The 60,948-nt window shown below is 41.4% G+C and overlaps 1 protein-coding gene across 4 annotated transcripts; it reads right to left on the bottom strand.

The window, feature by feature from the left end:
* Positions 1-1,951: 1,951 nt before the first annotated feature.
* LOC106573625 (kelch-like protein 25) lies at positions 1,952-57,638 on the bottom strand. 4 transcript variants are annotated; one of them, XR_001321389.3, is made up of 4 exons: positions 57,460-57,638; positions 51,567-53,418; positions 19,543-19,593; positions 18,791-19,220 (listed from the first exon to the last, which is right to left on the bottom strand). XR_001321389.3 is itself a non-coding variant. In XM_014148849.3 (3 exons), exon 2 carries the CDS (start codon positions 53,372-53,374, stop codon positions 51,605-51,607), a length of 1,770 nt encoding a protein of 589 aa, XP_014004324.1. In that variant the 5' UTR covers positions 53,375-53,418; positions 57,460-57,638; the 3' UTR covers positions 1,952-3,410; positions 51,567-51,604. The 4 variants fall into 4 exon arrangements, 1 of the variants encoding a protein (XP_014004324.1); XR_001321387.3 differs by lacking the exons at positions 18,791-19,220; positions 19,543-19,593 and adding exons at positions 26,588-27,301; positions 27,406-27,700 and having other exon boundaries at positions 57,460-57,637; XR_001321388.3 differs by lacking the exons at positions 18,791-19,220; positions 19,543-19,593 and adding exons at positions 26,588-27,301; positions 27,406-27,700 and having other exon boundaries at positions 57,464-57,637.
* Between the last annotated feature and the right edge of the window lie 3,310 nt (positions 57,639-60,948).

The following is a 60,948-nucleotide window of genomic DNA, read 5'->3' as shown; positions in this document are numbered from 1 at the left end:
AAATGCAATGCCAAAGCATGCGTATTCTGTTAGAAAACATGAAAGGACACTGAAACAAGGCATTTTGTGTTCCCTTCTCTGAACAGTAAGAAAGGTTGTTGATATTTAGTTATTCAAAACAGTAGGCATTCGTTGCACTTTGAAATCCTGTGAAGTTTAGCAAGACTTACGTGTTGCTTGAGGGTTTTCTGAACTGGGAAGAGAGGGGTGGATATGCTAAAATATACATAAGTGAAGATTCAGGATTGCTCAATTATGAAGCAGCTTATGAAAACACCTGTAACAACTCTGATGCTGCATTTCAATTAGAGAGCAACCTCCCTGTGAATGCTAACATGCTATTAGGGTCATACACAGACCATTTCATGTAACAGTTTGGAAGTACGCAGCCTGAAAGTAGTTAGGTAGAGTACTTTATTATATGGTAACACCTGTAGTCAGGAGTAAATTTGTGTGGGGGTTACAAGGGACGTTCTGGTGCAGAGTGCCACCATCTCAGGATGGAAAACAGCATATAGTGAGAATTGATTACATTCCTGTTTGCAATTAGTATGGAAAATCAACTAGTTTTATGAACAGTGCCATCCCAATCTAACATGCAGGACAAGCCCACATCATTGTACACATACCATCTTAAATGGTCATAATGAAAAAGGAACGTGATAATAGCAGTCTCTTGTAAAAACCTAAGGGCATTAAAGTATGTGTGTTGGAGGGAGGGTGATCTTGGATGATATTGGATATCAGCGATGATGAAGGGCAGCAGGTGGTCTGTCCAGACGGCTGAGAGGCAGGTGGGATCGTCTCCTGGCAGAAGACTCACCTTCCACCTGCCCAGAGGACTTGCTACGCTGCCTGGCGATGCCTGCCTGTGCCCTTCATTGGCTGCCTTTGGAACTCCTCCTAAAGCTTCTGGGCTGAGAGCCACACAGGCAGATTAGAGGTGAGGGTAAATGTGTCTGTAATGAGCTAAAAACAGAGTTGCAACAACCTTGTGGACATACTGTCACTCTGAGTGTCAGATTGAGAGATTGGTGAGTGGGTTGTATAAGGATGAGTGGACATCTAGATCGAATATTCCCATTTACACTACTTAAAAAGTGGCCGGGGACCATACTTCTGTTTTTAAACTATCCTTTCAGCTAAAAAAAAAAGGCTGTGAAATCTACAGTTTGCATTTATTTTCCCTGAGGGGCCAGGACTGAGCTGGAAATATCGCTGTTGTGGTCCGCTTCCACACCTGTCACTCCCAGCCTAATGGGTCATTCTAATAGCTTCTCGCTGTAGCAGAGCAAACGTTACAGGATAAGACCCTTGTATCCCGGGAAAGAGAGGATTGCAAGGCAAACAGTTATAAATAAAACTCTAAATAATTGATTTAGGCAGACAACATATTCAGCAGAGCGAGGTTTATTGTTACTGTTGCCTTCACTGGGCTAGCTTTAGGGTCTTTATATTGGTGCTCATGAAGGAGGGATTCTATATACAAGTGAAAATACAGAATGGGTCATTTGATGCAGCATACTGCAAGAGTAAGTGTTTTGAATCCTATAGCAAAATAAAAAATATTGACCGAACTGTGCTTCCAAAAAACCTTGCATTAAATAATGAATCTTAGCTTTCAAGAGAACATATTTCTTGCATTGTTGTTGCTACAGCCAGTGAAGTGGACACCTCCTTCGACTACTTCTACTACTTGGCTGGCTTAGCTGTGCCCATTACCTCTTCTATTAACGTTCTCATCAGACTAACCACATCAGAAAAAGGATGAAATTCCGGAATAAATCCCCACTGGTCTTAATCTAACTGTAATTACGATCATAAGATGATTTTGTCTACTTCAAAGCCCTCTGGAATGTCTGCATTAGAGGTGTGACAAATCAGGACAGCAGGCTGAGGCACTCATTTAAGCCCCCGTCCCTGTACTTATGGAACCAACCAGTAGTAAATGTGAATTAAAAAGTCATTTATTCAAACACTTTAACAGAGTGAATTTATGACAAACCTTTCTACCAGTATTAGGCACAAGGAATTCAGTTCACAAGGAGGCCTTATTACAGTCCTTGAAGGCACCCCCCACATGGAAAAGTAACTGTAGTTTAAAAGTGAGTCTTTATCATAAAAAAAAAAAATCCCCCCTTCTCCTACTCGAAAAAGGTTGTAGCTTCTGGGCGGCTATCATTCCACAAATAAACTCCAGAAATAAACCAAATTCACCCCCCAAAAATCCCAGTATCAAAGCTTATTCACATATTCACATATACATTCACATATTATCAAATGTATAGTGCCAAGTGCAAATGTTGTATAACTCAACCACAATGTACACACTGGGTACAGATTCAATTTCAACATCTAGTGTTGATTTTACATTTGGTTGAGTTGTCAACAAATGTGAATTCAACGTGAAATCAACAAGAAATGTCACCATGTCCATTGGATTTAGGTTAAAAGGTGGGTGAAAAAAAGACAATTCCCTTACGTTGATTACTTTTTGCTAATCCAATCACTTTTCCATGTTTTCAATGTAATCACATTTAATTTTGGGGTTGAAATGACATGGAAACAATCTTGATTAAACCAGTTTTTGACCAGTGAGTAATGGGTATTGTTTCATGCCTTCAAGAAATGCTTCAATGATAAGAGGTCTACAATAGCAAATTGTGCTGTGGTGTTGACAGGAGTCCCAGGCTGAATTGTTTCATAGATACGAAGTAAATACAGTACAACTGCTTATACTTTAACATTGTGTTTCTTTGATATACAGTATCTCATTGTTTTAAAGAGTTGACTTGCAATGTAGTGTAGGGCTGCTTGTTGGATCTGAGTGTCTGCTGAGGCTCATTAACCGTGTGTGCTGAGAGCCTACAGCAAAGAGCCAACAAACAGCACCACATTTTATGATGGAAGGGATAGTGTTCCTGCTTACTGTAGTTTATTAATTGTCATTTACAAAAACCAATCACCCCTTAAGACTACATCGCCTGGGTTCAAAGCTGGAATGATCAAATAGGGGATCCCTCAAATAATAAGACATTTAAAATGGCCTCAGTTAGAAATACTGAGAAATAATACCCAAATCGGTTGTCTGTCTATAAAGGGTCTGTTTCTCTCCATGGTCATGAATAAGACTGTTAGGAAGCATAGTGTAGATGTCTCCTTGTGCTGTGAGGGAGAAGATCCAGCGAATGGCATCCCTTTTGGAGGACCTTGTGTTCTGCCATTGGACCACGCACCCCTCAGATAATCTGGAACAGTCTTTACCTCCGAGGGGGTGTTTGGTGGAACAGCTATAGCTGGTCGACCCTGGCAGAACCAAACCCTTCACTCGCTGGACACATCTCGTTGGTCTACAGCAGGGAAGCCCCAGCAAGCCTCTGCTAGTCACTATGGCCGGAAACATGTGACATCTGTGAACAGAGAGGCAGATGGATACACAGTGAAACCAAAGTCTCATGTCTCAGAAGCAAAACACTGAAACAGACAAAACAGCGCCAATGAAGAATACAGACTCAAGACATCAACACAAGTTATTGGTTTATTCGGATCCCAATTAGATTTTGCCGAAGCAGCAGCTATTCTTCCACATATACACTGATGGACAAGAATGGTCACACAAATGTAAAATACAACGATATACAAACAATACAACTAAAGAATGTGTAGACTGTTAGTGTGTGCATCATTTCAGTCCCTATTGTGCCATGAGATGTTTTATACATTTTTAATTGTAATTTTGCTTGAGTAATTGGAGATGGAAGGGAGTTCCATGCGATCATGGCTCTGTATAATAAATACTGTGTGTTGGCATGAATTCGTTTTGGACTTGGACTGTGAAGAGATTCCTGGTGGCATGTATTGTGGGGTCTACATGGGTGTCTGAGCTGTATGTTATTTGATTTTGTAATCTGGAATTTTCATCACAGTAATATTTATCATAAAAACTAGGAGAAGCAGTTAATCTCTTGTCAACCCTCGGGGCTCCCGAGTGGCACAGCGGTCTAAGGCACTGCATCTCAGTTTAGAGGTGTCATTAGTCCCTGGTTTGAATCCAGGCTGAATCACATCTGGCCGTGATAGGGAGTCACATAGGACGGTGCACAATTGGCCCAGGTTTGGCCAGGGTACGCCATCATTGTAAATAAGAATTTGTTCTTAACTGACTTGCCTAGTTAAATAAAGGTAAAATAAACCAGGAATGACTGGCATGCATGTTGTTGATGTTAGTTCTGTATGTGCAATTAAAACCCCTGTAGGTTTAAGTCCTTAGATCCCAATATCTACTAAGCTAACGTATGGAATTGTTATAAGTTGGTCATAAACTGTATCATTTAGCCATTTGATTTAGAATTTTTTAGGACCTATGTAGGTATCAAAAACATTTTTTTTACATTGAATATAGCCTTTACGGCTAGAGCCCATAGAAACGCATTGAATAATTAATTCATAAATGGCAAAACACAGTAAAAAAAATGTATAATAAGGAACAAGGTTTTGAAGTGTCTGTCCTATATCCGAGAGATATAATAAAACTTTGGTCACGTTATTTTTGGCTCATTTTACCCCATATGCACTTTTCGCAATTTTTACAGCCAGGCCCTGGGTTACTTTCAGATGGCTCCCCTGAAGCTTGTGTGCATCGTAGAGCAGATCAACCGACATCTTCATGCTCATGAGAGTATCACTTGTTGATATTTGTAGCTCACACGGTTTGGGTTTTACATGATGTTACCATTTGAAGCTGTGGAGCTTCAATTGACTTTAGGGGGTTAAATGAAAGGCGTGCAGCTCTGTTTTAGTTCTGAATTGTGTAAGTGCGAGATTATTACTGTACATTCATGTTGTGCAAAGCATTTTTTACAAGCAGATCCGCGTCATGTGAATCCCCCCCCCCCCCCCCCCCCCAATGATGTATGCCGTATTGAAAGAGGCACATTACTTTTCCTGTCAAACGGGCTCACACAGTTTGTATATCTGCTGTTGCATTCTTCTGGTTTTGGCTTTGAGGCAACCTCTTTCGCTCACTCCTCCACCCACCAACCAAGCCCCTTTGTCAGCATTCCACATATTGTGCAAATGATCCTGCACATGGAGCATGATCAGCGCTGGAATCAGAATTAACTGCAGCCCAGAGAACAATGGGCCAGTGAGCTCCACAGAAACACAGCCACACAATGTGAGAATGGCTGCTCACATTAAACAGGTACAGTGCCTTCAGAGAGTATTCATACCTCTTGACTTATTCTACATTTTGTTGTAACAATCTGAATTCAAAATGGATTAAATATATATTTTTTATAACCCATCTACAAACAATACTCCACAATGACAAAGTGAAAACATGCTAGTTGACATTTTTTTGGCAAATTTATTGAAAATGAAATACAGAAATATCTAATTTACATGAGCATTCAATACCCCTGACTCTATTCATGTTACAATTACCTTTGGCAACGATTACAGCTGTGGGTCTTTCTGGGTAAGTCTCTAAGAGCTTTGCATACCAGGATTGTACAATATTATTTTTAACATTCTTCAAGTTCTGTCAAGTTGGTTGTTTATAAATTGTTAGACAGCCATTTAAGTCTTGCCGTAGATTTTCAAGCCGATTTAAGTCAAAACTGTAATTAGGCCAGTCAGTAACATTCAACTTCATCTTGGTAAGCAACTCCAGTGTATATTTGGCCTTGTGTTTAAGGTTATTGTCCTGATGAAAAGTGAATGTCTCCCAGTGTCTGTTGGAAAGCACACAACCAGGTTTTCCTCTAGGATTTTGCCTGCTTACCTCTATTATTTATTTTTAATAAACCAAAAAAAACAACCTTGCCGATGACAAGAATACCCATAACATGATGAAGCCACCACCATGCTTGGACATATGAAAAGTTGTACTCAGTGATTTTACCCAAACAAAAGGTTTTGTACTCAGAAAATAAAATGACTTTCTTTGCCACATTTTTTGAATTTTTACTTTAGTGCCTATTGGCAAACAAGATGCATGTTTTGGAATAGTTTTACTCTGTACAGGCTTCCTTTTCACACTGTAATTTTGGTTAGTATAGTATGTTGTTGATCCATCCTCCATTTTGTTATATCACAGCCATAATACTCTAACTGTTTTAAAGTCATCATTGGCCCCATGATGAAATCCCAGAGCGGTTTCTTTCCTCTTCGGCAACTGAGTTAGGAAGGGCACCTGTATCTTTGTAGTGACTGGGTGTATTGATCCACCATCCAAGGTGTAATTAATAACTTCAACATTCTCAAAAGGGATATTCAATGTCTGCATAATTATTTTTAGGTGCCCTTTGTGAGGCATTGGAAGACCTCCCTGGTCTTTGTGGTTGAATCTGTGTTTGAAATTTACTGCTCGACTGAGGAACCCTACAGATAATTGTATGTGTGGGGTACATACAGTTGAAGTCGGAAGTTTACATACACTTAGGTTGGGGTCATTAAAACTCGTTTTTCAACCACTCTACAAATTTCTTGTTAAACTATAGTTTTGGCAAGTCGGTTAGGACATCTACTTTGCGCATGACACAAGTAATTTTTCCAACAATTGTTAACAGATTATTTCACTTATAATTCACTGTATCACAATTCCAGTGGGTCAAACATTTACATACACTAAGTTGACTGTGCCTTTAAACAGCTTGGAAAATTTCAGGAAATTATGTCATGGCTTTAGAAGCTGCTGATAGACTAATTGACATCATTTGAGTCAATAGGAGGTGTACCTGTGGATGTATTTCAAGGCCTACCTTCAAACACAGTGCCTCTTTGCTTGACATCATGGGAAAATCAAAAGAAATCAGCCAAGACCTCAGAAAAAAAATTGTAGACCTCTAAGTCTGGTTCATCCTTGGGAGCAATTTCGAAATGCCTGAAGGTACCACGTTCATCTGTACAAACAATAGTACGCAAGCATAAACACTATGGAAGCACGCAGCAGTCATACCGCTCAGGAAGGAGACGCGTTCTGTCTCCTAGAGATGAATGTACTTTGGTGCGAAAAGTGTAGATCAACAGCAAAGGACATTGTGAAGATGCTGGAGGAAACAGGTACAAAAGTATCTATATCCACAGTAAAACGAGTCCTATATCAACATAACCTGAAAGGTCGCTCAGCAAGGAAGAAGCCACTGCTTCAAAACTGCCATAAAAAAGCCAGACTACGGTTTGCAACTACACATGGGGACAAAGTTCGTACTTTCTGAAGAAATGTCCTCTGGTCTGATGAAACAAAAATAGAACTGTTTGGCCATAATGACCATTGTTATGTTTGGAGGAAAAAGGGAGAGGCTTGCAAGCCGAAGAACACCATCCCAACCATGAAGCACGGGGGTGGCCGCATCATCATGTGGGAGTGCTTTGCTGCAGGAGGGACTGGTGCACTTCACAAAATAGATGGCGTCATGAGGAAAGACAATTATGTGGATATACTGAAGCAACATCTCAAGACATCAGTCAGGAAGTTAAAGCTTGGTCGCAAATGGGTCTTCCAAATGGACAATGACCCCCAAGCATACTTCCAAAGTTGTGGCAAAATGGCTTAAGGACAACAAAGTCAAGGTATCGGAGTGGCCATCACAAAGCCCTGACCTCAATCCTATAGAAAATTAGTGGGCAGAACTGAAAAAGCGTGTGCAAGCAAGGAGGCCTACAAACCTGACTCAGTTACACCAGCTCTGTCAGGAGGAATGGGCCAACATTCTCCCAATGTATTGTGGGAAGCTTGTGGAAGGCTACCCGAAACATTTGACCCAAGTTAAACTGTTGGGGATAGGGGGCAGTATTTGCACGGCCGGATGAAAAACGTACCCGATTTAATCTGGTTACTACTCCTGCCCAGTAACTTGAATATGCATATAATTGTTTGATTTGGGTAGAAAACACCCTAAAGTTTCTAAAACTGTTTGAATGGTGTCTGTGAGTATAACAGAACTCATATGGCAGGCCAAAACCTGAGAAGATTCCAAACAGGAAGCGCCCTCTCTGACCATTTCTTGGCCTTCTTTGTCATCTCTATCCAAAACAAAGGATCTCTGCTGTAACGTGACACTTTCAAAGGCTCCCATAGGCTCTCAGAAGGCGCCAGAACGTTGAATGATGACTCTGCAGTTACTGGCTGAAAAACAGTAGCGCATTTGGTAAGTGGTCGATCTGAGAACAATGAGACAGGCGCACGCGTGCACGTGAAGTCCATTTTCTTCTTTGAGTCTTTGAACGAAAACAACTTCTCCCGGTCGGAATATTATCGCTATTTTATGAGAAAAATCGCATAAAAATGTATTTTAAACAGCGTTTGACATGCTTCGAAGTACGGTAATGGAATATTTTGAATTTGTTTGTCACGAAACGCGCCGGGCGCGTCACCCTTCAGATAGTGTCTTGAACGCACGAACAAAACGCCGCTATTTGGATATAACTATAGATTATTTGGGACCAAACCAACATTTGTTATTGAAGTAGAAGTCCTGGGAGTGCTTTCTGACGAAGAACAGCAAAGGTAATCAAATTTTTCTTATAGTAAATCTGAGTTTGGTGAGTACCAAACTTGGTGGGTGTCAAAATAGCTAGCCAGTGATGGCCGGGCTATCTACTCAGAATATTGCAAAATGTGCTTTCACCGAAAAGCTATTTTAAAATCGGACACCGCGATTGCATAAAGGAGTTCTGTATCTATAATTCTTAAAATAATTGTTATGTTTTTTGTGAACGTTTATCGTGAGTAATTTAGTAAATTCACCGGAAGTGTTCGGTGGGAATGCTAGTCACATGCTAGTTACATGCTAATGTAAAAAGCTGTTTTTTTTATATAAATATGAACTTGATTGAACAAAACATGCATGTATTGTATAACATAATGTCCTAGGAGTGTCATCTGATGAAGATCATCAAAGGTTAGTGCTGCATTTAGCTGTGGTTTTGGTTTTTGTGACATTATATGCTAGCTTGAAAAATGGGTGTCTGCTGACATAATCTAATGTTTTGCTTTCGTTGTAAAGCCTTTTTGAAATTGGACAGTGTGGTTAGATTAACGAGAGTCTTGTCTTTAAAATGGTGTAAAATAGTCATATGTTTGAGAAATTGAAGTAATAGCATTTCTAAGGTATTTGAATATCGTGCCACGGGATTCCACTGGCTGTTGACTAGGGTGGGACGCAAACGTCCCACCTAGCCCAGAGAGGTTAAACAATTTAAAGGCAATGCTACCAAATACTAATTGAGTGTATGTAAACGTCTGACCCACTGGGAATGTGATGAAAGAAATAAAAGCTGAAATAAATCATTCTCTCTACTATTATTCTGACATTTCACATTCTTAAAATACATTGGTGATCCAAACTGACCTAAAACAGGGAATTGTTACTTGGATTAAATGTCAGGAATTGTGAAAAACTGAATTTAAATGTATTTGGCTAAGGTGTATGTAACCTTCCGACTTCAAGTGTGGATGAGGTAATCATTCAAATATCATGTTAAACACTATTACTGTACACAGAGTGAGTACATGCAACTTATTATGTGACTTGTTAACTTTTTTGGGATAGGGGGCAGTATTCGGAAGTTTGGATGAATGAGGTGCCCAAAGTAAAGCTAGGATATGCATATAATTGGTAGCATTGGATAGACAACACTCTGAAGTTTCTAAAACTGTTAACATATTGTCTGTGGGTATAACAGAACTGATTTGGCAGGCGAAACCCCGAAGATAATCAACAAATTCAGCTCACCTCTGATTACAATGGCTGGGAATGGGAATATAAAAGGAAGTCCTCCCAGATTGCAGTTCCTAGGGCTTCCACTTCCACTTCAACAGTCTTTAGAACGAGTTTCAGGCTTGTTTTTTGAAAAATGAGCTAGAATTTGTAGTTTTTCTAAGTGGCTCCCATTTTGGCTGTAGTGTTTGTAGAGCGTTCCGGTGAGTGCGCTCATTATTTAACTTTGTTATTTATCTTCGGTAATGGTCTCCGGTATTCTCCGTCTTAAATTTTATCGTTTATTTCCATAATAGGGTACCTATGAGGATTGATTAGGAACGTTGTTTGACTTGTTTAGAAGAAGTTTATTGGTAACTTATGGGATTCATTTTGTATGTATTTTGAACGAAGGAAACTGGTGGATTACTGAGTCAAGCGCACCATTAAAACTTACTATTTTGGGATGTAAAGAAGGACTTTATCAAACAAAAGGACAATTTGTTATGTAGCTGGGACCCTTGGGATTGCAAAAAGATGAAGATCTTCAACGGTAAGTGATTTATTTTATCGCTATTTCTGACTTTCGTGATGCATCTGCTTGGTTGGAAAATGTTTGTGGCACGCTTTGGTGAGGGCACGCATTTGGTTATTTATCTCCGGTATTGAATATACTATTCTCCGTCTTAAATTTGATCGTTTATTTACATATTAGGGTACCTATGAGGATTGATTAGGAACGTTGTTTGACATGTTTGGACCAAGTTTATTGGTAATGTTTGGGATTCATTTTGTATGCATTTTGAAGGAGGGGAAACAAGTGGATTATTGAATGAAGCGCGCCAAATAAACTTACTTTTTTGGGATATAAATAAGGACTTTATCGAACAAAAGGACCATTTGTTATGTAACTGGGACCCTTGTGATTGCAACCAGATGAAGATCTTCAAAGGTAAGGGATTTATTTTATCGCTATTTCTGACTTTCGCGATGCATCTGCTTGGTTGGAAAATGTTTTTAATGCTTTTGTATGCGGGGCGCTGTCCTCAAATAATCGCATGGTGTGCTATCACCATAAAGCCTTTTTGAAATCTGACAACGCGGCTGGATAAACAAGAAGATAAGATTTTAAATTATGTATTTTCATGAATGTTTAATATTACGATTTCTGTAATTTGAATTTGGAGCTCTGCAATTTCACCGGATGTTGTAGAGGTGTGCCGCTAGTGGCACGACTAGCCCAAAGAAGTTTAAGCAAAGATTTACTCCTGAACTTTTTTAGGCTTGCCATAACAAGCCACATTCCACTTTGATATTATGGGGTATTGTGTGTAGGCCAGTGACACAAAATCTCAATTTAAACAATTTGGTTGCTTACCAAGATGACATAGAATTTTCCTGGGTGGCCTGGCTACAGTTTTGACTTACACTGAACAAAAATACAAAAAGCATTCGTACAAAAATACATTCGTACAAAAAGCTTATTTCTATCAAATGTTGTGCACAAATGTGTTTACATCCCCGTTAGTGAGCATTCCTCCTTTGCCAAGATAATTTATCCACTTGACAGGTGTGGCATATGAAGAAGCTGATTAAACAGCACAGGTGCACCTTGTGCTGTGCTGGGACAATAAAAGGCCACTCTAAAATGTGCAGTTGTGTCACACAACACAATGCCACAGATGTCTCAAGTTTTGAGGGGCGTGCAGTTAGCATGCTGACTGCAGGAATGTCTACCAGAGCTGTTGCCAAATAATTGAATGTTCATTTCTCTACCATAGGCCGCCTCCAACGTCATTTTAGAGAATTTGGCAGTACGTCCAACCGGCAGGCATAAGCTGCGGACAACAAACACAATTGCATTTTATCAATGGCAATTTGAACGCAGAGATACCGTGACGCGATGCGGAGGCCCATTGTCATGCCATTCATCTGCCGCCATCACCTCATGTTTCAGCATAATTCATGAATCCATGCTGCAAGGATTTGTACACAATTCCTGGAAGCTGAAAATGTCCCAGTTCTTCAAAGGCCTGAATAGTTACCAGACATGTCACCCATTGAGCATGTTTGGGATGCTCTCGATCAATATGTATGACAGCGTGATTCAGTTCCCGACAATATCCAGCAACTTCACCTAGCCATTGCAGAGGAGTGGGACAACATTCCACAGGCCACAATCAACAGCCTGATCAACTCTGTGTCAAGATGTGTCGCGCTGTACGAGGCAAATGGTAGTCACACCAGATCGCGCTGTACGAGGCAAATGGTAGTCACACCAGATACTGACTGGTTTTCTTATCCACGTCCCTACCTTTTTTTAAGGTATCTGTGAACAACAGTTGCTTAACTGTGTCCCCAATCATGTGAAATCCATAGATTAGGGCCTAATGAATTTATTTCAATTGACACGGCTTTCCGAGCTAAACATCGTTAATTCTCTCCACATAACCTTGACATGTTTTCACTGCACTCCAGCTGAATGCTAATCATTTCCCTTTGAGATTGCAAAGGCATTAAAAGAAAGATTCAACCATTTGGAATGCTATATCGTTTTCTGAGCATATCTGAGCGATGTTCTATCGATTCCCAGGATAATTTCATGTTTTCATGTGTTTCACAGGCTCTTCCCGTTCACGCAGGCAGAAACAAACCTGGTATGAGGTAGCATTGTGATGAAACCACTCCCACTACTCTGCAAGTTAATAGTATGATTACTTTAAGATCGCAAAAATATCCATTATACATGTCAGATTTCAATATCTTCTCTGTAATGAGACATTGATCCTATTTTTGTGATATTCCTACCTCGAGAAATCAGTGACATGGATGCCAAAGAAAGCCAGGTTCCCCCAAGAAATTGACCAAGAAAAAATAAATAAATATTTTTGTCACGAATCCCACCGAAGGTGGCTCCCCTGCCTGCTCGGGCGGCGCTCGGCGGTCGTCGTCACCGACCTACTAGCCGCCGCTGATCCTTTTCGTTTGGTTTGTCTTATTGTTTGCACCTGTTCCTCATTTGTCTTTTGATTTTGGTTATTTAAGCCTGGTTAGCCCGCCCAGTGTTGTGCGGGATTATCTTAGCGTCAGGTTGTGTTTTTGTCGTTGGATGTGCTGGCGATTTACGACTGTGATATTGTATGCTGGCTGTGCACCTGTTTTGGGCACTTGGCATTTTTTCCACGCCGTTTGTGTTGGCGAGGTTCGTGTTGTGTTTTTTTATTTAAATAAACACAAAGTTCCGTACCTCTGCTCTCTGCGCCTGACTCCTACCACCACTCCTAGCAATCGTCTGACAATTTTGTCTGTTTCATAATTTTCTTTCAGCTGAACGTCTCATCGGCGAAAGCATCCAAGCAAGCGAAACAGTGCCCCTCTGTCTCAGTATGTGTAGGCCACCTATCTGATGCTGTCCGGTCAAAAAGAGTGGATTTTTTTGCGCACTTAGCACTGAATGCAAGTCACGCCAGCAAGCATTTCTCTCCCTTGATAAAAAAAAGTATAAAATAATAGCCAATCAGCATTGAGCTAAACCGAGAGAGCTCAACTATGAATGGTCCTGGCGCACCAAAAAAAAGTCTAATGGGAAACCAGTTTGGATTTGTCTTCACACCAATCGCATCACGTCAAAATACCAAACGTGCCCATGAAAGGAAGTTAGGATAGCAAGCAAGCATTTTAGCCAGGTAGCCTAGGCCAAAAAAACAAAAAGCGTATACTATATGACAGTCATAGACCATTTCGTCAACATGTTTTTTTCTACTTGTGTTCATGCACACACACATCAGAACCATGGACAGACACATATTTATCTTATGTTGATTGGACTAAATTGTTTTTGGTATCTTTTAGTTGTCACTGAATAAGACATAGCATAGGTGATTTGATGTTGAAATGTTGCTGGAATAGTGGAGGCAGCTCCTGCTTTTGCTACAGTAATTCCGTGGTTCTAAATCAATAATTGTTTAGTAGTCCGAAAATGTCGGAAAAATGTACTTGCTTGACCATGCTGTAGGTCATGTAACTGTTTGTTACATGCAATATGCTTTGAAGACTGGTTTTGTGATGAAACAAAATCTGTGGTTAAATTTATTCTGCCAATGTGTGGTCAAAGGTTTGGACACACCTACTCATTCAAGGGTTTTCTTTATTTTTACTATTTTCTACATTGTAGAATAATAGTGAAGACATCGAAACTATGAAATAACACATGGAATCATGTAGTAACCAAAAAAGTGTACAACAAATCAAAATATTTTATTTGAGATTCTTCAAAAGTAGCCACCCTTTGCCTTGATGACCGCTTTGCACCGTCTTGGCATTCTCTCAACCAGCTTCATGAGGAAGTCACCTGGAATGCATTTCAATTAACAGGTGTGCCTTGTTAAAAGTTCATTTGTGGAATTTCTTTCCTTCTGAATGCGTTTGAGCCAATCAGTTGTGTTGTGTCAAGGTAGGGATCATGTACAGAAGATGGCCCTATTTGGTAAAATACCAAGTCCATATTATGGCAAGAACAGCTCAAATAAGCAAAGAGAAACAACAGTCCATCATTACTTTAAGACATGAAGGTCAGTCAATGCGGAAGGTTTCTTCAAGTGCAGTCGCAAAAACCAACATGTGCTATGAAAAACTGTCTCTCATGAGGACCGCCACAGGAAAGGAAGACCCAGAGTAAGTTAGAGTTACCAGCCTCAGAAATTGCAGCCCAAATACAAGCTTCAAAGTTCAAGTAACAGACATCTCAACATAAACTGTTTAGAGGAGACTGCGGGCATCAGGCCTTCATGGTAGAATTGCTGCAAAGAAACCACTACTAAAGGACACCAACAATAAGAAGAGACTTGCTTGGGTCAAGAAACACAAGCAATGGACACTAGACTGGTGGAAATCTGTCCTTGGTCTGATGAGTCCAAATTTGAGATTATTTTTTATTTTATTTTTATTTCACCTTTATTAACCAGGTAGGCCAGTTGAGAACAAGTTCTCATCTACAACTGCGACCTGGCCAAGATAAAGCAAAGCAGTGCGACACAAACAACACAGAGTTACACATGGGATAAAAAAACGTACTGTCAATAACACAATAGAAAAATATATATACAGTAGAGGTCGACCGATTATGATTTTTCAATGCCGATACCAATACCGATTATTGGAGGGCCACGAAAGTGCTGTTTCAATCAATGCTTACGAGCCTGCTGGTGCCTACCATCGCTCAGTCAGACTGCTCTATCAAATCATAGACTTAATTATAGCATAATAACACACACAAATACGAGCCTTAGGTCATTAATATGGTCGAATCCGGAAACTATCATCTCGAAAACAAAACGTTCTTCCTGTCCGTATTTTATGTAACGGGTGGCATCCCTAAGTCTAAATATTCCTGTTACATTGCACAACCTTCAATGTTATGTCATAATTACGTAAAATTCTGGCAAATTAGTTCGCAATGAGCCAGGCGGCCCAAACTGTTGCATATACCCTGACTCTGCGTGCAATGAACGCAAAATGACACAATTTCACCTGGTTAATACTGCCTGCTAACCTGGATTTCTTTTAGCTAAATATGCAGGTTTAAAAATATATACTTCTGTGTATTGATTTTAAGAAAGGCATTGATGTTTATGGTTTAGGTATAGTCGTGCAACGATTGTGCTTTTTTCGCAAATGCGCTTTTGTTAAATCATTCCCCGTTTGGCGAAGTCGGCTGTCTTTGTTAGGAAGAAATAGTCTTCACAGTTCGCAACGAGCCAGGCGGCCCAAACTGCTGCATATACCCTGACTCTGTTTGCAAAAGAAGTGACACATTTGCCCTAGTTAAAAGAAATTCATGTTAGCAGGCAATATTAACTAAATATGCAGGTTTAAAAATATATACTTGTGTATTGATTTTAAGAAAGGCATTGATGTTTATGGTTGGAGCAACGTGTACCTAAGCGATTATATGCAACGCAGGACAGGCTAGATAAACTAGTAATATCATCAACCATGTGTAGTTAACTAGTGATTATGATTGATTGATTGTTTTTTATAAGATAAGTTTAATGCTAGCTAGCAACTTACCTTGGATTCTTACTGCATTCGCGTAACAGGCAGGCTCCGCGTGGAGTGCAATGTAAAGCAGGTGGTTAGAGCGTTGGACTAGTTAACCGTAAGGTTGCAAGATTGAATCCCCAATCTGACAAGGTAAAAATCTGCCGTTCTGCCCCTGAACAAGGCAGTTAACCCACAGTTCCTAGGCCGTCATTGAAAATAAGAATGTGTTCTTAACTGACTTGCCTAGTTAACCTGTCTGGGCTAGGGGGCAGTATTTTCACGGTCGGATGAAAAACGTACCCAATTTGAACAGGTTACTACTCTGGCCCAGAAACTAGAATATGCATATTATTAGTAGATTTGGATAGAAAACACTCTAAAGTTTCTAAAACTGTTTGAATGGTGTCTGTAAGTATAACAGAACTCATATGGCAGGCAAAAACCTGAGGAAAAATACAAGCAAGAAATGAAAATCTTGTGGCTGTACTATTTTCAAGTCATTGCCAATGGAACACACAGTGACTAAGGATTCATTTTGCACTTCCTAAGGCTTCCACTAGATGTCAACAGTCTTTAGAAAGTCGTTTGAGGTGTCTACGATGAACAGAGACCGAATGAGAAGGCTGGGAAGTTGGTGAAGGATATCAGTTCATTGGTGCGCGTTCATGAGGGAGTATCCTCTGTTCCAAAACGTTTTTCAAGACACAGGAACTGTCCGGTTGAAATATTACTGAATCTTCACGTTCTAAAGGCCCTAAAGATTGATGCTATACAACGTTTGACATGTTTGAACGAACGTAAATAGATTTTTTAAAACTTTTCGTTGTGACATTGTCCGTGCGGCTTCCTACATTCGGAGTAGCTGAACTGAATGCGCGAACAACAAGGAGTTATTTGGACATCAATTATGAACTTTATCGAACAAAACAACATTTGTTGTGGACCTGGGATTCCTGGAAGTGCCTTCTGATGAAGATTATTAAAGGTAAGTAAATATTTCTAATGCTATTTATGCATTTAGATGACTCCAAAATGGCAGCTATCTGTATTGCATAGTGTATTTTTCTGAGCACAGTACTCAGATTATTGCAAAGTGTGCTTTCCCAGTAAAGTTATTTTGAAATCTGTCAATGCGGTTGCATTCAGATGTTAATCTATAATTCTTTGAATAACAGTTTAATATTTTATCAACGTTTATAATGAGTATTTTTGTAAATTGTAGTACTGATTCACCGGTAGTTTTGGGGGAAATACATTTTCTGAACGTCACGCGCCGATGTAAAATGCTGTTTTTGGATATAAATATGAACTTGATAGAACGAAAAATGCAGGAATTGTCTAACATAATGTCCTAGGAGTGTCATCTGATGAAGATTGTCAAAGGTTAGTGCATCATTTTAGCTGGTTTTCTGCTTTTGGTGACGCCTGTCCTTGCATTGAAAATGGCTGTGGGTCATTTTTTGTCTATGTACAGTCCTAACATAATCTAACTTTATGCTTTCGCCGTAAAGCCTTTTTGAAATCGGACAACGTGGTTGGATTAAGGAGATGTTTATCGATAAAATGGTGTAAAATAGTTGTATGTTTGAGAAATCTGAATTATGACATTTTGTTGTTTTCGAATTTGGCGCTCTGATTTTTCACTGGCTGTTGAATAGTGTAAACCGTGGGTGGGACGCTTGCGTCCCACATAGCCCATAGAAGTTAAATAAAGGTAAAAAATAAATTAAAAAAATACAAATAAATCGGCCAAATCGGCGTCCAAAAATACAGATTTCCGATTGTTATGAAAACTTGAAATCGGCCCTAATTAATTGGCCATTCCGACTAATCGGTCAACCTCTAATATACAGTGTGTGCAAATGTAGTAATTAAAAAATAATAATAAAACATTTGACCTTTATTTAACCAGGTAGGCTAGATGAGAACAAGTTCATAGCATTGTTGGCTAAGGGCTTGTACGTAAGCATTTCACTGTAAGGTCTACACCTGTTGTATTCAGCACGTGACAAATACATTTTGATTTGAAAACATCCCCTCAGCATGATGCTGCCACCACCATGCTTCACCGTAGGGATGGTGCCATGTTTCTTCCAGATGTGACGCTTGGCATTCAGGCCAAAGAGTCCAATCTTGGTTTCATCAGAGCAGAGAATCAAGTTTCTCATGGTCTGAGAGTCTTTAGGTGCCTATTGGCAAACTCCTAGCGGGCTGTCGTGCATTTTACTGAGGAGTGGCTTCCGTCTGGCCACTCTACCATAAAGGTCTGATTTGGTGGAGTGCTGCAGAGATGGTTGTCCTTCTGGAAGGTTCTCCCATCTCCACAGAGGAACTCTGGCGCTCTGTCAGAGTGACCATCAGGTTCTTGGTCACATCCCTGACCAAGACCCTTCTCCCCCAACTGCTCAGTTTGGCCAGGCGGACAGCTCTAGGAAGAGTCTTGGTGGTTCCAAACTTCTTCCATTTAAGAATGATGGAGGCCACTGTGTTGTTGGGGACCTTCAATGCTGCAGGCATTTTTTGGTACCCTTCCCCAGATCTGTGCCTCGACACAATCCTGTATCGGAGCTGTAAGGACAATTCCTTCAACCTCGTGGCTTGGTTTTTGCACTGACAACTGTGGGACCTTACATACAGGTGTGTGCCTTTCCAAATCATGTCCAATCAATTTAATTTACCATAGGTGGACTCCAAGTTGTAGAAAAATCAAGGACGATCAATAGAAACAGGATGCACCTGAGCTCAACTTCGAGTGTCATAGCAACGGGTCTGAATACTTAAGTAAATAAGGTTTGTTTTTTAATACATTTGCAAAAATGTACACTTAACAAAAATATAAAACGCAACATGTAAAGTGTTGGTCCCATGTTTCATGAGTTGCAATAAAAGACCCCAGAGATTTTCCATACGCACAAAAAGCTTATTTCTCTCACATTTTGAGCACAGTATAAGTCATTCCCCAGTAAGGGACATCACTGAGATTAACCTCCAACATTCATAAACTTGTTCAGTAGACGAGGGCAAAATTTGTCTTGACAGCCACAGGTTTTTAAAATGTTTTTTATACATAGGAGTTTACAGGTTTTAGTTCCAGCCCTTTACCAACACCTCATTCAACTAATTGTGGTCTAAATGTAAGACTTGCACACAGTGCAATCCCCCAGAAGTCACATCTGTATTTTAGAATGAGCGTCATAAATTACAACGACCTGAACAATCTGCATGATAAACAATAATCTGGGTGAATCTATTTCTATATCAAATAAAAGTATTGGTCACGTCACAGATTAGCAGATGTTATAGCTGGTTCAGCGAAATGCTTATGCTTCTAGCTCCAACAGTGCAGTAAGTATCTAACATTGTGAAGTTGCACACCTCTGAAAATAATCCTGGGACATGGTGATTGTCCTGGTGGCTGGGGGGTTCCCAAGTTCTTCACATCTGCCCAGGTGTCAGGGTGGGATGTCCTTCAACCTGGAACAAGCACAGATAAGAGGGGAGAAATTAACCTCACTGCTCAAATTTCAGTGCTGGTTCAAGTTGCTGAAGCCACAACAACCTCTTAATGTGCAATTGTTAAGTTTACATTTAGAGTAGTAAAATAACTTATCCTCTAATTTTAACTAGTAAAGCCAAACCCAATGGCACAACACAATATCGTAAGAGAAAGTCAGCCAACATTAGGTAAACACACTCAACAGAATGCACAGATAACTTGGCTGGCAAGCAAGCCTAGATTGAACAGAACACAACTGGCTGCATTTACATTTTTCCATCAGATGTTGAAATGTCTTACCTCCTGCTAAGCCAATTGCGTGAAATGCCAATCAGGTGCCCTCTTTAGTCCCTGAAAACAAATGGGAAAACTAATTTGCCACATGTCTTTAGGTGGCTAGTAAATTAGCCAATTCATGATTAAAAAAATAATGTCTGGGTCTTCACAATTAACACTACTGAATCTACGATTAGTGTTAATTTCCGGTCACAACTAGCAGACTTGTTTACGTGCTGCTGTGCAGTTTGTTGCTCACCTTACTTTGCTACCTGCTAACTTCACGGTTTTTATTTTTAAATTACCGTTTATATTTTTATTTTTTCCCCTTGCTCAACTTTTTTCATTCCATTTTTTTCACCCCGGATGCTTTATCTGGACGTGTTTCGTCAGGACCTCCATCAGCCGAAGCTAAGTAGTAACGTTAACATGATGCTTTCTAATTGCAGTTGCTGTACTCATAATGTGGTCCCGTGTGGCTCAGTTGGTAGAGCATGGTGTTTGCAACGCCAGGGTTGTGGCGGGGGACCAGTACGGGGGAAAAAGTATGATATGTATGCATTCACTACTGTAAGTCGCTCTGGATAACAGCGTCTGCTAAATGACTAAAATGTAAAAAAAAAGTTACAAAATTATATACAGGAAAACAATTACCTTATGGCGAGGATAGCTGTGCTGCAAGCCCAGCTTCAGACGCAATTGTTAGGCAAGGGTAATTTAAGTGTAGGAAAGGATGAAACAGCATCTGTACAGATAGTAGTATAAATCCCCTCGCACAGTCCCTGCAGCCAGACAATGTTCTCATGGCTTCTGGAAGGAAATGCTGTAGGAATGCTCAACCGGTGTCGCTCATTCAGCCGACAGAAACGTTCAACCGATTCTCCCCATTCAGCAGCGGGTCGGAATCAGAGGCCAAGCCTTCTCTGGTCTCTACTCCTCCCATTACGGGGTCTGAGATGCCGAAACCTCCCACCATTAGCTCTGACAAATTGAAAACCCTAGTCATTGGCAACTACATTACCCGCAGTATTAGACTTAAAACGAATCATCCAGCGATCATACACTGTTTACCAGGGGGCAGGGCTACCGACGTTAAGGCTAATCTGAAGATGGTGCTGTATAGGGATATTGTTATCCAAGTCGGCACCAACGATGTTAGGATGAAACAGTCAGAGGTCACCAAGCGCAACATAGCTTCAGCGTGTAAATTAGCTAGAACGATGTGTCGGCATTGAGTAATTGTCTCTTGCCCCCTCCCAGTTAGGGAGAGTGATGAGCTCTACATCAGAGTTTCACAACTCATTCGCTGGTTGAGAACTGCTATCCCAAAAGATAGCATTTGTAGATAATTGGCCCTCTTTCTGGGACTCACCCACAAACAGGACCAAGCCTGGCTTGTTGAGGAGTGATGGACTCCATCCTAGCTAGAGGTGTGCTCTCATCTTATCTACGAACATAGACAGGGCTCTAACTCCCCTAGCTCTTCAATGAGATAGGGTGCAGGCCAGGCAGCAGGCTGTTAGCCAGCCTGCCAGCTTAGTGGAGTCTGCCACTAGCACAGTCAGTGTAGTCAGCTCAGCTATCCCCATTGAGAGTGTCTGTGCCTCGACTTAGGTTGGGCAAAATTAAACATGGCGGTGTTCGCCTTAGCAATCTCACTGGAATAAAGACCTTCTCCATTCCGGCCATTATTGAAAGAGCTTGTGATACCTCACATCTCAAAATAGGGCTACTTAATGTTAGATCCCTCACTTCCAAGGCAGTTATAGTCAATGAACTAATGGCTGATCATAATCTTGATGTGATTGGACTGACTGAAACATGGCTTAAGCCTGATGAATATACTGTGTTAAATGAGGCCTCACCTCCTGGTTACACTAGTGACCATATCCCCCGCGCATGCCGCAAAGGCAGAGGTGTTACTAACATTTACGATAGCAAATTTCAATTTACAAAAAAACCCCGACGTTTTCGTCTTTTGAGCTTCTAGTCATGAAATCTATGCAGCCTACTCAATCACTTTTTATAGCTACTGTTTACAGTCCTCCTGGGCCAAATACAGCGTTCCTCACTGAGTTTCCTGAATTCCTATCGGAACTTGTAGTCATAGCAGATAATATTCAAATTTTTGGTGACTTTAATATTCACATGGAAAAGTCCACAGACCCACTCCAAGGCTTTCAGAGCCATCATCGACTTAAACTTTTGTCCAACATGTCTCCGGACCTACTCACTGTCACAGTCATACTTTGGACCTAGTTTTGTCCCATGGAATAAATGTTATGGATCTTAATGTTTTTCCTCATAATCCGGGACGATCGGACCACCATTTTATTACGTTTGCAATCGCAACAAATAATCTGCTCAGACCCCAACCAAGGACCATCAAAAGTCGTACTATAAATTCTCGGACAACCCAAAGATTCCTAGATGCCCTTCCAGACTCCCTCCACCTACCCAAGGACGTCAAAGTACAAACATCAGTTAACCATCTAACTGAGGAACTCAATTTAACCTTGTGCAATACCCTAGATGCAGTCGCACCCCTAAAAACATTTGACATAAGAAACTAGCTTCCTGATATACAGAAAATACCCGAGCTCTGAAGCAAGCTTCCAGAAAATTGGAACAGAAATGGCTCTACACCAAATTGGAAGTCTTCCAACTAGCTTGGAAAGACAGTACCGTGCAGTACCAACTTAATTGAGGAAAATAAGAACAATCCAAAATGTATTTTTGATACTGTCGCAATGCTAACTAAAAAGCAGCATTCCCCAAGAGAGGGTGGCTTTCACTTCAAGAGTGATACATTCATGAACTTTGAGGAAAAGATCATGATCATTAGAAAGCAAATTACGGACTCCTCTTTAAATCTGCGTATACCTCCAAAGCTCCGTTGTCCTGAGTCTGCACAACTCTGCCAGGATCTAGGATCCAGGGAGACACTCAAGTTTTTTAGTACTATATATCTTGACACATTGATGAAAAGAATCCTGACCTCTAAACCTTCAAGCTGCATACTGGACCCTATTCCAACTAAACTACTGAAAGAGCTGCTTCCTGTGCTTGGCCCTCCTATGTTGAACATAATAAATGGCTCTCTATCCACCGGATGTGTACCAAACTCACTAAAAGTGGCAGTAATAAAGCCTCTCTTGAAAAAGCCAAACCTTGACCCAGAAAATATAAAAAACTATCGGCCTATATCGAATCTCCCATTCCTCTCAAAACATTTTGAAAAAGCTGTTGCGCAGCAACTCACTGCCTTCCTGAAGACTAACAATGTATACGAAACGTTTCAGTCTGGTTTTAGACCCCGTCATAGCACTGAGACTGCACTTGTGAAGGTGGTAAATTACCTTTTAATGGCGTCAGACCGAGGCTCTGCATCTGTCCTCCTGCTCCTAGACCTTAGTGCTGCTTTTGAAACCATCGATCACCACATTCTTTTGGAAAGATTGGAAACCCAAATTGGTCGACACAGACAAGTTCTAGCCTGGTTTAGATCTTATCTGTTGGAAAGGTATCAGTTTGTCACTGTGGATGGTTTGTCCTCTGACAAATCAACTGTACATTTCGGTGTTCCTCAAGGCTCCGTTTTAGGACCACTATTGTTATCACTATATATTTTACCTCTTGGTGATGTCATTTGGAACCATAATGTTAACTTTCACTGCTATGCGGATAACACACAGCTGTACATTTTGATGAAACATGGTGAAGCCCCAAAATTGCCCTCCCTGGAAGACTGTGTTTGAGACATAAGGAAGTGGATGGCGGCAAATGTTCTACTTTTAAACTCAGACAAAACAGAGATGCTTGTTCTAGGTCCCAAGAAACAAAGAGATCTTCTGTTGAATCTGACAATTAATCTTGATGGTTGTACAGCTGTCTCCAAAAAAAATGTGAAGGACCTCGGCATTTCTCTGAACCCTGATCTCTCTTTTGATGAACATATCAAGACTGTTTCAAGAACAGCTTTTTTTCCCATCTACGTAACATTGCAAAAATCTGAAAATTTCTGTCCAAAAATGACGCAGAAAAACTTATCCATGCTTTTGTCACTTCTAGGTTAGACTAATGCACTGCTCTACTTTCCGGCTACCCGGATAAAGCACTAAATAAACTTCAGTTAGTGCTAAACACGGCTGCTAGAATCTTGACTAGAACCAAAAAGGTTGATCATATTACTCCAGCGCAAGGCTCTCTACACTGGCTTCCTGTTAAGACAAGGGCTGATTTCAAGGTTTTACTGCTAACCTACAAAGCATTACATGGGCTTGCTCCTACCTATCTTTCCGATTTGGTCCTGCCGTACATACCTACACGTATGCTACGGTCACAAGAAGCAGGCCTCCTTACTGTCCCTCAAATGTCTAAGCGAACAGCTGGAGGCAGGGCTTTCTCCTATAGAGCTCCATTTTTATGAAATGGTCTGCCTACTCATGTGAGAGACGCAGACTCGGCCTCAAGTCTTTATTGAAGACTCATCCCGTCAGTAGGTCCTGTGATTGAGGCCCAGAAGTGTGAAGGTGAACGGAAAGGCACTGGAGCAAGGAACCGCCCTTGCTGTCTCTGCCTTGCCGGTCCCCCTCTCTCCACCCCTATTACAGGGCCTAGTCACTGGCTTACTGGTGATCTTCCTGTCCGGGTTGGCGTCCCCCCTTGGGTTGTGCCGTGGTGGAGATCTTTGTGGGCTATACTCGGCCTTGTCTCAGGATGGTAAGTTGGTGGTTGAAGATATCTCTCTAGTGGTGTGGGGGCTGTGCTTTAGCAAAGTGGGTGGGGTTATATCCTGCCCGTTTGGCCCTGGCCGGGGGTATCGTCGGACGGGGCCACAGTGTCTCCCGACCCGTCCTGTCTCAGCCTCCAGTATTTATCCTGCAGTAGTTTGTGTCGGGGGGCTAGGGTCAGTCTGTTATATCTGGAGTATTTATCCTGTCTTATCCCATGTCCTGTGTGAATTTAAGTATGCTCTCCCTCTTTCTCTCGTAGAAACTGAGCCCTAGGTCCATGCCTCAGGATTACCTGGCCTGATGACTCCTTGCTGTCCCCAGTCCACCTTGCCGTGCTGCTGCTCCAGTTTCAACTGTTCTGCCTGCGGCTATGGAACCCTGACCTGTTCACCGGACGTCCTACCTGTCCCAGACCTGCTGTTTTCAACTCTCTAGAGACAGCAGGAGTGGTAGAGATACTCTGAATGATCGGCTATGAAAAGCCAACTGACATTTACTCCTGAGGTGCTGACCTGTTGCACCCTCGACAGCTACTGTGATTATTATTATTTGACCCTGCTGGTCATCTATGAACATTTGAACATCTTGGCCATGTTCTGTTATAATCTCCACCAGGCACAGCCAGAAGAGGACTGGCCACCCCTCATAGCCTGGTTCCTCTCTAGGTTTCTTCCTAGGTTCTGGCCTTTCTAGGGAGTTTTTCCTAGCCACCGTGCTTCTACACCGGCATTGCTTCTACATTGCTTGCAGTTTGGGGTTTTAGGCTGGGTTTCTGTACAGCACTTTGTGACATCAGCTGATGTAAGAAGGGCTTTATAAATACATTTGATTAAATTTGATTAGTTAGTTTTGTTGTTCATCATAGCTTTCACGTCTGACATGTCCGAGATTCTTTTTAATGCGTAAATTCAGATGGCCACATTTGCTTCGCTCCCTCATGTTGGTGCTAGCAAGCAGGCTAGGTATAATCCAATCCAGTAGGGTCTGGAAACTAAATCGTTCAATAGCAAAAGGATGTTGGAGTATTTGCATAAATTTCCCCCTACTATGGTCCCGCCCTGTTTATGTCCCTCTCCCATTTTCGCCGCTCGCGTCGCCCAACAGTGCCATCGCCCACTTCACTTCAGTCATTAAAAATGGGCTACCGTTATTTCATCGTCCCCAACGTGGATCTTGCGTTAGCTAGCTTGGCAACAGGCTGATAAACACCAGTCACTCAACATTGGAATTATGAAATAATTTGAAGATTAACATAATTTGGTGAATCAATGTTTTACAGTTCGAAGTGTTATTACTTATCCTTTTGGATTTCTCTCTACCACGAGGGGACTTATGTTCGGCAGCAAGCAGGAGGATGAATACAAACTCGACAACCCAACCTACATCAAATATACACGTCCTTATTAAGATAGAAGGGGTGAGGGTAGTCACTAGTTACCACAGCCACAAAGTAATAGTTTCAGCTAAACCCCACCTAGTTCTACAATATCTTTACCTTTTCAATGCACTCACTGTTCCAAAATGTGACTGACCAGTTCAAATCGGTCTTATGTAGCAAAATTTGAAATTGAATAAAAGTAGAGACTCAGAGCTAGAAAACTGTATATCATACACTGCACTTAGGAACAATGGGAAAGTAATTCTGCTTTGAAAGTTGATCAACTTGTAAACTCACTTTTGAGAATTGGACCAACTGGGAGCTCTCGCTTGTCTACACCCATTCAGCATTATTCACACCCTCTTAAACCAGCCCCACCCATCTCTTTAAGGATTCACATGAGGTCATGTGCTAAACAGTGAGTAGTGTAGTAAAGACGAAGACTAAAAAGGTAAAAGTTGTAGCCTACAATAAGGAACAAATCCAGGTAAACAGTGTCCAGATAAATATTATAGACACTTACCCAGACACACTTGTATAAATTGATGGGTTATGTGAAATAAATGCTATAACCCCCAGCCACATTCAGTGGTGGAAAAAAATACTAAACTGTCAGAGTAATATCATAAATCACTTCAAATTCCTTATATTATATTGTAGTGTGCCCCTGGCTCTCGTTAACACAGACATAATTTACAAATGAAGCATTTGTGTTTAGTGAGCAGGCCAGATCAGAGGCAGTAGGGATGTTCTCTTGATAAGTGTGTGAATTGGACAATTTCTGTCAAAATGTAACAAGTACTTTTGGGTGTCAAGGAAAATGTATTAAGTAAAAAAATAAAAAAAATCTTAACAAGTGAAGTAAAAGTAGCCAAAACAATATAGAAAAAATTAAAGTAGTGTTCAGATACCACAACAAAAATACTTTAGTAAAAATACTTCACACCACTGCCCAAATGCTTTCACACTTTATAAACTGTTACACATGCACTTATCACAGTATTCCATACATAAGTTAAGGCCATGCAACCTGAGTGAGGTACACATGTACAGTACATGAACAGATGCATGCGCTATATATTTCTGTAATGGACACTTAATACGGTCACACTATTGTTGTGGTATGTTACGACCACACATACCAATATTTTGCTAAGTGGGTGTAAGAAGGTGTAAACTGTACAGCCAAATGGTTACTTGCATAGTAGCAATATCAGAAAGACATTTATATTAACACTAACTATCAGTGATTGATGAGGTAGTTATATGTATACAATCAGGGGTAAAGTGGGTGAGCAGCAGGATAAAAACATTTAATTGTAGCAGCAACGTATGCCTTGTGTGTTAGGAGAGAGTCATGTGAATAGAAGCACTGCAGTTAGTGCTGATGACTGGTCCGTTTAAACCACGCATGAACAAGGGAATCTATATTTTGGAGAACCTGTTTCTGTCTTGCCCTCGACTTTGGTGCAGGGCATGTGATGTCCATAGCTTCTTCGTCGCAAAACTCCCAGATCTTGTCAAAAATATACATTTGTCTAGCTGTGTCCAGTCCAGGTGGTGATTTTACAGGCAGACTATCTATGGGAGGAAGGATGCGCAGAAGCTGAAACATGGTCCAGACACCGAAAGCTCCTTGGCGACAACACCAGGCACCAGAGCATCAAAGCTGTAAAACAGGGAATAACAAAAATCAGAAGACATTACAACTCTGTACAACATCAATTCACCTCCCAAGTTTAGACAAGAATAGCAATGAAAATAATTGTTTACCTGAAGCGCTGGAACTGCTTGACCTGTGGCAGCAGCCTGAAGTACAGAGTCAGGTGTTGTTGCCAGCCATAGCTTTCCACCAGCACCGTACCATCCTCCAGTCCAACCAGCTATGGGATGTTGACCCGTCACAGTGCTGTCCTTCACAACACCAGCAATCTCAGACAAAGTGTTCACTCTGGTCTTTCTGAAGCTCCGCTTGATGAGGCTGAAGCACCAGTCGCAGGCAAACTTGGTGTGTTTTGATGACTGTATGACTGGTGGATTAGAGTCAGGCGTATTCTACTGATTGATGCTGAAAGACAAATTCCAGATAAATATTTTAGCCTTATAATAGATGCAAAATGGCATTCTGAGATACCACTACACAGTTCATACAGGGAATGTTAGCTACTGTAGCTAGCCAGCCATCTAACATCAGCTGGCTAGGTAACAGCAAGCTTTAACTAGCAATACAAACCGATTGTCATAGCTAGCTAAAGTTAACCAATAGGTTCAATGTAGCTAGCTAACATTAGGCTATAACTAGCAATGCGGAATGGCATTCTGAGAACTACACTAACGTTACACAAGTTAATGTTAGCTAGCCACTTAACCTCAGCTGACGTTAGCTAGCTAACAGCAAGCTTTAAGTTGGGGTCTTTTGTTTAGACGTCACATTAACTAGCTAAAATGTGAACTATAATCCCAATCCATAGAGTAACATTACTAGCAATAAAAAAACAATTGTCATAGCAAGCTAAAGTTAACAATGAACCTAACGTTATTTGGTTAGCAAGCCAGCCATCGAACTCCAGCTGTCTAGCTAACAGCAAGCTTTAGCTTGCAATGAAAATGTTAACAAAATTAGAAACGTATAAATGTCTGAATCCGTAGCTAGATTCTTACCTGTATACATGGATGAAAGCTTCATGGCAGACTACAACCCCTGTGTTTCTGTTTAGTTTAGCTTGTTTAGCCGGTTGTGTTTCCCGGTTTCAAAACGTGTTATTTTCAGAGAGTTAGCATTGCATGGCACGATCGTCATCCAGAAATGTGTCCATCACAACTTTTTCCCACTGACCTTTGTCGATAGCATATGATAAATTCAGGGCAGCAATGTTATTGAGAGCAGTAGCAACATATTTGCAGTTCTCCATGGTTAAAGTTATATATTTCGAAAACTGCATTACGAGCTGCTCATTTTATAGACAGATGCAACACTGCAGACCAATCCACATTCATCTCTCGGCATGTCCAGCCCACTCCTTATCTCAGCCAATCATGGCTAGCGGGAAGGTTGCTGTCTTTCTGTGGCTAAACCAACTAGGTTCGTAATTTAACAATTTTATTCGTATTTAGAGATGACATAAAAGTTTGATATTAAAAAAGGCACATGAAAGTTCACATGTTCCAGAAGGCATTTTATGGCTGGCGCTCGCATTGCCTTTGTTTTCCTTAGAAATAATAACTTTGGACATGTCTATTCCTATCAAAGTGCATGCCTTATTTTCTGTATATCGTGTTGTTTCTACTGTAGCATAACCAAATATATGCATGTATGGAGCATAATATATTTCGTTTTAAGTACTGGTGAAAAAAAAATCATGCGTTCCAATTCTTGCATAGTGGACGTGTATAAAATACTTTGACAGTTGAACTAACCCTAAGCTGTTCGCCAGCTACACGTGGAACCATGTTTGTTGACATTATACCATGCATTCTGGGTGTCACATAAACATCTCAGACCAAAGATGTTATAACAAATTCAGGTGAAGGGATGGTTCACTCATCTTTGAATGAAGGGAAGTGAATGATTGTAGACACACCCCCTTCAACATGCATACTGCAAACAGACGAAACTCATCATGTCTCATCTTTAGTTGACACGAAAAAAAGAGGAAAAAAAACACATGGCTGCGTGCAAACACCTCCGTGAAATTTTAGATTTTTACATTATTTTGATCAATGGTGAGCTCACCCGTGATTGTAAATAGTAATTGCTATTAGCCAATTCATATTATGGTTTGTCAGCCGAAAGTTAACACAAGCGGTCATATTTGGCTAAGTCAATCTTTCCTCAGATAACGCTAAGAATAATGTAGCATACATTTTCCGGTTTGGATGATTGCGTTATGCGGACACGGCTTCTGTGGATGTTTCAACATTGCATCCAAAAATAATAACTGGTCACATTTAGGACATTACGTTTTAAAAATCAGTGTGGCCAGCTCAAACGCTGACTGTTGCGTCAATCGAAACAATGTTCTAAATATGCGCTCTAATCACACCGGTTTGAGCGTACGCTGCAGGGACCACTGTATAATGAACACACCAGTGTTGGTACATTAACGACATTGCTAACCTTAAATTAAGCCCAAAAAGCAAATTGTTTTATGAATGTTTACAATATTAGATGTCGACCGATTAAATCGGCATGGCCGATTTAGGGCCGATTTCAAGTTCTCTTAATCGGAAATCAGCATTTTTGGACGCCGATTACATTGCACTCCACGAGGAGACTGCGTGGCAGGCTGACCACTGGTTACGCAAGTGCAGCAATGAGCAAAGGTAAGTAGCTAGCTAGCATTAAACTTTACTTATAAAAAAAACAATCTTAACATAATCACTAGTTACTACACATGGTTGATGATATTACTAGTTTAACTAGCTTGTCCTGCGTTGCAAATAATCAATGTGGTGCCAGTTAATTTAATCATCGAATCACAGCCTACTTGAACTTCACCAAACAGGTGATGATAAAAGCGCAATCTCGAAAAAAGCGCAATCATTGCACCAATGTACTTAACCATAAACATCAATGCCTTTCTTAAAATCAATACACAAGTATATATTTTTAAACCTGCATATTTAGTAAAAGAAATTCATGTTAGCAGGCAATATTAACTAGGGAAATTGAGTCACTTCTCTTGCGTTCTGTGTACGCAGAGTCAGGATATATGCAGCAGTTTGGGCCGCCAGGCTCATTGAACTGTCCGAAAACTATTTCTTCCTAACATAGACCATAATCAATAGTAATTAATTATGACATAACATTGAAGGTTGTGCAATGTAATAGCAATATTTAGAGTTATGGATGCCACCTGTTCGATAAAATACAGAACGTTTCCGTATTTCACTGAAAGAATAAACGTTTTGTTTTCTAAATGAGTTTCCGGATTTGACCATATTAATGACCTAATGCTCGTATTTCTGTGTGTTTATTGTATTATAATTAAGTCTATGATTCGATAGAGCAGTCTGACTGAGCAGTGGTAGGCAGCAGCAGGCTCGTAAGCATTCATTCAAACAGCACTTTCCTGCGTTTCCCAGCATCTACTCGCAATGCTTGAAGCACAGCGCTGTTTATGACTTCAAGCCTATCAACTCCCGAGATTAGGCTGGCAATACTATAGCGCCTATTAGAACATCCAATATTCAAAGGTATATGAAATACAAATGGTATAGAGAAATAGTCCTATAATAACTACAACCTAAAACTTCTTAACTGGGAATATTGAAGACTCATGTTAAAAAGGAACCATCAGCTTCCATATGTTCTCATGTACTGAGCAAGGAACTTAAACGTTAGATTTTGTACATGGCACATATTGCACTTTTACTTTCTTCTCCAACACTGTTTTTGCATTATTTAAACCAAATTGAACATGATTCATTATTTATTTGAGACTAAATTGATTTTATTCATGTATTAAAATAAGTGTTCATTCAGTATTGTTGTAATTGACATTATAAAAAAATAATAATAAATAATTAAATCGGTAACGGCGTTGAAAAATCATAATCTGTCAACATCTAGCGACAATAACAAGCTATTTAGAAATGCATAGTCTATCCTTGTATGTAGCAATGTCAGAGAATTTAATACAATTTTAGACAAAGCCTTTTAATTAAAAATAGGCATTTATGTTCTCAAATTAGTCTCGCAAGTAAATCGAATACTAACGTCCGTTTGGATATGCGAATAACTGTGCCCATCCCTACTTCAACAGCGTCGAACAAGAAAGTCTACGATGAGTTATGCTTTTTCTGTTGATGAAATGGGTTAAAGCACTTTAGATGATAATATTTATGAATAATCCTGCAGATTTAACCTTCAAAGTTAGTAGACTGTCAGAAGCTGGACTGCATTCCTTTACTATCAAAATGAGTAAAGGCGGAAGACAGTCAATTACGCCAAATTATCTTTTAACTCGTTTTGCATCAGCCTACTATTGTATATGGCTCTCAGACAATATGGAACATGCTGGAAGTTGAGACCTATAAGGTTTCATTAACTTCTTATGGATGGTGGCAGTATTGAGTAGCTTGGATGACTGACCCAGAGTAAACTGCCTGCTACTCATGCCCAGAAACTAAGATATGCATATTATTAGTAGATTTGGATAGAAAACACTCAGAAGTTTCTAAACTGTTTGAATGATGTCTGTGAGTATAACAGAACTCATATGGCAGGCAAAAACCTGAGAAAAAATCCAAACAGGAAGTGGTTTGTAGTTTTCAAGCGATTGCCTATCCAAACTACAGTGTCTGTGGGGTCATTTTGCACTTCCTAAGGCTTCCACTAGATGTTAAGTCTTTAGAACCTTGTTTGAGGCTTCTACTGTGAAGTGGGGATGAATAAGAGCTCCTGGAGTCAGATGACTGCCTGCAGGGCATGAGCCTCAGCCATGCGCGCTCACGTGAGAGGTAGCTTTGCATTTCTGAAGACAAAGGATTACCGGTTCATGGTAAATGTATGATGAAGGATCTCAGCCTCCTATTACAGTGTGCTGTATAACGGCTCCTGATATTCTTATCTGGACACCGGTCTAGACTGGAGCAGAATGAATATATCGCATTATGCAGCAGAGCTAAGGTTTGACATTTCAGGGCGGATAGGGATAGCAACGAGCCAGTGGATTCCAGGAAAGGGAAGTTCAGTGCAATGCCATGTCAGCCTGTTCAGATTACTGGCTAAATCCACTGCCAATATACATAGGGCAGGCTGAACAAGCAATGCCTAGCCCCACTATTCTGGGGAGAGAAAGCCGTCTTTAATGTATGTAGACAGGGTTTGTGAGGCAGAGTCTAGTATGCTCTCTATTCCCTGTGTCTAGCTACCAGCTCCATGGAGTTGGAGCACCAGTACATTGGGCCAAAACACCATGTTTCCTGCGACAGTAACGTGCCACAGAGATCAGATTAATATCCACACAATCTGATGTAGTGCCTCTGGAACAGCCACTCAATGATTAATATTCACAATCTGGATGTAGTGCCTCTGCAACAGCCACACAATTAGCTGGTTTAGTCTTTCTGGAAGCAGGGGGTACTGGTTGGCATGGTGTCACGACTGCTTGTTCTGGCAAATGAACTGGATTACTGATCTAGGCAGTCACAATGCAGCTACCCAATACAATCCCTCTGGACTGGAGGTAAGAGAAGCAGTAACGCAAGTGTACCATGCTTTCAAACACAATGTCACGTGGTGGGACTGGGACAGATGGAGCTGCAATTTTGCTTTAAAAGCTGCAATATGCAACTTTTTGGGCATCCTGACCAAATTCACATAGAAGTGTGTGTTATAGATCTTTAATTATCATTGAAAGCAACTATAAGAAGCACAAAATCTATTGCCATTTCTATGCTTCCCGTTAAGTCTAGTTTGAGTCTTACTTTCAGTTTTGTAAACCAAATTAAAAAAACAGCTGGAAAATATATTTCACAGGGGTTTATATGGTGCAATGACTCCACACCAGGGGTGTCCAACCCTGTTCCTGGAGAACTACCTTCCTGTTGGTTTTTGATCCAACCACAGTTGTAACTAACCCGGTTCAGCTTATCAACCAGCTAATTATTAAAAATCAGGTGTGCAAGACTAGGGTTGGAGTGAAAACCTACAGGAATGTAGATCTCCAGGAACCGGGCTCTACACTACACTTGCTTTTTTAGTCAAACTGAAATTAGGTGAACTATTAGAATTTTAGCAACCAGGAAATGGCAGAGCAATTTCTGCATAGAGCATCTAACTAGCAAAGCTCCGCCAGTGCCATGTAAAGTGCAACAAGTGTTGGTCCCATGTCTCATGAACTGAAATAAACAATCCCAGAAATGTTCCATATGCCCAAAAATAGTATTCCTCTCAAATTTTGTGCAAAAATTTGTCAAGATAATCCATCCCCCTGACAGGTGTGACATATCAAGAAGCTGATTAAAACAGCATGATCATTATACAGGTGCCCCTTGTGCTGGGGACAAGAGGCCACTAAAAAATGTGCAGTTGTAACACAATGCCACAGATGTCAAGATTTGATGGAGCGTGCAATTGGCATGCTGACAGCAGCAATGTCCACCAGAGCTGTTGCCAGATCATTTCTCTACCGTAAGCCTCCTCCAATGTCATTTTTTTAAATTAGGCAGTACGTCTAACCGGCCTCACAACCACGTGTAACCACACCAGCCCAGGACCTCCACATCCAGCTTCTTGATCTGCGGGATCTTCTGAGACCAGCCACCTGGCCAGCTGATGAAACTGAAGAATGTTTGTCTGTAATAAAGCCCTTGTGTGGGCAACGAAAAATAATTGATTGGCTGGACCTTGCTCCCCAGTGCGTAAGCCAGTCTCCCAATTTCAATTGACTGATTTCCTTGTGATCAGCCATAACACACAGCAAAGCTGAATGTAATACCTTTACTGACCAAATGACTGATACTTGCAAAACAGAGATTGTACAGCTTTTAAAAAAAGGAGTACTCGCCCCAGTCATCATTCACTTTGGAAAGGTTTTGACAAACTGACTACTTGGAAAGGTAGCATGCTATAATGGTGCCACATTGAAAGTCACTGAGCTCTTCAGTACGGGCCATTCTACTTCCAATGTTGGTCTACGGAGAGTGCATGGGCGTGTGCTCGATTTTATACACAGATCAGCAACAGCTGGGGCTGAAATAGCCAAATCCATTAATTTGAAGGGGTGTTCACATACTTTTGGCCATGCATCTCAGTGCTAGAGGCGTCACAATAGACCGGATGTGATGCAGCCTGCATTCAAACCAGGGACTGCACCATATTTGCCAGTTCTTGGTGTGAGACATTACCCCACTCTTCCACCAAGGTACCTGCAAGTGCCCGGACATTTCGGGGGGGAATGGCCCTAGGTCTCACCCTACAAGCCAACAGGTCCCAGACGTGCTCAATGGAATTGAGATCCGGGCTAGTCGCTGGCCATGGCAGAACACTGACATTCCTGTCTTGCAGGAAATCACGCACAGAACGAGCAGTATGGCTGGTGGCATTGTCATGCTGGAGGGTCATGTCAGGATGAGCCTGCAGGAAGGGTACCACATGAGGAAGGATGTCTTCCCTGTAACGCACAGCATTGAGATTGCCTGCAATGACAACAATCTCAGTCTGATGATGCGGTGATACACCATGACGGATCCTCCATCTCCAAATCGATCCCGCTCCAGAGTACAGGTCTCGGTGTAACACTCATTCCTTCGACGATAAACGCAAATCCGACCATCACCCCTGGTGAGACAAAACCTCGACTCGTCAGTGAAGAGCACTTTTTGCCAGTCCTGTCTGGTCCAGCGATGGTGGGTTTGTGCCCATAGGTGACGTTGCTTCCGGTGAGGACCTGCCTTAAAACAGGCCTACAAGCCCCCAGTCCAGCCTCTCTTAGCCTATTGCGAACAGTCTGAGCACTGATAGAGGGCTTGTGCGTTCCTGTACCGCAGGTGTGATGTTCAGATGTACCGATCCTGTGCAGGTGTTGTTACACATGGTCTGCCACTGCGAGGACGATCAGCTGTCCATCCTGTCTCCCTGTCTTAGGCGTCTCACAGTACGGACATTGCAATTTATTGCCCTGGCCACATCTGCAGTTCTTATGCCTCCTTGCAGCATGCCTAAGGCACATTCACAGATGAGCAGGGACCCTGGGCATCTTTCTGTTGGTGTTTTTCAGAGTCAGTAGAAAGGCCTCTTTAGTGGCCTAAGTTTTCAGAACTGTGACCTTAATTGCCTATAAGGTGTCTTAGCGACCGTTCCATAGGTGCATGTTCATTAATTGTTTGTTTATGGTTCATTGAACAAGCATGGGAAACAGTGTCTAAACCCCTTACAATGAAGATCTGTGAATTTATTTGGATTTTTACAAATTATCTTTGAAAGACAGGGTCCTGAAAAATACAAAAAATAAAGCGAATTGGATAGAAAATGTGCATTTTACCAATCTCTTGAATCTTCAACATAGAAATGCTACAAAAAAATAATTTACAGAATCGTTACAAATAAGTCATCCATGATTCAACAAATTATATTTTGAAAGAGGAAGCAAAATATTTGAAGCATGTTTTCTTTGTCTCGTTCGCCACTTAACAAAGCTAACTAAGGATTTCTTTCAAAATAATAAACAACGTCAAATTAACACCATTTACAGAAAGACCTGTGTGAAGGCCAACTTACAGGAGGAACTTGAGGCAATTAAATATTTTCAGTCTGAAAAAAAAAGGGCTTGATGGTATACCAGTAGCAGTATAGCAGACCTTTGATGTACTCAAAGATCTATTATTACCATGTTTAATTACTCCTATGAAAATGGTAGACCTTTCAGGTATTCAACAAGGTCTGATTTCATTACTACTGAAACAGGATGCAGGTGGTAAGTAAAAATCAAGTCCACTTTTTATTTATTTATTTATTTATTTATTTATTTATTTATATATATATATATATAATTATTTTTAAAGAAACACTTCAATGTTGTGATGCGAAAATCCTGCAAAATGCATAGCACAGAATAAAAAAAGATTGATCAGGATGAACAATATCTGATAGACAGGTTTGTTTTACATGGATGATATATTGGAGATAATATACGACAATTACTTCAAATAATGGAACATTATGAAACAAAGATACCATACTTCATTGCAGATTTCGAAAAGGCGTTTGATAAAGTACGACTAGAATTTATTAAAAAAATGCCTGGATTACTTTAATTTCAGTGAATCTCATAACTTTAACCAATTGTATGTACAGCAAGTGTAAAATAGTAAATAAATTGTTACTTAAAGTATTTTAAGAGGAGTAAAACAAGGCTGTCAGTTGTCTCCATATCTATTATGGCCATCAAAATGCTAGTTATTAAAATTAAGTGCAACAAGAACATCAAGGTGTTAGAAATCTAAGGTTAAAAACAAAAGTTCTTAAGTCTGCAATCTGGGTCTCTGCACAGTCTCATTGAATATCTTGATCACTTTTCTAACCTCTCTGGACTAAAACCTAATTATGACAAGTGTCACATATTACAGTGCCTTCGGAATGTATTCAGACCCCTTTAATTTTTCCACATTTGTGACCTGTATGGTGGCTAATTTCTCCACATTACCAAATGAGGAGTTACAAACACACCAGTCTGAGTTAAAACAACATCTTTAATACTTAATTAAGATACTTTTGCAAAAGTACTTGACCTTCAATAATGCACTCTCTCGAATGAACAAGGTGATTACCCAATGGCTACATGGATCTTTTATAGCAACGATACACCCCCTTCAACGTACATTGACAAACCACAGATACTTAGTAACAGTTCAAAGGTTAAGTTTTGTATGACAGATATCCATAAAACACAGACAGTAAATGCTATGTCAACAGGATTAATGGTATAGCCCAGTATCTGGTCTCCTTAGAACTGTCCCTCCCTGGTACGGTATTGAACAGAACTATTTCATCCAATGGCATATATCAATTGTCAACTCTAGATACTCCCATCTCAAGCAAACCCCCTCTTGACCCTACTCCTGGACAGGCTCACTGGAGGGAGTGAGCCTCTAGGCCATATAATATCCCAGGATAAGTGTGAGATCTAAGAGAGGACATACAAGGGTCCATTTACTGCCATAATCCTCCCCACAATAAAGAAAAGGAGAGAGTGACTTGCTCACAGACATTGTGGAGAGAAGTCATTGGTTCCCCATTAATCACGCATCCCTTCACATGGTTTAAGAAATAGTTAAAGACACATTCCCATGACGACAAGTCTGACCTCTCCCCTCTCTGGGCCCCAAGTGTCTGAGCCCCAGCTAAGGTAGACGTGCAACTGAAAAGACACCAGAGTCCAATGGACACTTTCTAATGACAAGTACCTCAAATAAGCATATTATACTAATAAAAAACATCTTAATTATCTATGTTACCCAATTAATTCCACGACACCTGTTTCAGGAAACTAGGCGTATGTTGCCGGTCACTACTTCACAGGAGAGCCGTTTGAATGTAAATGTTTTTATTATTTTTTTTTTATCAAAATGCGTTTTTTGGCAGAAATGACCTCTGGAACATCTGAACTTTCATGTGACTTAATAACAAACTTGTATGCCATCTGTAAATATGAATAAAATAATGAGCCTAGTTGGTTAAGCCACAGAAAAAGCAAGGAACCTTCCCGCTAGCCATGATTGGCTGAGATAATGAGTTGGCTTGACACGGCAAGAGATGATTTTGGATTGTTCTGCCATATAGCACGCTTCTGTCTAGTTGAGCTGGTCAGTATGTGTAGGTAATCCAGTCTAACACGGCATTTTTAATGTATCACATAGTAATAGTAAAACTTAAAAAAAAGACTCCACTTATGCTAGTATCCATTTCAATATGTCACTGCAACAAGTGTTTCAGAGCACTCTCATCCAAGCGTGCCAGAGCGCAGAATAACTGAATTTACGAACGCTCAACACCCGTGCAATATGGCCAGGGACAGTAAATGTTGGCAAAAAAATATAAAAAAATAAATAAAACGCAATTGTTGCCAGGAGCAGTTACAGTCACCAACGCTCTGGAAAACATGAAAACAGCCTAACCAGCACTGCTAGGGTGAGTAAAGATGGTCAGAGTTAGGGTGGGGGCTAAAGCTTAAGATGATTATGGCATTGCACACGGGTGACTTGACACGAGCCAAGCAAGCTGTACAAACAAAACAGAAACAACCCAGGACGTCTTATTTAATGAAGGGGTTGCAGTCTGCCGTGAAACGTTCATCCATGTATACGGGTAAGAGTGTAGCTACAGTTGCAAACATACGTTTCTAATTTTGTCAAAAGTTGTTTTCATTGAAAGATAAAGCTTACTATTAGCTAACTGATGTTAGATGGCTGGCTTGCTAGCTAACATTACGTGTATGATCTGTGTGTAGTGATCTCAAAATGCAATTTCGCAGTGGTAGTTATAGCCTAATCTTAGCTAGCTAACAACTTTAGCTAGCTATGACAGTTTGTAGTGCTAGTACTCAATGGATTTGGATTATAGTGCATTGTTTAGCTAGCTACATGTCTAAACAAAAGACCAATTTAAAGCTTACTGTTAGCTAGCTGACGACACATCAAGTTAGCCGTAGTCAGTCACACACACACACACACACACACACCTGGTTATATATCCTACCAACGGGACATCAAAAACTGTAATATCCTATGTTTCACGGAATCGTGGCTGAACGACGACATGGATATTCAGCTAGCGGGATATACGCTACACCGGCAAGATAGAACAGCACACTCCAGTAAGACGATGGGGGGCGGTCTGTGCATATTTGTAAACAACAGCTGGTGCACGAAATCTAAGGAAGTCTCGAGATTTTGCTCGCCTGAAGTAGAGTATATTGCGATAAATTGCAGGCCACACTACTTGTCTAGAGAGTTCTCAGCTATACTTTGTGGCTGTTTATTTACCACCACAGACAGATGCTGGCACTAAGACCGCACTCAGTCAGCTGTATAAGGAAATAAGCAAACAGGAAACCACTCACCCAGAGGCGGCCCTCCTAGTGTCCGGAGACTTTAATGCAGGGAAACTTCAATCAGTTCTAACAAATTTCCATCAACATGTTAAATGTGCAACCAGAGGGGAAAAAAAAAAAAATTCTAGATCACCTGTACTCCACACAGACGTGTACAAAGCCTCCCTTGCCCTCCATTTGGTAAATCCGATCACAACTCTTACTTACAAGCAAAAATTTAAGCAGGAAGCACCAGCGACTCGGTCTATAAAAAAAATGGTCAGATGAAGCAGATGCTAAACCACAGGACTATTTTGCTATCACAGACTGGAACATGTTCTGGCATTCTTCCGATTCCACTGAGGAGAACACCACATCAGTCACGGGCTATATCAATAAGTGCATCGAGGACGTCGTCCCCACAGTGACTGTATGTACATACCCCAACCAGAAGCCATGGATTACAGGCAACATGAGCTAAAGGGTAGAGCTGCCGCTTCAAGGAGCGGGACTCTAACCCGGATGCCCTGCGACGAACCATCAAACAGGCATAGCGTCAATACAGGGCTAAGATTGAATCATACTACACCGGCTCCGACGCTCGTCTTATGTGGTAGGGCTTGCAAACTATTACAAACTACAAAGGGAAGCACAGCCACGAGCTGCCCAGTGACACGAGCTAAATCACTTCTATGCTCGCTTCGAGGCAAGCAACACTGTGGCATGCATGAGAGCATCAGATGTTCCGGACGACTGTGATCACGCTCTCCGTAGCCGACGTGAGTAAGACCTTTAAACAGGTCAACATTCACAAGGCTGCAGAGCCAGATGGATTACCAGGACGTGTGCTCCGGGCATGTGCTGACTAACTGGCAGGTGTCTTCAATAACATTTTCAACATGTCCATCATTGAGTCTAATACCAACATGTTGCAAGCAGACCAAGAACAAAGGCAACCTGCCTAAATGACTACAGACCCGTAGCACTCACGTCCGTGGCCATGAAGTGCTTTGAAAGGTTGGTAATGGCTCACAACACCATTATCCCAGAAACCCTAGACCCACTACAATTTGCATACTGCCCAAACAGATCATGCAATCTCTATTGCACTCCACACTGCCCTTTCCCACCTGGACAAAAGGAACACCTGTGAGAGAATGCTATTCATTGACTACAGCTCAGCGTTCAACACCATATTACCCTCAAAGCTCATCACTAAGCTAAGGATCCTGGGACTAAACACATCCCTCTGCAACTGGATCCTGGACTTCCTTACGGGCCGCCCCCAGGTGGTGAGGGTAGGTAGTAACACATCTGCCACCCTGATCCTCAACACGGGAGCTTCGCAGGGGTGCGTGCTCAGTCCCCTCCTGTACTCCCTGTTCACCCACAACTGCATGGCCAGGCACGACTCCAACACAACAGGCCTGATCAACGACGAGACAGCCTATAGGGAGGAGGTCAGAGACCTGGCCGGGTGGTGCCAGAATAACAACCTATCCCTCAACGTAACCAAGACTAAGGAGATGATTGTGGACTACAGGAAAAGGAGGACCGAGCACACCCCCATTCTCATCAACGGGGCTATAGTGGAGCAGGTTGAGAGCTTCAAGTTCCTTGATGTCCACAACAAACTAGAATGGTCCAAACAGACCAAGACAGTCGTGAAGAGGGCACGGACAAAGCCTATTTCCCCTCAGGAAACTAAAAAGTTTTGGCATGGGTCCTGAGATCCTCAAAAGGTTCTACAGCTGCAACATCGAGAGCATCCTGACTGGTTGCATCACTGCCTGGTACGGCAATTGCTCGGCCTCTGACCGCAAGGCACAACAAAGGGTAGTGCGTACCTGGATGGACCTCTACACCAGGCGGTGTTAGAGGAAGGCCCTAAAAATTGTCAAAGACCCTAGCCACCCCAGTCATAGACTGTTCTCTCTACTACCACATGGCAAGCGGTACCAGAGTGCCAAGTCTAGGACAAAAAGGCTTCAACAGTTTTTACCCCCAAGCCATAAGACTCCTGAACAGGTAATCAAATGGCTACCTGGACTATTTGCATTGTGAGCCCCCCCCCCCCCCCGCAACATAGTCACTATACACTCATGTACATAATACCTCAATTGGGCAGAACAAACACTGCTTCTGCACATTGGCTAACCCGGGCTATCTGCATTGTGTCACACCAAACCTTCTTTTATACTACTACTACTACATATATGCATAGTCACTTTAACCATATCTACATACTACTTCAGTCAGCCTGACTAACCGGTGTCTGTACGTAGCCTTGCTACTGTATATAGCCTGTCTTTTTTTACCTACCTATTGTTCACCTAATACCTTTTTTTGCACTATTGGTTAGAGCCTGTAAGTAAGCATTTCACTGTAAAGTCTACACTTGTTGTATTCGGCGCACGTGACAAATAAACTTTGATTTATAATAATCCTGGGAAATATTTGTATCTGGAATTTTTCAGCATCAGTAGAACACACCTGACTCTCCACCAGTCATACAGTATAAGGAGAATGGTCTGATGCCTCCTATCAAAAAGAGAGCTGGCCCAAGCAAACACAGGTTACACCTGAAGCATGAGGACTTGCAGCGAGTGGTGAACTTCAACTATGCAGAGGATAATGCAATAGTATTACCAGGACATAAACACTTTAGTAGTAGAAAGCTGCTACCATGCCATGAGACAGAAGCAGCAGTGTGGTGTCTCTACAAGGAATCGATGACAACTATTGCTATGTAAAGCATAAAAATATTTTGATTATTTAATTGACCACCAACATGATTGGCACTTTGTCTGAGACTGCTGGTGTTGTGAAGGACAGCACTGTGACACAGGTCCACATCCCACAGCTGGTTGGACTGGAGGATGGTACGGTGCTGGTGGAAAGCAATGGCTGACAACACCTGACTCCGTACTTCAGGCCGTTGCCACAGATCAAGCAGTTCCAGCACTTCAGGTGAATATAATTTTCATTGCATTGTATGAGGATATTCTTATCTAAACTTGGGAGGTGAATTAATGCTGTGCAAGTTTGTAATGTTGTTATTTCCTGTTTTACAGCTTCGATGCTCTGGAACCAAGGAGCGCTCGGACTCAGTCGGGACCAGATGTCAGCTGCGCAACGCTGACATCCTTCCTCCCATTGATGATCTGCATGTACAAGCGCCACCTTGTCAGGACACAGCTAGACAAATGTAGCTTTTTGAGAAGATCAGAGAGTTTTGCGACGAAGACGCTATGGACATCACATGCCCTGCACCGAAGTCAAGGGCAAGACAGGAACAGGCTCTCTGAATATAGATTCCCTTATTCATGCTTGGTTCAAACGGACCAGTCATCAGCACTATCTGCAGTGCCTATATTCAAATGACTCTCTCCTAACACACACACACACACACACACACACACACACACACACACACACACACACACACACACGTTGCTGCTACTACCATTTCATCCCGCTGCTCAGCCACTTTACCCCTGATTGTATGCATATAACTACCACAATCACTGATTGTAAAATACTGTATATTTTATTATATTAACACTTTCTAATATTGCTACTATGCAAGTAACCCTTTGGCTGTACTGTTTACACCTTCTGTAGAGACCCATCCACTTAGCAAGATGTAAGCGGCATCTAATATCAAAAATATTTTACAATCTGGACACTACCTGGAATTTTTCCTTATTGTAGGCTACGACTTTTAGTCGTAATCTTTACTACACTAGTCACTGTTTAGCACATGACCTCATGTGAATCCTTAAAGAGATGGGTGGGGCTGGTTTAAGAGGTTGTGAACAATGCTGAACAGGTGTAGACAAAGGAGAGCTCTCCAGTAGTAGTACCAAAACATTCAGAGGCCATTTTCTCAATTTTAGTTAGTTACAAGTTCAACTTTCAAAGCAGAATTACTTTCCCATTGTTCTTCAGAAATGCAGTGTATGATTCTGTACCATTTTGTAGCGCTGTGTCTCTGCTTTTATCCAATGACAAAAAAAATAAAAAATATAATTTTGCTACTTAAGACAGAATCAAGGTGGTCAGTCACATTTTGTTACGTTACAACCCTATTCTAAAATGGATTAAATAAAATCCTCGGCAATCTACACACAATACCCCATAATGACAAAGCAAAAACAGGTTTGAAAATGTATCAAAAACATACCTTATTTACATAAGTATTCAGACCCTTCACTATGACACTTGAATTTGAGCTCAGGTGCATCCTGGTTCCATTGATCATCCTTTAGATGTTTCTAGAAGTGGATTGGAGTCCACCTGGGGTAAAATCAATTTAATTTTATTTGGAAAGGCACACAAAAAGATACCACAGTAGACTGTGCATGTCAAGAGGAAAAACCAAGCCATGTCGAAGGAATTGTCCGTAGAGCTCCGAGACAGGATTGTGTCGAGGCACAGATTGAAAGTCCCCAAGAACACAGTGGCCTCCATCATTCTTAAATGGAAGAAGCTTGGAACCAACACTCTTCCTAGAGCTGGCCACCCGGCCAAACTGAGCAATCAGGGGAGATGACCAAGAATCTGATGGTCACTGACAGAGCTCCAGAGTTCCTCTGGTGATGGGAGAACCTTCCAGAAGGACAACCATCTCTGCAGCACTCCACCAATCAGGCCTTTATGGTAGAGTGGCCAGACAGAAGCCACTCCTCAGTAAAAACGGCAATTAAAGCACTCTGACCATGAGATACAAGATTCTCTGGTCTGATGAAACCAAAATGTAACTATTTCGCCTGAACGCCAAGCGTCACATCTGGAGGAAACCTGGCACCATCCCTACGGTGAAGCATGGTGGTGGCAGCATCATGCTGTTGGGATGTTTTTCAGTGGCAGGGACTGGGAGACTAGTCAGGATCAAGGAAAAGATGAACAGAGCAATAGCAGATGTGGCGGTAATTAATGCCAATGCAGTGTTCAATGTAGAATTGTTAATCAATTTAGAAAATTCCAAGGAATGGGCATAAACTAAATTGAATGTATGTATATCGAAAAGAGATTTGTTTGAAACCCTCAACTTGCCAAATTAAGCCCAGTTTCAAATTCACTGAGAATAACTGTTTGAGACGCGAGATGTGAATCACGTCGCACTATTCTATTATTACATGGTTTTATAAAGAGCCCAGGAAACAAGTGTCTTGTATGCCAAATTAATAAAACAAGCGCCACTCTGCTGAGGTTACTACCTTTTTGAAGATTGTGTGCCACGACATACCCAGTTGGTATTACGGTTTCAATCATTCAAAACTCGAACAGTCAAAAGGTCAAATGCCTATCCCGATCAGACAAGAAATCTAGAGATGAGATGACTTGGAATGAAATAATGAAGTCATGAAACAAATGTAATATAGACAACTGACATTTTTGTAAAGTAATGCGAATTAATTATGGTTAATAAGTGATAAGCGGTCACTACCATCATGGGACTATTAATTGTTTTATTCTGTGTAACATTATTCAGCCCACATAAGAGCGCATTTAACTTTAATTTATCTTTAAAACCAAAGTGTTATAAAATATAGAACAGAAACCGAACCGATCTCAAAAAGCACTAACAGTAAAACTAAAGCAGAGGAAATGGCCATGTGTTTAACGTTGCCCATTTATTACAGCCATTAAGTATTCTCTACAGTGTGGCTGCTTGGGGTGGAAAGTTCTGGTGAAAGAACAGGCAGACTGTAGCCTGAGGTGTGTAGCAGCCTGGCAGGCTCCCTCTGAGGACCATTAACTGTAGTGGAGCTCAGATGTCTGTGATAGGACAGATGCCCAGCACCCAGTCAGTCATACATCTCTGCAATTTTGTCAAATTGCCCAGGGTATTGGTGGTAAACTCAGATTGGTTCATTAAAGAAAGACACCATTACTGTATTTCTGTTCAGAATTATGGTCAACCATCATTATATAGTTGCCTCTGGGTCTGATAGGTTCATAAAAACATGCTTTAAAATATAATAGCATTGGGTTGAAGCAGAAGACCTTTAGTGCAGTACCTTGATTCATACAGTATTATATTTATAATTTAACCAGGCAAGTGAGTTAATAACAAATTCTTATTTACAATGACGGCCTACACCGACCAAACCCAGACGACGCAGGGCCGATTGTGTGCCGCCCTATGGGACTCCCAATCACCGCCGGTTGTGATACAGCCTGGAATCGAAGCACTGAGATGCAGTGCCTTAGACCGCTGCGCCACTCGGGAGTACTGTAACTAGGTTACTTTAGTTTGCTGAGAGTGAAAGCGATCACGATGTTATAGTATCCCCTTATTTTCTGCTCGAGCGTAATTCAATTAAATCTGAACTCACTGTGTAGCCTAACCACTGAGCTGGAAAAACCCCATCTCCAAGCCAAGCCAGACAGACACCTCTTCATAGTTTTGACACTATTTTTTCCTCTTCCTCCCACAACCAACCACTATCACGTTGTACAGGAGTCAGCTGTAAGCCACACTCAAGCCAATAAAAACCATCAGCTCAAGGCCCTGTGGGTGACTGTTTTTCACATACAAATGTCAGGAATGAGAAGAGGATACAGGCCTTTGTACAGTCACCATGTTGGACTGAGGAGAATTCACCCCTGGGACACAGCTAAGCCGAGAGAGGCATCATCCATGTGCCAAGAGAGCATTCTAATAGGTCAACACCTCCCTATGGACATTCATTAGATTCACCTAGGGGTCATGATAGGGGCTGTACTAAATGTTTGATGCATTATAATAATTGATTATGCTTATGTTGTATTAATAGAAGGAGAGGGGTTATAAGACCCCGCCCTCCTTACATTTATAGGGTCCTAGACTACAGATTAACAATATATATTCATTATAGAGGTTTAGTATTGTTCCACAGTTGTTTTCTGCCTCTTATGAAGAAACTGTCTGAGAAATGTGTGACTGTGAAGACAGAACTCTGCAGGGGAGTGTAAGAGATAAGTCAGACATTCCACTATAAATCAACTTGGACATTGAGTGCTAAGCTTTTAGCTATATAAAACAAGAGTTTTAGTGTTGAGTAGGCATAGTGTTGGTCTCAGGAGTAGAAGATAATGACGTAGGCTGTGACATCAATAGGGCTGGACTTCGGGTTTAATAAAATAACTTGGGACCTTTTAAAATTTTGCAGAACTTACTCAGAAACATGCGCTATGTTCCTGTTGTCACATCTGTCTGCAATTGCATTAAAGGTTTTTTAATGATGTAATTAAAGATAGTCAATGCTAATTTCACCAATGATTGACAAGGAACAAGGAAACAACAGTATCAAAGGCTTTTAATATTATGGACCAATGATTCTAATTTCCTAAATTATATTTCATAGAATCATTCCTCATATTGGATTAATAAGCATGACTAGTCAACCACCCAAAACCATCCAGTGTAACCCTAGTCCTCCTCACAGGCTGGGGGAGAAACAAGGTTAGATAAAGTTATTGCTAAGTCCCCATTAAAATGAGAGAGCTTCAAGCCCTGAGATCTGATTAAGTGTAAGAGGGTACCAAAATGTCTGACAAGAGGCTCCAGCCAAATCTAAAATGATTAGCCTTCCCTGTGGCTCAGTTGGTAGAGCATGGTGTGTGCAACGCCAGGGTTGTGGGTTCAAATCCCACAGGGGCCAGTACACAAAAAAAAAGTATGAAATGTATGCATTCACTACTGTAAGTCTTATCCAGAATAAGAGCGTCTGCTAAATGACTAAAATGTAATTAGGATACACACTTCTGGCATAAAATGTGCCTACTGACATGCTCTTCTGCTTACTGATTTGGTCCAACCGTATTACTGGGGAGTCGTGACTATCTTAAGTACCAGAGAGATACTTGAAAAGCAGGTGGAGTGTGGCTAGATGCAGGCAGGTAGTCTACTCTCCCTCCTCCCCTTTAGCCTGCTGTAGTTGTTAAAAAAAGAAAAGTAAATAACTGAAACAGTATTCACAGACCAAAGCATGTGGGTGTCTGTACTGTGACCACCTCACCTATGACTCCTTTACAGGGGAAGTCAGTTGCAGTCATTCAAAAAAGTGTTTTTAGGGAGAAATGGATGTGTGGAGAGGGTGAGGATGTAACAGCAGCTGTAAGTTCAAATCAAATGTTATTTGTCACATACACATGGTTAGCAGATGTTAATGCGAGTGTAGCGAAATGCTTGTGCTTCTAGTTCCGACCATGCAGTAATATCTAACAAGTAATCTAACAATTTCAAAACAACCAGAGAGTCACCCAGCTACTGTCTCCCAGGCAGCCCAGCCGCCACAGTCAGTCAGGGAGAGAGGAAGGGCAGCCACCCTGGGGATCCAGCCTCTGTAGCCTGGCCTCCAGGGGCTAATTATGAAGCTGGGCCATCTGCTCCTTTGAAATGGAGCCCTGTGATCTTGGCTGTAAGGTGAGTGTTAATGATTACACACAGGAGACTAAACCTCAGCTCACAGCACAGGGGTAATGTGAACTAAGTTAGTTGCTTCTGTTCTCACCAGCCTGGTAGATGACTGGACACTGACTTGAGCCTCCCTGTAGCAACATCATCCATTAAGACTACATGGGTTATTGGGTTTGAAGGGCTTTTCAGCAATACGCCAATCGCACTATAGTAGCTCAGCACCAGCAAACACATTCACTGACCTCTCGGAAAAGAACCATAGCATTGGGTTTTCTATAATCTATGTTAAATTACATTGCACAATTCAGGCACATGCATAACCATAAATAACTGCGATGGTCTCATTTATTCATGATAAAAACAGGACATCATGTAAGTTTAGGAAACTACAGGGCTGTACTTCAGACTATATTTAATGGGGTTAAGGTACATTTGGGAGCTACTGGCTTTCACAACTGAACAGCACCCGCCCCCATTAGAGTAGCTCTTGATTGCTCTCTGGTCACTCCATGTAAAACCGATTGAGCCCCAGTGTGTTCTCCAATAGGCTAATAGCCAATTAACTAGAAAATCTCTAATGCAGCTCACAAATAAATGTCTGAGTGGCTTACTGCTCTGCTGATCCTGACAGAGGCACAGCGATTTCCCCCTGATAAACCTTCTAGCCTTTACTGCTACTATAGTACAAGCTACCACTCCCTAAAGCCATCATCATCATCCAGGTACTGCAGAGTTTGTACTTTTCCTTGTTCCCACTTTGTTCTGAACCAACTTGCCTAGTTAAAAGGTTATACACACACCAAAAAGTTGTTGGCATTTACGCATGTCCCCATTACCAGTTAAACATAATCAAAACCTATTTCTTTCACTGTTTCGTTAATTTGTTCAGTCGTTTCATTCTCAACCAGGATTTCTATGGAACGCCGTTTGAGTCTACGTGTCGAAAAAGAAACGTGTCAAATAACACATCTGTTTCAGGAGCTATAGTTAGCTAGCTATATAGCTAGGTGTCATCTAAAATAACCCTAATTTATAAGAGTTCTTATTTGATTAATGGTGGTCAGACCCATCCATGTGAAGCTAGCCACATTAAGGATTACCCACAATAGTGGACGCCGTTAGCCTTCAAAATAAAGTATGACATAATTCTACTATTTGTATTCATTTGCAATACTGTCAATGACACTTAGAAATTCCACTTGTGCCTAATCCTTATTGTGGCTAGATTCAAAATGTTTATTTATCTAGGCAGATCAGTTAAAAACCAATTCTTATTTACAATGACCACCTGCGCCTTGTCAGCGCAGAGGGTCGATCTAGCAACCTTTCAGTTACTGGCCCAACGCTCTAACCACTAGGCTACCTGCCACCCCACATAACCAGGTGCGGTCGAGCCTCACTAGCCAGATGAAGCTAGCTGCTTATAACGTTAGCTTTGGCCAACAGGGTTAAGTTGCTGACTAGCTATTTATTTCATGAACTGAAGTTCAATTTCAATACACGAACAACAATACTTACAAGGATTCCCAAATCATTGCTAAGAATAATGATAATGACTGCAGGTTGTACTGGTCATTGTTTTCAGGCTGGTTGTATTGGTGCTAGCTAGGTATCAAGCTAAAGCTAGCTACCCCAGAAGTTGCAGTCAAACAAATAATGCTTTATTACCAACGCAGTACTGTAAACACATCGTTCGTGGTCGGTGTTTGCAGACTTTTCTGTACAGCTTTGACAGTGCTACTATCTTTGACACACAAAGACAAACGGTTTTCTATAGTATATGTCATGAAGCTAATAGCAGTGACGCCATTACTGTGCAACTCCGGTAATGCAACATCTGAAAAATAGCGCACCTAGTAGTGTGTACCAATCCTCAACAAGTCGGTGAAAGCCAACATCACCCACGACAGAGAATGGTTGGTTGTCAAGGGCAATGAATTCCATCATCTTGGCTTTAACGGATTTTGCCTTTGAGTGGTCTCGCTGAAACTTTGTTACTCTTTCAAATGACTGCTCAATCCACACAGCAGACATTGTGGGCGAGTTTAGGACTGTGTTGCACTTAACCTGTTGGGGCTAGGGGGCAGTATTGAGAATTTTGAAAAAAATATGTGCCCATTTTTAACTGCCTCCTACACCAACTCAGAAGCTAGGATATGCATATTATTACCAGATTTGGATAGAAAACACTCTGAATTTTCTAAAACTGTTTGAATGGTGTCTGTAAGTATAACAAAACTCATATGGCAGGCAAAAACCTGAGAAAAAAATAACAATTTTGTGGCTGTACTATTTTTTTTTTGTCATTGTTATTAGATACCACAGTGAGAAAGGATTAATTTCGCAACTCCTACTGCTTCCACTAGATGTCAACGATCTTTATAAAGTTGTTTGAAGCGTCTATGATGAACAGAGACCGGATGACAAGGAAGAGAAGTTGACCTCCCTGGGATGTCGTCACTTCATTATTGGCTGCACCTGCGTAATCATGTGATGCGATACATTTTTCAAAGACGTTTTTCAAGACACAGGAAAGGTCGGGTTGAAACATTACTAATGTTTCACGTTAAAAATGGCTCTAAAGATTGATGCTAAACAACGTTTGACATGTTTGAACGAACGTAAATAGATTATTTTTTTTACTTTTCGCCGTGACTCCCCCCCCCCCCCGCGCTACTTTTTAGTAGCCTACCGAAGCGCTAACAACTTGGAGTTATTGGGACATCAATTATGAACTTTGTTGAAAGAAACCACATTTGCAGTGGACCTGGGATGCCTGGAATTGCCAATGGATGAAGATAATCAAAGGTAAGGGAATATTGACAATAGTAATTTTGATATTACATGGTTACAAGATGGTGCTAACCTCTATAGCCTAGCCTATTGTTCTTAGCACAGCACCCGGTTTATTGCAAATTGTGATTTCCCAGTAAAGTTATTTTGAAATCTGGCATTGCAGTAGCATTTACGAAATGTTAAACTATGAATACTTGAATGACAATATTATAATTTACCAATGTTATCGAATAGTAATTTTGTGATTTGTAACGTTGTTCACCGGAAGCATTTGAGAGAAAAAAAAAATCTGATTTTCACCGCTTCGGTAAAATGCTGTTTTTGGATATAAATATGAACTTGATGGAACAAAAAATGCATGTATTGTGTAACATAATGTCTTAGGAGTGTCATCTGAGGAAGATTGTCAAAGGTTGGTGCATAATTCTAGCTGGTTATCCGCTTATGGTGACGCCTGTCTTTGAATTGACAAAACATTACACACAGCTATTTTCAATGTACTCTCCTAACATAACCTAACTTTATGCTTTCGCCGTAAAGCCTCTTTGAAATCGGACAATGTGGTTGGATTTAGGAGATGTTTATCTTTCAAATTGTGAGAAATAGTTGATTGTTTGAGAAATTGAAATTATTAGATTCTTGCAGTTTTGAATTTCCCGCCATGGTCTCTTGACAATGAATCCCTATACCGGGATAAGATCCCCAACAGGTTTTAAGAGTGCAAACTTTTACATGGAGTCATATAGGTATGCACGGCAGCTTTGACATCGGATACCGATGTTAACATTTGTAGCTAATATCGGCCGATTCCAATATGTTCACCGATATATAGTGCAACCCTACCCCTTTCCTTGAGTAGCCACCTCTCCTCAGCACACACAAAATACAATATGGATTCCCCTAATGACTTTAAACAGCAGAACTTAGACAAGTTTAGCAGTCTGGTGTTCACTTATCCTGAGATCAGTCTGCCGAGTGTGTACATGTCAACAACTAGCAGACTTTTGAGGCGCCTTCACTTGAAAGACTTTAAATTACAAAATACAGTCAGCATTTGGGGAAATATAGTACACATCTTATGGAAAGTGCTCCATGAATATGTTCAAAGGATTTACACAGTGCATGTACTTTTCACTGGAATTCTTACAAATATGTATTTTTATTTTTTACAAAACAATATGCCTATTGCTTACCCAGTTCTGGAGACCACTCCTTGTTCATGTCAAGGCTGCTAGGCAGGTAGATGTTTCCAGGTGCTTACGAACGCAGTGGGAATTAGTGAGTAAGGCACTGTGGTTATACTGTTCCAGCTATCAGACGTGGGGTCATAACAGTCTAGAGTCTTGCAGCGCTGCGTCCCAAAGTAGCCCCCCACCACGTACAGTTTGTTTCCAGAGGCCACCGCATGGCAGCTCATTCTTTTAGAAGTCATGTCCCCAACACGAGACCACTGGTTGGTCTCACAGTCAAAGCGGTAGGCGGAGGCGGCGGTGAACTCAGTGTCTCCGCCCATTATGAAGATCTGGCTGCCCAGAACAGCAGCGGCTGTGTATCTCCACGGTTGCGGACATTCTGCTGCGATGGCCCAGCGGTTCTCTAGAGGGTCGTAGCACTGCACCTTGGAGGCCTTGTCTCTGTGTATGGTGGTGCCACCAAACACAAACAGCTTTAGCTTGGCGCTGACCACTGCTGCATTGCTAACACCATCTCTGAGTGGCGCCATCATGGTCCATTTGTTGGTGAGTGGGTCATACCGCTCTACTTGTTTGAGGGAGACTGAGGGGGAGGCAGGGAAGATGCCTGCTATGGCAGTGTGGCCACCCACCACATACAGCCAGTTCTCCAGTTCAGCCGAACCATGGCCGAACCGTGCTATCAACATGGGTGCTCCTTTAGACCACTCCTCGTGGACCGTGTCATAGATCCAAACATCCTTGGACACCCCGTTCTCAGAACCCCTCCCCCCAGTCACGTAGACCTTACAGCCAATTGCACAGGCACTGAACTCTTTCCTGGGACTTGGCAAGTCCGACTTGGGGATGATCTCCTTGGCTTTGTGGTCCACCTGGTAGATCTTATCACACATGAAGGTCTGTCCTCCCAGGATGAGCAGCGTGTGGCCTGCCTTGCGGGGCCGGGCACAGGGGCTGGTGACCACCCCATCGTTTTGCAGGATCTTCTTCTTGCACTGCATGGCCTCCTCGACTATCTGCCGGCTCCTCTTATCTGACATCACCAGCTCCTCGCAGGCCACTGCCTCGATCAGACACTCAGAGGGCAGCAGGGCCAGGCGGATGCCACCCAGCAGCTCAGGGAGGTAGTCTCTGCGGCCGTCCAGGTCGTAGCGCACCCAGCGCATCACAGCGTTGAACACGATATGCTCGTCCTCGATCTCCAGCTCATCGCTGAGGATCAGGTCCAGCAGCTTGTCTTTGTTGAGGCCGTAGAAGTCCTCTGTGTCCCGCAACGCCTCAAAGTGCACCAGGCACATCCTCCAGGAGAGTTCATATAGCTGTTTGCACTGGTGGGCATCAGAGAGTAGCATCATACCCAGGCAGTTGGACAAGTGCAGGTTCTTCTCCAGGAACTCCGCAGCAGCATCTCTGATGTCATGGAACTGCAGCATGTCTCCCGCCTCCAGCAACGACTCTGCGTTCTCCTCGTTGATGATGACACGTGACGAGTAGGCAAAGTCCAGCAGCAGCTCCAACACCTCTGGATGTACACTGTCTCTGAAGTTCACCTCGTTGTCCAGGGTCTCACGGAGCCCGCCGCTGAACATCGCCTCAAAGTAGCGGCTGCATGCGGCTAGTACCGCCCGATGGCAGGGGAAGGAGCGGTCCCCCGCCCACAGCGTCACGTCAGTGAACATGCACTGCTTGCGGAGGGTGTTGAGGTGGGTGAGCACGCTGTCTGGATGTGAAGGCTTATGGAACAGAGAGATGTTCATGGAGCCCGTGCTGGTCCGGGACTTACGGTTTTCGTGGACGCTGACTGACATGGTTTCAGAGACCTCCAGGGAGTCGCTTGTCCTAATTCCTCCAACTACGGAAAAATAAAAACAGAAAATGAGATACGAAACAAACTGGTGGATGTTTTTACCAACATACAATTTACTTCTAAAGTTGATCTCAATGGGGATTTATTGTTAAATCAAACTTAACAGATTCTACTCATTGGCCCAAAGTATCCAACTGATCATAGACAACCAAATGGGGTAAATGTATTAAACTACTAGGCAACATCTAGATCATGTGATAATGTGCTGCTTATTTGAATGCTATTCCTACATTGGAGTAAGGCCTATTACAACACCTCTAAGCCTAATTGCAGAAAATGGATCATCCTAAAGTGCATATGCCTATTTAATCAAACAAGTTAGCCTAACCAAAATCATAGGCCTTTAAATCAATCCAATTAGTGCATAAAAAAAAAATCTTCATCAAAGTTACTCATTTAAATGAGCAGTGCTTAGTAGGTACAACATCATGATATTTATCACGAGATGTCTGAAATTATTCAGCAGTCTCAGCATTTTTTTATTAATAGAGCTCACACACTGCAGAGAAGGCCCACAGAGTAATGTGGGCAGAATTTGATCCTCAGCTATATGGCACATTCAAGCCACTTAACAAATCTCCTGAGTAAAGCATAGCCTAATTGTTAAGAGTTTGTAGAAAAGCCTTTCAAAATTAAAAAAAAAAAAAAAAAAAAAATCAACCTTCCTTCAAAGTAACCAAATCCTATTTATTAAATTTGTAGTAGATACAGTTCCTAGCCTATGTAATGTCTTATCGATGGCCTACATGCATATTAAGTCATTAAGCAGAATCCCTGGCACGTTTCATAGCATATCAGCAAATCTACAGTTGAGCCGGTTTATTAATTATGGTCAGTCAACACAGGGCATCCCTTTAAGACGGTCTCTCCCACTTGCCATCAAAGTCCACAAAGCACTATAACAGCAATTCATATAAACCTCTTCAGAGCTTTCAAACCATTATTATACCACAGAGCATTTGATTAGTGAAGTCATTCCAATCTGAGACAAGCAGACATTGCACTCAATATTCATTAGAATGCTTTTCTTTTCATCCTGTAGCCTAACAGAGGGGAACTATTGTGGGGTGCAAAATGCTGCTCAATCACTATTAGTACTTCTACTGCATAGCAACACTCATAACCCAAAAGGATCAAGTCTTCTTTTAACTACATGGCATGGAAACAGACAACTAAGAGAGAGTATATAAAAGCCGTGTTTCAGCAACTTCATTTTATAGTAGCAGCTCAAGTGTGTGTGCTGACATGCAGTTTGGGGTCCAAAGCAGACAGGGGTTTGGGTTCAGTTGTGGCAGGTTATGTTGGAGGGCACAGGCAGGCATACACACATCAGCAGGGCGTTTAAAATGTCAATGTCGGGTTGACAGGGAACAATGCAGCGGGTCAGTCACAAAAAAGATGGGGCACACAGCAAACCATGAAATTGAGTAAATGCAAAGCGGTGCGATTGTCCTGTACCAATTACACCAGCAAATACTGCTGATCCAGGCACAGACTGAAGATGATTGGGGAGGGGTCAGCACCAGATCCCCCAAAAATGTCCCTCTAGAGGCCGGGCTGATAGAAATTAGGGCTGGGTGATATTTCATGGAGTCAACAAAGTGTTTTAAGTCAGGAAAAATGCTATGCAGCTTGTGAGCTTGTACATTACTTAAGCCGGGGAACCACAAAATGGCCAAATGAGTTCTGGTGGTGGTTTATGTTATTCAAATAAAATAAAAGTTTATTGGTCAGGCACACAGTTTTGAAGATGTTATCGCAGGTGCAGCAAAACGCTTGGGTTTCTAGCTCATATAGTGCAGTAATATAGCAATACAATAAACAAAACTAAAACTTTAAAAATATAAAATAAGACATATCCGAATGAGCAATATCAGAGTCCGGAATATAAATATGTGAATGGTGTGTGTGTGTGTAGACAGTATATGAATAGAAAAGGTGTGTACAGCAGTAGTCATATAGGATGAGCAATGACTAGAATACAGTAAATAAATAAAGTGGGTAAAACAGTATGTTAACATTTAAGTGAGCAGTGTTGACTATGTACATAGGACAGCAGTCTAAGGTGCAGGGTAGAGTACCGGGTGCTAGCCAGTTAGTGACAGTGTAAGGTTCAAGCCAAGGTACTGAACGGAGGCCAGCTAATGATGACTGTTCAGCAGTCCGATGGCCTGGAGATAGAACCTGTTAATCAGCTATTACTGCCAATAATAACAGCCAGTCATGCCCAGCGTGATCAGGACGATGCTGAATCATTCTCTGTGAGACTAAATACCAAAACTTCCAGGACATTCACACATGAATGGGACCTCTTAATTAGACTGCCAATAGGCAACTCGGAAACAAAGGTCCCTATTCCCCCCCCCCCCCCATCTTGTTTCTTTCCTCCGTAAACATCTCAGCCCTTCCAGGATCTTTTCACATAGAGTTTGTATTCCAGTGCTACTCCTCTATATCAGACACAGGAAGGAAGGAGGAGAACCGAGGGGGGGGCTTTTTCAGGAGTCTGAAGCAGGGAACTTCTCTGCATTTGTGATGCAGAATGGATCACCAGCTGGTTTGCAATCCTAATAACCAAGAGCTTCTATGAATCCGTAGGGACTCTACATGGCCCATTGGGAAATGGCTGGTGTCTGTGCAACTGAGGGCATGTGGGTTCAAACCCCTTTGACAAGCCAGTGAGTGAGTCTAATGAAAAAGTGTTTGAAAGAACAGCTCCAGGGAGTCAGGGACATTCAAGCCAGGAGCTTTCAAAGATGAGAATTCTTCTTTTAGTAGAATAGTTAATCCTTCATGGCTGAGAAGAAAATGGTTTTGGAGGCCACTTTGCCATCCTGTTCCAGATGGACCAGAGAGAAAAGCCAAAGAGAGTTACATTTTGGACTGAATCTGCCATCTAAAGTGGGATGAATTTATTAATGCGTCTGGTATGGTGTGACTTGGAAAAGGAAGATTTTAATTGTAAAAGTTGGCATTGTAAATTAACCCATTTTCCACAACTAAGTCTAATAAAGCTCTTTAGTTTTAATGCAGCACTAACTATCATTGTTTGAGTCACCAAGGTTCCAGTTTGCTCCTAGCCTATTATGCTATAGCCCTGGAACTATGCATTTTTGCTTCCAACGTCTCAGTAGGGTGCCAAATAACATACATTTCTTTTTTCAACTTATTTATGAATGGAAATCAACCCTGTTTAGTGTGTTATGATTATTATTAAACAGAGACATCAAAATACACCCCTATGTGCCAGCCAGCAAGATGTAACTACGCTGATAAATCATATTGAAACCCTGGGTGGTGGGCTGCTGGCCACAAATAACTGAAATAATGATCACGTTAACGAAGTATCACCTAGGCTACAACAGCTGTTGAGTGAATCAATATTTTTTTTTTTTTAACTCCTATAAAAGTACAAAAAGTTGAATTCAATACATCCAAAGGTGGTGTGGTTAGACAGCTTCGATTGAACACAAGTCACATGTGGCATCATGTCATGACATCAAAGCTGGCATTCCAATAAATGTTGCACTGTAGGCTAACTAATGAAGTCCGATTATGACGATTGCGAAATGAATTGAAACGCTCACATAGGTTAGCTTGCCTTAAGACTGCTGACAGCCATATCCCCCAAAAATATCTTCAGAATGATCTGGTCAGGCCTTGCACGTTAGCGCTAGCTAATTATGGATGGTTTCGCCAAAGGACTAGCTAACCAGTTAGCTAACTAGGTAGCTCGTTAACGTTACATGAGTTAGTTTTTTTCCTATTTCTAGAGTACCACAAATAGGTATCAAAGAAATCTGTTTAACCCTATGTTCTGTCAAGCTAACTAGCTAGTTACATCTATGCAAATAAGTTTAACAGCTAATTTACCTAGCCAGCCAACTAACTAGCATACAAACTTTAGCTGAAGTAACGACGTCCACCTAGCTACCCCTTCTGTCAAGACTTCAGATGCCAAGCTAGCAAACATTATCCAGATAAACATTTGCAAAGTAGCCTAATAACACTTGACTGTATACTCACATACATATGATTGTCAAACGGGAATCCAAGAAGTGTATTGGGTTCTGGTTGATTGATTAAACCATGATTTTACTCTGAGTAGTTGAGGTCCTTTCAAGCCACTTTGTCTGCAACTAGGTTCGGTCTGAGGTGGGAAATCAGAAAAAAGGCATATCCAGTGGTGTATTACTTGCAAGTGATTGGTGTCTCTTTACCCAATTCCGGCAGCCTATTTTATGCAAATCAGCACAACAACCAATAAAAGTAGATCTTTGGGTGCGATTTTGACAACTAATAGACCAATCGGATTAAACGACAGAGTGGTATCCGCCCTCTTCCTCTTGGTGGTAACAGCAAAACAATACATGCCCACTGACAATTAATGAATTACAGTACAGAGACCATTTGTAAGGGAAAGTGGATATCTAGTCAGTTGCACAATGAATGTGTCTAGGTCATTTAACCCAATCCTTCTCACCTCAACCTCTTTCAATTTTTTCTGTCTTAAATTATTGTTTTCCTCAAGTCTTCCCACAAAGATTAGGGCACTCCCTCTCTCCCTAGCAATGATATTACTCTAAAGACAAGTCTTGTAAAATATTCCAGATAAATTCAACAATGAAAATGAACATGAAGTTCAACCATGTTATTACTCTGGTAGGTATTTTCATTCGGTTCATGTTTTGCAATACATTGACTTTAAAAAAAAACTTGGTGTGGCTTCATGTCTATAATTTTGCCTTTGTCTAGTGTAGAGTTCCCTCTAGTGGAAGTAGGCCTACAACTGTACACCACTGCAGATACTGTGGCATATAGCCTAGAGTAAATAAAACTTCTCTTTGTTCACAGAAAAGACATCTTCAAGGGAATGAATAAGGCACTTCAGAAGGAGGTAAGCAAGGTACATTATGCAGTCCAATACTCCAATATAGAGTATAGAACTGCAATGATATCCCTTGAATGCCAGAGCGCAGCAGAGAAACATCTCTAATACTGGTACTTGCTAATTAGGGACTTGAGATCAAGTAATCAATGTAAGCTGTTGTTTTGAAGGTAACATTTTAACCACAGGATTATGTCATCATCATTACCAATTTTTCAACACAAACAAACTTTGTATAAAATATGTTTAATTTTGACCTTTGAAACAAGGTCAGATCTTCAATGTTATATCCACTATCAGAAAAAAGAGAATAAGATGAGCAGCACCTCCTACTGGATAGTTAATCTATCTACAGCTATCCATTTGGTGTCCCATCCAAGGTTTTAACTAAGGCCAGCTCTGCTTAGCTTTGATATTTGTCACTGACTACTACCAATGTGCTATCGTGAGAATGACTATTGAGAGATCCCTTAACAACTAAATAGATTCACTGCTATCGAAGTCATTTCAAAGGGTAGGTTTAACAGAGCAAATGAAATGTAACTATACTTTATAAGTCATATAACATGAATTATAAACTGGATTGTTCGAGCTCTGAATGCTGATTGGCTGAAAACTCTGTTATAGTGGACCGTATACCACAGGTATAACAAAACACATATTTTACGTTGGTAACCACTTTATAAAAGCAATAAGGCACCTCGGTAGTTTGTGGTATATGGTCAATATACCACGGCTAAGGTCTGTTTCCAGGCACTCTGAGTTGTGCATAAGAACAGCCCTTACCCCCCCCCCCCCCCCCTGTGCCTTATTGTTTAATGATACTAGGCCTATATATAATTTGTGAAGTCATTAAAAGCTATTGTTTCAATTAAACCCAAAGTCCAACTAAAAATACACAATACATATAGGCCTAGGGTTTCAAGATTTGGTTGATTTCAAATGTAATTTTTACGTTAATAATGAATATGTTGGATTTACATTGGTCTCCATCTCAACCAAAAATCTAAGTTAAAGAATAGGATTAACTTTAATTAAAGTGCCTTTAAAGTTTGATTTTATTTGGTTCTATCCTTTAACTTAGATTTTTGGTTGAGATAGAGATGTGAATCCAACATATCAATAATTCATTTGTAAACAAACTGGATATTAAATTGTGTTTGGTTGTCAGTGCAACCAAAAATGTCAACATTTGAAGGAGATGTATCTACAGTGCGTTTGGAAAGCATTCAGACCATGACTTTTTGTACATTTTGTTTCATTAGTATTTTTTTCCCTCATCAATCTACACACAATATACCATAATTATTAAGCAAAAACTGTTTTTTAGAAATCTTTGCAAATTTATGAAAAATAAAAAACTGAAATATCACATTTACATTAGTATTCAGACCCTTTACTCAATACTTTGTTGAAGCACCTTTGGCAGTGATTACAGGCTCAAGTCTTCTTGGGTATGACGCTACAAGCTTGGTACACCTGTATTTAGGGAGTTTCTCACATTCTTCTCTGCAGATCCTCTCAAGCTCTGTCAGGATGGATGGGGAGCATCGCTGCACAGCTATTTTCAGGTCTCTCCAGATATGTTCGATTGGGTTCAAGTCCGGGCTCTGGCTGGGCCACATTCAGAAACTTGTCCTGAAGCCACTCCTGCATTGTTTTGGCTGTGTGCTTAGGGTCGTTGTCCTGTTGGAAGGTGAACCTTCGTCCCAGATTGAGGTCCTGAGCACTCTGCAGCAGGTTTTCATCAAGGATTTCTCTGTATTTTGCCTCAATCCTGACTAGTCTCCCAATCCCTGCCGCTGAAAAACATCCCCACAGCATGATGCTGCCACCACCATGCTTCACTGTAGGGATGGTGCCAGGTTTCCTCCAGATGTGACACTTGGCATTCAGGCCAAAGAGTTCAATCTTGGTTTCATCAGACCAGAGAATCTTGTTTCTCATGGTCTGAGAGTCTTTATGTGCCTTTTGGCAAACTCCAAGCGGGCTGTCATGTGCCTTTTAATGATGAGTGGCTTCCGTCTGGGCAGTCTTCCATGAAGGCCTGATTGGTGGAGTGCTCCAGAGATGGTTGTCCTTCTGGAAGCTTCTCAATACTCCACAGAGGAACTCTGGTGCTCTGTCAGAGTGACCATCGGGTTCTTGGTCACCTCCCTGACCAAAGCCCTACTCCCCCGATTTCTCAGTTTGGCCGGGTGGACTGCTCTAGAATGAGTTTTGGTGGTTCCAAACTTCTTCCATTTAAGAATGATGGAGGCCACTGTGTTCTTGGGGACCTTAAATGCTGCAGACATTTTTTGGTACCCTTTCCCCAGATCTGTGCCTTGGTACAATCCTGTCTCAGAGCTCTACGAACAATTCCTTCGATCTTATGGCTTGGTTTTTGCTCTGACATGCACTGTAAACTGTGGGACCTTATATAGACAGGTGTGTGCCTTGCCAAATCATGTCCAATCAATTGAATTTACCACAGGTGGACTCCAATGAAGTTGAGATGTTTCTACAAGGATGATCAATGGAAACAGGATGTGCCTGAGCTCAATTTCGAGTCTCATAGCAAAGGGTCTGAATACTTAAGTAAATAAGGTATATCTGTTTTTTATTTGTAACAAATGTTCAAACAT

This window comes from Salmo salar, chromosome 16, assembly GCF_965601325.2.
Source record: "Salmo salar chromosome 16, fSalSal1, whole genome shotgun sequence".
NCBI classification, from domain to species: Eukaryota; Metazoa; Chordata; class Actinopteri; order Salmoniformes; family Salmonidae; genus Salmo; species Salmo salar.
This window is presented reverse-complemented; position numbering and strand designations above follow the sequence as displayed.

Coding starts and splice junctions, on each gene's coding strand:
- LOC106573625 (XM_014148849.3), bottom strand. CDS start 53,374: ATGTCAGTCAGCGTCCACGAAAACCGTAAGTCCCGGACCAGCACGGGC.